Source organism: Silurus aristotelis, assembly GCF_946808225.1.
Source record: "Silurus aristotelis genome assembly, chromosome: 29".
NCBI classification, from domain to species: Eukaryota; Metazoa; Chordata; class Actinopteri; order Siluriformes; family Siluridae; genus Silurus; species Silurus aristotelis.
The window spans coordinates 3,329,335-3,401,423 of record NC_139602.1 but is presented as its reverse complement, the minus strand read 5'-3'; the positions used below and the strand labels follow the sequence as shown (position 1 = coordinate 3,401,423).

The following is a 72,089-nucleotide window of genomic DNA, read 5'->3' as shown; positions in this document are numbered from 1 at the left end:
AAGCAATATTTTGGTTAAACCCCTTGAACAGGAACTAAAAGTGATCATCTTGACCGCTTCGTTTCAAACCATTGTGCAGGTACATTTACAGTACATTACAAGTGCTTTGACAGCACTGTTTTATTTACTCAGACCGAGTTTTCATTTCAGCACGAGGCCACATATGATCCCAAGAACCTCCTTCAAACACATCATACCGTACGATGCCATTTCCACAATCGCAGAAACACATTCTTTCAGTATTCCGGTGGCTTAAAATAACTTTCGTGGCTGTTGTTATGGCCACCAATAATTAAACGGACTTCACAAGTTAAAACTTTCTGTATTTGTGAATAGTTTTCTACTGTAGCAAACATCATTTAAGACATCCTTAACCTGCACCAAACATAGTTTGTCCACTCTATGATATACATATACTGTATATGATGTGATATACAGAGTCAAAAAGATTCAGTTTTCATATTATTATTATTATTTTTATTATTATTATTATTATTGTCTTGATTTCACACTGTCACAGGTGGAAAGAGTAATAAAATATGCTACTCAAGTAAAAACTGTTACCTCAATGAAATTTAACTACGGGTCAAAAAATCTACTAAAAGAAAAAAGTGTGAATTTAAAATTTGTCGGAGAGAATTTTTTTAACAGCAGTGTGTGAGGTGGATTCTAGTGTAGTTAAAAAAAAAAAAAAAAAAAGGAAATAAACCACAAACTAATTGTTAAACTAAAGGAACATGTTTACAAAAGAAAAGAAATACAAACCATGACTCGAGTCGAACGCAATTTTTCTTTGACTCAGTAACGAATATGATTTAAAATGTAGTCGAGTACAATTCTTCAAAGAAAGCACAATTAAGTGAAAGTAAAATTCCACATTTTGAAAACTACTCAAAAAAGTAGAAGTACGCGAAAAAATCGGTTACAATAACACGAGTAAACCCGATCCGTTACTTTTCACCTCTAAACGTTATTCGAGTTACACGATTCGAGTAACCAGATTCGTAACTTTTCACCTCTAAATGTTATTCGAGTTACCCGATTGGAGTAAACGCGGGTTCATTACTTTTCACCTCTAAACGTTATTCGAGTTACCCGATCCGAGTAAACCCGATTCGTTACTTTTCACCTCTAAACGTTATTTAAATTACCCGATTCAAGTACACCCCATCCATTACTTTTCACTTCTAAACGTTATTCGAGTTACCCTATTGGAGTAAACCCAGGTTCATTACTTTTCACTTCTAAACGTTATTCGAGTTACCCGATCCGTTACTTTTCACCTCTAATTGTATTCGAGTTACCCGATTCGAGTAAACCCGATCCGTTACTTTTCACCTCTAAACGTTATTCGAGTTGCCCGATTCGAGTAAACCTGATTCGTTACTTTTCACCTCTAAACGTTATCCGCACAAGTTCATATGGAGCGCCACTTAGAGGAAGCAAATGGTTTCCAATTGAAAGTCAGGATCCATTAAGTTAAAGGGCATCCGAAAGTAGCTGGAAGGTCCGGAAAGCAAAAAGGAGCCAAATCTCCGTCCATACTCCTCCTCCTCCCTCTCTACAGACTTATCACGTTCTTAATTTAATCCAACTCACGGATCAGATTGTTTAAACATTATGGATGGCTTTAACTGCCAGCATCATGGCGATGTAATTACACTAAGGATCTCCTACCATCTTTACAATGTTTATTTCCCCAATGAGAGTTTCATTTGCTCCACATTCTCCTGGTTAGTTAAAATCTTAGCAATAAATTTAATGAAACTCTGATTCCAAGATATTCCATTGCTTTAGATGTTGACTTTTGAACGTATTGAAACGTATCAAACTTTAGAGATGAATGCCATTAGACATCGCTATACAAATGATGATTTCGCCCAAAATCTCAAAACGCCATGTCCCTGCTGAAAGACTTAAAGAAATAAAAAAAAAAGGGTTACATCAATCAATTTGTTTCCATCATTTCAGCCTTCGTACAACATTTTAGCCCCTGGAATGAAGTGCGACAGCGTAGAGAACAAAAGCTGCCACTTCCACTTCATCAACTTTCTGTTTCACTTGATGATGCATATTAGGTAAAGACCTTGCAGAGATATGGATCAATTTGCTTTAGGATTTTACATTGTTAAGTCTCAACTGGGTCGCAAAATAAAGTCAGATTTGAGAGAAATGTGGATATTGAGAAAAATAAAGTCGGAATTTGCGAGAAACAAAGTAGGATTTCATAAAAATAATAGACATAAATTCGAGAAATTAAATCGGAATTAAGAGAAAAAAAAAGTCGGAATTGCGAGAAATAAAGTCAGAATGGTGAGGAAAATAAAGTTGAAATTGAAAAAAATAGTCAGAATTGCGAGAAATTTAATTGTAATTGAGAAATAAAATCGGAATTGTGAGAAATAAAGTCAGAATGGTGAGAAAAATAAAGTTGGAATTGAGAGAAATAAAGTCGGAATTGCGAAAAATAAAGTCAGAATTGTGAGAAATAATGTGGAAATTGAGAGTAATAAAGTCACAATAAGCCGTTTTAAGTTTTTTTTGTTAATGTGGTGGAAACGGGCTTTCATACTTTATCATGCATATTCTCCCATGTAGAGAAACGCAGTATTCTGTTACCACCACCATGCTTCACTTTTTTCACTTGTTTTGTGCAGGTGATGAGTGCTGCCTGGTGTCCTCTAGACATGATGCTTGGATCCAGGGTCAAACAAAGCAATGATAATTTAACAGAAAATAATGCAGAATATAATCCAGGAAATGAAGAAATCTTGCTTCTCTCACTGCTTAAGAATAATTTAGCTTTTTATTTTATTTTTTTTGTTTAATTTATTTAGTCTTACACTGAGAAGTAGCTTTCACCTGTTCACACTGCGATTAGTTCCAGATTTAAAGTGCCGCAATGATGTTTGACCTGCTGCAACCTTCTTCCATCTCCACACAAGATGTCTGGAGCTCCACCAGCATGAACAATGTCTCCTTGCTCACCTCTTTCACCCCTCCCCACTGATGGCTCCATTTAGCCTGGAGAGCAGCTCAGGGCTTTAAGAACGTATTTGAAATTCAGGGATTACGTGTTAAATAATTGAAGAATTGTGGAGGCCACTGAGCTCTTGGGAACCTTCATTGGAGCAGAATCTTTATTTCAACAGAACTGTACCTCGACACTTTAACCTCATGGCTTGGTTTTTGCTGTTCAGCTGCATTTATAGCCTTTAGACCTTTTATAGACAGATGTGTCCTTTACCGAACCATGTCCAGTCTACTGAATTTGCAAAAGCAGAAAAATTTTTTTTTTGGGTGGACACCAATTAAAGTGTAGAAACACCTCAAAGAGGATTTCGAAATGCGATGCACCTGCTTAGCGAAGGCTTGGAGAACTTGTATGTCAAAACGTTTCCTTTGACTGGTCCATAGGATAAATTTGATGGAGTTCTTGAACATGGTCTGTCTTCTTGTCCATTTTTAGTCATCCTATGTACAGAATAATGTAATGACAAATGTCCTAATTATTTGTCCCAAATACTTTTCATTTGTTTGAACTTGTAAACATACCATTCCAAACCAATTAACTTCAATCAACATACATGATGCAAAAAATTAAAACGGAGAAAGAAAATTATTCAATTAAAAAGTCACAAGATTCTTCAATCTACAAGATGATCACAGCTGACTCCCAGGTTTCTGCTGCCAATTTAGTCCATAAAAGCCTATCAGTTCCCAACATGGCCATTAAAAAAAACTCTAGGCTGCTACACAAGTTTCCTTTTTGGGACACCTGACATTTCTAGCTATAGGTGATTCTTCACCAAACTGTTAGCACAAAAGTATAGAACAGGGATTACCAAACTACGGCCCACCCCCACATTTGGAACGACTCTTTAAACAATGCCAGAGAAATATTAAAATTACATATGTTTTACTCATATCATATCTGTATTTAAAAATGAAGGTTGGCTTTCAAACAAAAATCCCTTCGTTATTAATAGAGGCTGATAGTTTTTCCGGCTTTCGGTCCACTGTTATTACAAGAGAGGCCTCTGGAGGCCAATCACTGTTTCTTTTAAAGCGTGAGCATAGATCGCGATATTATATTTATTAATTATATAATAATTTTGTATTAATGAATAAACTCGTATTTCCTTTAGCACATTTTCATGATTCTGTAAATTTTTTATAATATTTGTAATAAACTACAGTACTATTTTACACTATTTTTTTAATTTTTTATCCAGTATCTATTTGAAAAAAAAATGTTTTAATTAATCTTTTTTTTTTTTTTTTATAGCACCTTACTTACGGTATCAGTAAAATCCACTCTTAGTCGACCTTTAGTTATTGACGAAACCGAATTATTTGTAAGATTCTCCCAATAACCAGCTAAGCAAGTGAACGTTTTAATTTCAAGAGCAACGAAGATGACAAAAATTTTATTATGATATACTGTAATAATGCTCTTTTAATAGGCGATATAGCTCTTGAAAAGTAATTTGTCTGTATGGTGCAGAACAAAATAATAAACTAATCTAGAATTTTAGCAGAATAAATACATTTTTAATCATAATAAAATCTCCACAATAATAATTGAAGTCACTCCAGGCCATGCTTAAAAAAAAAATATATATATATTATTATTATTTTTTGGTTACCCCATTGAAGAAAGGAAAAATGAATTGGCATCGGTCTGGGAACTAAGCATAGGTTTTTTGCTGCATCCTATTAAACCTTTAAAAAATCCTCTTTTTAGATTTTACAATTGGAAGCAAGTAGTGTCTAATTATTACCATAAACCTCTTTTAAACCCAAAAGTTTTACATCAGTTCATTTGCTTTGGTTTATGTTTACTCCTGACGCCATGTTTTTACCATCCTAGAAACGTCCTCCATTCTTTTCTGCTTGACTACTACTTGTTTTTTCGGGGACAGAGGGGTTTAAGAAACTCCGCCTCATCAACTTTATATATGGACCTTTTAAATGATCTTGATAACGCCATTTGTTTCCCCCTTCGTTTCCACTCAACGCTAGGTCGTGCCTCGACAATGTAGCAGATCAGGTTAAACCAAAAATGGCTTCCAAAAAAAATATGGGCTTTTTATGACTAATTAATGAATTGTTCATGAATTCATCTCGATATTCATCATGCTTACAAGCATATGGCATTTCGAAGAAGAATGTGTTGGGTCTATAAAAAAATAAAAAAAAGGCAACTAGGGCAATTTCAGTGGCTCTTATATGAATAAAGAAAAAAAAAAGGCTGCAATCAATAAATCTGACCTTTAAGCTAACCTTTAAGCATTCATAACTTTTCATACAAGTCGGCTCTTGGAAAAAAAAAAGGAGTAAAAAAAAAATCCAGACTGCACTTTATAATGATCTCATTTACACTTTCAAAAACCCAACAATGACATACTTTTAACCACGGAAGGAAAAAAAAAAAAGAGAGAGAAGAGAATAAGTCACTGATCAACTCGGTGTCCTGTGACTCTCATCTTAAATCCAACAGCGCTGAGATTTGATGACCCCCAGATGGTGACCTTTAGATTAAGTAGAGATTTGGGAGTCTTTGAGAGAGTAGAATGGCATTAGAGATAAGTGTGAGAGAAAGAAAGAGAAAGAGCTCCATCCCATAGAACCTTCCTGTTTGTCTTTTGGGACACGGCCCAGTTGGCGAGGACGGCCTGTAGCACGTCTCTGATCTTCTGCTTGCTTATTAATCAGGGGTAGAAAAGTGCTCAGAAGTACAGCAGGAGGTGTTTAACCTTCTGGTTTAAGTCGAAGTGACCCATTTGGTGAGAAACCCACTCAAAAAAAAAAAAAAAAAAAAAGATAATTCACTTGTTTAGGCTCTGAAAACAGATTCTGTAAACCTCGAAGCAACAATAGTGCCAGATTTTAGACTTTAGGCAACATCATTGCTTATTAATTAACCAAACATGGCCCAGATATGCATTTCTGATAATTAGAATGTCATTTCAAGATATGAGAAGAAACACTGGAGCTTCTAATACTTTTGCCTCTGATTGGGGTACTGAGGATGGGTGACCCCACCACTGGTTTCTAGTAGTGGATGAAGTACAGAAACCATGTACTGCACTTGAGTTAAAGTAGAGATACACTAGGCATAATATTACTTCAGTAAAATAATAATTCTCTTGAAAGATTTATGATCAAACTCTTGATGTCACCCAAATGAGGATGGGTTCCCCTTTTGAGTCTGGTTCCTCTCAAGGTTTCTTCCTCATAACATCTAAGGGAGTTTTTCCTTGCCACAGTCGCCACGGCTGCTCATCAGGGACAAATTCACACCATTCACCTTAACTGTTGATTTGTGTAAAGCTGCTTTGAGACAATGTCTGTTGTGAAAAGCGCTATACAAATAAACTTGACTTGACTTGACTAGTTAAACTTTCACTTTAGTAAAAGTATCCAGAGTACAGTTTTATTGCCTTGTGCCTCTAATTGGGGTACAGGAGATGACTGGCCCCACGGCCGGTTTTATTGCCTTGTGCCTCTGATCGGGGTACTGGGGATAAGTGGCCCCACGACTGGTTGTATTGCCTTGTGCCTCTGATTGGGGTACTGGGAATGTTTGGCCCCACAACTGGTTTTATTGCCTTGTGCCTCTGATTGGGGTACTGGGGATGAGTGTCCCCAAGACTGGTTTTATTGCCTTGTGCCTCTGATTGGGGTACTGGGAAAGTTTGGCCCCAAGACTGGTTTTATTGCCTTGTGCCTCTGATTGGGGTACTGGGAAAGTTTGGCCCCAAGACTGGTTTTATTGCCTTGTGCCTCTGATTGGGGTACTGGGAAAGTTTGGCCCCACGATTGGTTTTATTGCCTTTTGCCTCTGATTGGGGTACATTGGTGTACTGGGAAAGTTTGGCCCCACAACTGGTTTTATTGCCTTGTGCCTCCAATTGGGGTACTGGGGATGAGTGGCCCCGCGACTGGTTTTATTGCATTGTGCCTCTGACTGGGGTACAGGAGATGAGTCAAGTAAGCTACAACCCAAAGACCTGGGTTACTTCCTATTCTGCGTTCAGAGCTTTTCATCTTAGTTCCATTGTGCTCTGTTAGAACATGTTGCCTCATACAAGTGCATCCCATTTTTTTTTTTCTGGATTAGATGTGGCAGATAAAGCCTCGAAAGTAAGAAGCCTTTTTTTTCCCCCGCCTTGACAGAACAACATTGAAGAAAAAATAATTCACACAGAAAATTACATTCGGATTAAAGCCAGGGAAAAAAATGAAATAATAATGGAGACAGAGTGCTAGGAGGTGCTCATGAATGAGAAGTAAGCGATGAAAAGATCTTAACTTTTTGACGAAAACTGAAAATTGGATAAACAGATTGTCCCCGAGTTACGATGGTTTGACTTAGGATTTTTCGAACGTACGATGACTATATGGATATGACAAATTTGTATGTAATAACATAGCAGCGAATATGCTCCACCCTCCACTTGCGAACTATATGGATATGACAAATTTGTATGTAATAACATAGCAGCGAATATGCTCCACCCTCCACTTGCGACTTTTCACTACAATTCAAATGCAACACACATTTACTAGTGTTGCAGGATATACCGGTACTAGTAAGGTATCGCAATACCCTGGTTTAAAAAAAACTATACTGTTCTTTATTTTATTTAGTACCGGTACTTACTGCTGTAGTTCTAACCCAGCCATTATGGATGCACAAGCCAGTGCACTCTTAGTGCTGGTCCCAAGCCCGGGTAAATAGGGAGGGTTGCGTTAGAAAGGGCATCCAGCGTAAAACGTGCCAAATCAAATATGCGGATCACAAATGAGAATTTCATACGTGATCGATCGAGGCCCAGATTAACAACAACCTCCGCAGGTATCGTTAGCCGACAGGGTACCGGTGGAAATTGGGCTACTGTTGGCCGAAGGAGGAGAAGGAGAGGAGGAAGACGTCTACAGAGACGGCAGGGAGAGGAGCAGTGTAGGAGAGTGGAGGTTCGGGTTGGTACTTTAAATGTTTAAATGGAGTTTTTAACCAGATTATTTAACAGGATTTTGGAAGGTGAGAAAATGCCTGAGGAATGGAGAAGGAGTGTGCTGGTACCGATCTTTAAGCATAAGGGTGATGTGCAGACCTGCAGTAACTACAGGGGAATTAAGTTGATCAGTCACACCATTAAGTTATGCGAAAGAGTAGTGGAAGCCAGGCTGAGAGAAGAGGTGACCATCTGTGAGCAACAGTATGGTTTCATGCCGAGGAAGAGCACCACAGACGCATTATTTGCTTTGAGGATGTTGATGGAGAAGTACAGAGAATGACAGAAGGAGTTGCATTGTATATTTGTGGATTTAGAGAAAGCGTACGACAGAGTGCCAAGAGAGAAGATGTGGTATTGTATGAGGAAGTCAGGTGTGTCAGAGAAGTATGTGAGGGTGGTGCAGGACATGTATGAGGACAGTGTGACGGCAGTGAAGTGTGCAGTAGGAAAGACAGACTGGTTCAGGGTGAAGGTTGGACTGCATCAAGGATCGGCCCTGAGATCTTTCCTGTTTGCAGTGGTAATGGACAGGTTGACGGACGAGGTCAGACAGGAGTCTCCATGGACTATGATGTTTGCAGATGATATTGTGATTTGTGGTGAGAGTAGGGAGCAGGTTAAGAAGAGCCTGGAGAGGTGGAGATATGCACTGGAGAGAAGGGGAATGAAAGTCAGTAGGAGTAAGACAGAGTACATGTGTGTGAATGAGAGGGAGGGGAGTGGAAAGATGCGGTTGCAGGGAAAAGAGGTGGAGAAGGTGGAGGAGCTCAGGTACCTGGGATCAAGAGTGCAAAGTAATGGAGAGTGTGTTAGAGAAGTAAAGAAAAGAATGCAGGCAGGGTGGAGTGGGTGGAGAAGAGTAACAGGAGTGATTTGTGATAGTAGGGTACCTGCAAGAATGAAAGGGAAAGTTTATAGGACTGTGGTGAGACCTGCGATGTTGTATGGATTAGAGACAGTGGCATTGAGTAAAAGACAGGAGGTGGAGCTGGAGGTAGCAGAGCTGAAGATGTTGAGGTTTTGTTGGGAGTAACAAGGATGGACAAGATTAGAAATGAGTTTATTAGAGGGTCAGCGCATGTAGGATGTTTTGGTGACAAGGTGAGGAAGGTGAGATTGAGATGGTTTGGACATGTGCAGAGGAGGGTCATGAATTATATTGGTAGAAGAATGCTGAGGATGGAGCCATTAGGTAGGAGGAAAAGAGAAAGGCCAAGGAGGAGGTTTATGGATGTGGTGAGGAAAGACATGCAGGTAGTTGGTGTGAAAGAGGCAGATGTAGAGGACAGGGTGGTATGGAGACGGATGATCCGCTGTGGCGACCCCTAATGGGAGCAGCTGAAAGAAGAAAAAGACTTACTGCTGTAGTTCCAAGCATCCAACAATAGGGTACAGTGTGTAAGAAAGAGCGCTACTTCTATGGCATGTTGAGTGCTTGCTTATTTATTTATTTATTTATGTATTTTCCCCTCCACTACGGCTATCATGGTGATGAAACCAGAGGCAGGAAACTTTGAAAATAAATAAAAATTTTAATAAACGTTTTATTTACATAGTTTATATACAGAATATGTTTTTAAAGCACTTCATTATGTAAAATAACGCTAGCTTGTCTCAACGTCTACAATGCCTCTCTTAAGAGTAGCCCTCACTTGATGCTTTTTGTTTTACGCACCATTCCGATCACCCCAGCTGATTTCCTGAAAAGTCCACCTGGAGAGCACCAGAGAGAAATTTCCCTTTTCTATGGTAAAGACCCGAAGCTCTTGACCTTCCGGATTGTGTTGCTAGCACTTGATTGGCTGACTGGATAATTGCACGAATGAACAGAGTGGCTGGTGAGTGTATACTCCTCCTGGCACCTAGTGATTAAAACGTAAGAGGCAAATCTGACTAACCGAGCCGTTAATAGAGCAAATCTAAGCTACTTGGACACAAAGGCCCACAATTGGACATCCTTTCAGACAGACAAAGACCATGAAACCAAAAAAAAATAAAAAATCTGTTCAGGCTACTACAGTACATGTCATGCTGCTTTCATCATTCTCACACACACACACACACACACACACACACACACACACACACACACACACACACACACCACTTCGGATTCTGTCTCACATTCTCTTGCAATTTTCTCTCACACACATTCTTCTCTCAGCCTTCACTTTCCGCTCTTTTTTTTTCAATGGATTCCCATCGTTTCCTAAAACGGTCTAATTGACGCATGTAATCCGATCCCAAGTTCTAAAAGCAGCAAACGATAAAAATAAACCCAAAACATAACGATAATTCAAAGTACATTTGAGGACATATTAGATGGTCTCATCCGACTGAGGAACGCACATAATCACGGTTTTATTGTTAATAGACATTCAGTGATTTTTCATTGACGATGAAGGTAAATTTGTTCGCTTGCAGCATTTTGTAATAATTTTTTAATTTTAATTTTATAATAATTTTAATTTTTATAATAAGGTTTAATACTATTTTACATAGAGCGTTATGCATGCTCGATTTTTATCCAGTATCCATTTAAAATAACTATCGGATGAATAATCGGGTATCGGCAAGTATGATCCAACCCAGCTATCCAGTTATTAACCCACTCATTTGTCAGATTCACCCACCAACCATATGCATGCAAGTAAATGTTTTGATTTCAATAGCAAAGAATATAAAAAAAAGCCACGTCAATTTGCAAACAAAGACAAAAATGGACCACCTACCTGACGGTTCCTACCCTCCTCAGTCTGCACAACGATCTGTCCAAGCTTCTAAGACGACTCAAACAGATCCAGCATCCCTCATGCTAGACGTTTCCAATGTACCTTGGGGTGGATTGAACTTCCCCTGGCCGTCACTAGCAAGTCTTCAATAGCACTATAAAAAAAAAAAAAACAACATCTGTATGCCATATGCCAAACACATCTTTACCAAAATCTCGAAGGACTTGTGTGGTGAAGACCACACAAGTCCTTCGTGATAAATATAACCCCACAAACAAAAATAGTACGTACAACCTCTACTGGTAACCCACGGAGATGCCGGCAATGTTCTCTCTGAAGCTGATTGTTTAATTCCACCAAAAGGCAAAAATTGATTTTAAAAATAATTTTAGGATGTTACATTGAACCTGGTGTATACCTGGTGATTTTGGAGCGTGCTGGTGGAGATTTGTGCTCTTTCAGCCGAAAGTCAAATAACGATGAAGGCCTGGGGCGGCCAAGGTTTTGCCTTGAGAGCTTTAAAATGGATTTGGACTGTAGTTATTGTCCAAAGTCTACCACAATGGCTCAGGACCACAGGTTGCATTCAATCACCCATCACTGCTGGATCTGTAATGAATGGACATTCGCCGAGACTGAGAACGAGTTTCCTTTTAGAGTCCGGGTCCTCCCAAGGTTTCTTCCTCGTGCCATTTTTTTTTTTCTCAGTCGCAATAAGATCGCTAGGGACGAATTTACGATTTGAAGGAACAAACTTGCACGTTCTTTTATTACTGCTTTTTCTGTGTAAAGCTGCTTTGAGACAATGGTCATTGTTAAAAGCGCAATACAAATAAAAATGGATTGAACGTTCCAGCATGACTGTGCCCCAGGGCATAAAGCAAGGTCATTGGGAAAGAATAAAAAAAAAAAAAAAAAATCAGATTCAAATTCTATTAGTCACATACACATTCGTACAGAGTGAAATACTTTTTATGACTGTGTTTGTGTTTGAAATAAAATAGAAGGAAATACAAATGAAAAAATAAAAGTATTTAAAAAGTGTAGTATAAAAGATAAATATAGGGATTAAAAAAATATGTACAAAATCAATACAAGAATTAAGACAAAATAGGGGAATAAAATAGATGACAGATTTTTTACATTAGTCCATATAAGTGTGACTGAGGTGCACAAGTCCAGAGTTAAAGTTGTGAAAAAGAAGAAAAGGTAGACAGAGAGAAAGTCCAGGTGCTCGGGGCGTTCCTGGTTTTGGTGTGGAAGAACTTAAAAGAGACTTGACCTCAACCCCATCAAAAACTTTTTGAACTGGTAATGAACTGACACCAAGAATGCAAGTCAGGACATCAGTGCGTGACCTCACAGACGTGGAGTAAAATATTCGATTTGAGTGGCCTACAGAGCTGAGACGTATCATCACCTGACTGGCTGAATGAGCACAAGTCTCCACAAGGAGATCTGGGAACTAAATCTAGAATGGGATGATAAAAAATTTTAATTTCATTCTAATCCCCATTGGTTTAATGGTCATTCATGTATTTCCCAGTGACCTATTGTGTTTATTGTCTTTCGAATAGATTCCCCTCTGCCTGTGCTAGTACTTTCAACTCCGTACCACTAGAGGGCATGCTTTTGAGCAATGCTTCGGTATTTTCGGTCCAACAGCTCGATGAATGGGTCACGCTCGGTCACGGATGCATGATTCTAGGTCCTGTAATAACAACAACAATACCACCACAACGATGGAACTATAATGAATGGACATTCTGTGCCACCCACATAAGAATGGGTTCAGTTTTAAATCTCTGAAGGTTTCATCCTTTAGCTATTTCAAGAAAAAGGTTAAACTTAAAGGCACCAAACCTATACGTTCCAAGTTCAGAACCTCTTTTATACCGTGTAAAGCTGCTGTGTGACAATGCCTGTTGTTCAAAGTGCTCCACAAAGTGCATACTACAAATGATTAGATTTGTTCACGCACCTGGTCAAACGTGCGGAAAGTTCCGGAAAGAAACTCGGAATGTTTCGAGACGAGTTCCGGAACACGCCAACAGGTGGCAGCACGCAGGCTGCACGCGTAGTCGCAGGGATTTGGATTGACTGAACTTGATTTAAAAACCTTTTCGTAAGTATCAAGTTAAGTCGCTTTCGCAGTAGACAGAGAAATGAGACGTTTCTCCAGGACCCTGGTCCAACGTTAAAACGGCAACATCACACTACACAGAGCTGCATAACAGGACACAGAGCAAAGCACTAAAGTAAGTTGTCCAAGACACAAAGTGCTTCGTGTGCAGCCTGGTGAAAACAGAGCAGACGAAAGACAGTGTAGGACAAATGCACAAAACAGCGCCAAGCAGTAAACGTTTTTTTGTGTTAACAGGAGTTTCTCGAAAGGTTTTACGATCCATGAAAATATGCTTTATGGACATTCATGTATAATACTGTGGATCTTTGCTGTAGGTCTCGTTCTAACCTGGTTTGCTCATTCCTCATGGTTCCCGATTTCCATCACAAGGAGCATGTTCCGAGGCGAATCTACTGCAACACCCTCCTGGCAGGTTTTCCCGTGTCCCCTCGGACTGCTGCTAACCGCTTGTGTGCTTCGCTTCTTTAAACACTTTCAGGCCACAACATTGCAGCACGCTCACTGCTCAGGCAAAAACCGGTCCACCGGATGTAGGCAGTGTGGGTACAAGACTCGATTCGACCCTCCATCCATCAAGACGGAAGGAAGACGTGCGTCAGGTTTTCTCCGGCGGTCTGAACCCGCTGAGTCACCGGTCGCCCGTAAATGAAGACTGAAGGCTCACTAAACACTCCAGCAAGCACTAAACCTTCTCCGGAGGCAAAACAAAAGAGCACTTTTGTTTTGAGTAATTCCTCTCTAAGTGGGTTAACAGCATTCAGCTTACAGGCTTCTTTGGTCTTATTTGTGCTGCTGTGGGGATTTTTTTGTATTTATTTGAGACTTCGCTCTCAATAAAGGCATGTGGCAGATGAATGAAAGGTAGACACATTGTTCTGTTCTGTATTGTATGAAACTCCAAAAAAATCACTGATTAAGATTTGCCAATGGGACATTACATGAGAATTCAGGGTTTAAAAAAACCCTGACAATCCAATGTATGGATAACAGTTTTCCAAAGTGATATACCATACGGAGAAAGGTTTGTGGAGAGTTCTTTCTGAACGTTCCATTCCGCGTTTTGTCCCCGTTTTACTGTTGTTCCAGTAGATTTTGGAGTTCATTGAGCCACAATGGCATTAGTAAAGTCAGGTACTGATGAGGGGTCCTGGAGTGCCGTTCCAAATCATCCCAAAGGTCAGAGTTCTATAGCGGGAGATCTTCCACTGTAGATAGTAGATTGCTGAAACTATCGGCAAAAAAATCCATACAGAGTATAGGTCTGCTGTCACTATGAGGGCGGCCTCTAGAGGAGCGACTGCGTGCTGCATGGAAAGCGTTATAGATTTATTTATTGATTTATTTATTTATTCTATAATTACATTTATTGGGCCCTTAACCCTCTATGCTCCGGGGGGCCCTTACGAGGGAAATATCAAGGTCCGTGACGTCGGAGTGTCGTGGGGCCGCCTTCCCGTGGGCTCACAACCTGCAGGAGGGACCGTAAGGGACGGTGCTGTGAGGATTGGGCAGCAGTCGAAGGCAGGGGCCTGCTTAGACTGCTGCCCCCGCGACCCGAATTACGGATAAGCGGGAGAAAAAAAAAATTTATAAATAAAAAAATGAAATGAATTACATTTATTTATACATTTATTCATATTTCATGTACATATACATTTATTTAAGTTTTTCAAGATTATTACTATATTAAATTACATTCAATAATTTTTTTTATTCATCGGGTATTGGCAAGAGTTAGTGGTAACAGTGGGAAAGAAACACATGGCTGAAAAAGTCAGGTGTCCCAATACTTTTGTTCAAATATATATGTATATATACAATTTTGTTTTGTTTTGTTATTAAATTCCTACCTTTTCTTGAGAACAAACAAAACAAAAAAAAACAACGCACCACGGGCTCAGGCTACGATACGAACCTAAAGCCGAACCTTGGAAAGAGGACACTGCTGTACATTCCTGTTTTTTTTCCGTCCACGTGAAAAGCGGCGTCACGTCATCGGAATCTGAAATGACTTTGAACCTACTGAAACCTGCCGAGTCAGAAATCCTTTAAAACCAGAGATTAAACTGCCGATGCGTTTGAGCGGCGCGATTTTTATTTTTTTTGTTTTTTTAAGAATTTACCATCGATAAACAGGGACGCGTTACTGTCTCTCAAAAAAACAAAAACATTTTAAAACAAAGACTATAGATCAAGTGAATCCTTCAAACCGGGTGAGTGTTTGTCAAGGTGAAAGCGGAAAGAGGGGAAGATCAGGTCTTATAAATCATGCGTTCCATTTACATTTTAATCAGTGTTACCGTTTGTCATTAGAACAGAACGTATCAAGGTTGTACTTGATACCTGGTCTGAAAAGCAAAGTAGGATGGACCGCCTGGACGGTCTTCATAACGGCTCTCAGACTGAATAAATATGTGTTTAAATGATAGAGTGGTGCTGTGATGTTCAGGACCCCTGAGCCGGTCCATCCTGGTCATGACCCCTTGCCATTACTTACCATTCTCTCAAAAAAACCCCCACCAAAAAAAAAATAAAAGTTCTGCATCACATCTCGGCTTTACCGCAAGTCCGGTACAGCGATTTGAAGCGTTTAGAGGACACTCGGATGCTGAGCCAGGACTCGTGTGACAGCAGTTTGAAGGATGTTCAGATCGATACGCATTGCGATCTCTTCTTATCCCGATGACGCCTCTCTTCCAAGCTCTTCTCTCAAGGTTCTTTTTCTTCCCATGAGGATTGGAAAAAAAAAAAAAAAAAAAAAAAAAAGAAAAACATGCCTTTTACGTATCCTTGACTTTTCGTTTGTTTGCCCGCCTTCGAACAACCAATAACTTCGGAATGTAATTTTCGGTGACTTCATTACTTGATTGTGGAGGAGGGAAAAAATAGAAAAAATAAAAAAATAAACTAACTCGGGAAAAGAAATAAGACCCCTCTAAAGTGCATATATCTCAGCCGAACAAGTTCGCCTTATTGCAAAGTTTGTCTTTGGGGGGGAAAAAAAAGTATTAAAGTAATAAAATGAAAAACAAAGGAGATATGGATGATACATTGCTAAGTTAAGACTCTTGGAAATGGAAACAGAAAAGCAAAGTCTTCAGGTCAGAGGAACGATTTCGCAGCTTGCTCCATGATACGGCACCCCCTGGAGCACAGTGAGTTAAGGGCGTTGCTCAAGGGCCCAAGAGCGGCAGCTTGGCGATCCTGGGGCTTAAACCCCCCGGATGTCCCATCAGTGTCGTGTTCGTCTCCTAGACGAAGAAAGCGAAATTGTAGAAAGTTCTACAGAAGATCGGGGGGCCTGGATGACGTCGGGTCCCAACTGTCCAACAACTCGAATCCCTTCAAACATGGCAACCACGGATTCCATTCTCATTCACCAAATTTTTAAATGAACTTACCTGACCCCGGTTCAGCAAAAACAGTAAGGAAGTAATTTGTTACTGTACTTAAGTAGCGTTTCTTTTGTGTATCAGTACTTTACTGAAGAATTTCCATTTGGGGGGAATTTTAATTCACTACATTTCAAAGTCAAACATCTTTGTTTTTACTGAACTACACTTGGCCGCCTTTTTCTTCACGGGCGGATAAACGCGTAACTGGTCAACCACGTGACGATCCACCGATCAGGGTGAAGTGTGCGCTCTTGTTTTAATTGCCGCTTGGTGGCATCTGCTTACCACCAACATTTAGAGAGGAATAAACGATGGATGATGGTGTCTGATGATGACGGGGTCATTGTGTGATAATCCAAAGCGGCAGTCGTAAAAAAAAATTTTTTAATACGATGGCGATGACGGAAAGTGGCAGCGATTTTACACAAAAACTTGTTTCCAGGACGGATCAAGTAGCCACAAACCCCCCATCCACCAAGTACTGAAACACCCCCTAATAAGGATGATGTTCGACAGTGTATTTTTGTAACGTAATAAATCTTAGATGCCATTGCAGCCATTATAATAAGAAACGCTACTTGGAAGAACTCCGGAGAGCGCGTCTCGACACGATGAGCGCCTTTTTACGACCATCGTAACGACGCCGAATGCACCGCGAAGTCATGCTCCGTCGGTCCTGTAATTGCCAATTTCGGCTCCTGCCTCTTTCCGGGCCATTTTGCCTTTAGCGAAATGGATTCAGGATAGGTGACTGACCTGTTCCGTCTGTGCGTTCCACTTCTTTTTTTTTTTTTTGCCCTGAACGACTCGGCGTCTCGCGGCTCCAAGCAAAGCGTTGTGCGCTGGGTTATGGTGCATTTAATAAACGTGAAGAGAACGAAATCAGTCCTTTTTTTCTTTACAGGAAGTGACACGAAAACTTGATCCGCCGCTGATCAAATCTTCCTTTGATGCGCGGGCGATTTTAAGAACTAATGAATGCTGCTTTCGTAATGAAGTCTTTTTTTTGCTTCGGGGGATTCCTGATCAAAAACGGCGTTTCGCTTGCGACGGTTTTTCTTTTGAAAGAACAACCCGAGGCCCTTAAGTGAAAGCTCTTCGACGCGGGTCTGTTCGATCAAACAAGCACTGGATGTTCTTTTTGTTAACGCTGGACATTGCTTGCTTTTAATCAAAAGGTCAACAGTGGGTAGAATTGTTCATCTTGGAGTCCTGAATAATTTCAAGGGGCAATACTTTTGCAATATATTTGCTTCGTTACTGAAGGAAGAGTAAAACGTTGAAATTTGTGGGTTGTATGTTTAAGGCTCCATTTGTTAATACGTTCAGGTTCTGGATCAGAGAACAATCTGAAAGCAGGTCTTCCCTGGACCCTGAGAGAAGATGGGACCAGTCGAGCATTGGGACAGTTCTGCTTGTCTGTTTTTGGTTTTGTAGGCGACTTTATAGCCAGTGCAAGCAAGTTGGCATTTCTATCACGATGGATCGTTTAAGTCTCAGAATACGGATTGACATGGCAGAGGTAGAGCTGCGACTTTCCGGGGACAAGAACAGGAAAAGAAGGTCTCATCTGTTTTCTTGACACTGCAAGGAGAAATCGATGTGTGTGTTGGATTAGCAGTGTGAGAATTACAGCCGATTGAGTATCAGAAGTATCGCTAAAGCTGCTGACGAATACAATATGAATAGAATCTACAGAAGTAGTAATATTAATAAGGATCAACAATTAAAAGACGCATGGAAATAATTATCCAACGATGGAGTTGATGCTGAGCGATTTATTAAGAGAAGCTCTTTTTCTTTGTACTCGCGTGATTACTCACATCAGTGCTGCCTGTCTGCGGCGTCGGAATAAATAATGCAGGTTTTTTGACGACCGAATGTAAAACCGTTTTATCATAATGAACCAACAAGCTGGAAAATGACATGCTGTGTTTAAGATTATTATAATTTTTTTATGTTTGAATGATGCGAGTTTCCTCCGTTTTAATCAGTAAATAAATGTAAATAAATGGACGATTTACAGTTATACTCAACCGACAAAAGTTTGTGGACAATTCATTTAGATTTTTTTGTATGTATTCTGCCTCCTAATTCTAGATTTGTTTATTATTTTGTTCATTATATTATTCATTTTGCAAGAGATCTATCGCCTATAAAAGAGCATCGTTTTTTTATTTTCATTGCTATTTAAATCAAACATTTGCTTATGCATATTTGTGCAATAATTAGGTAAACAAATTATGTTGTTAACTAGAGACCGACCGATTTTAACGATAGCGAGGTTGGATTGTACTCACCGATATCCGATTAATCAATCGGATTGGATAAAGAAAACATTATGTATAATAGTGCTGAACTTTATTTAAAAAAAAAAAATAAATAATAATAAAAAAATTAAAAAAATTATATATATATATATATATATATATATATATATATATATATATATATATATATATATATATATATATAGTGCTTTTTAAGCATGTGGTGTCAGTTATTCGCCTCTAGAGGCCGCTCTCGTAATGTCGGGCGACACGAAACCCGGAAAAACTATTGTATGAATTTTTGCTGTTAGCCGAAAGTTCCAGCAATCAACTATCTATGCTTCTATTAATAACTAATTCAAATTTTTGTTTGAAAGCCAATCATCATTATCAAATACAGATATTATATGAGTAAAACTTATACTTAAAATAAAATTTTCGAATTATGTGTCTGTTAGAAAGTCCATAATTATAGAGGTGACCCCTTAACAATAGTCATAGATTCGAGGCTTCGATAGGAGGAGTCTGATTCGACTACCACTCTCTCAGTCGAACCTTTGCAGAAGTGTTATGAAAGGAGGATCGTACCATTTTAATTGGGGGTGCTCGGTGTACGATTTCACATAGAACTACCGGTTTCTTTCCAATAAGTTAATTTACAGCCTATAACGATAATGCTGTAAATACAAGTGCAAAAAAGAAAGAGGCTTTTAATAGAATTAACAAACGATTAATTTTGAGTCTTTAATACGACTCAGAAGAACGAGCCGTCTCAAAGAGCGATTCGGTCGTTTTCTATAAAAGAGCGAAGCAGCACAAAAGCTCTGTAGGATATGTACAGGGAACCGAACCGAATAGCTCGTCTCTCGACTCTTCTGGTCCGAATCGTTCATTCGTTCTTTTATTAAGTGACTCTCATAGTGTCCCATGGCGTCACACGGGAAACAGGACTGAGTGGTTCATCTCAAGTTCTCCGGTCCGAGTCGTTCGTCCTATTGTCACGTGACGCTACAAAGGTGATAAAAAAAAAGGAACGAAAGGAACTAAATGACTCACTTTGATGAACGAGATTCAAACAAACGAGTCTAAAATGAACTGATCAACCTGTTGATAGAATCTTGGTGGCATGGATTTTAAGATATTTAATGTCTGGGAGATTCTGTAAAGGAACATTTCTGCGATTTAGTGGAACATCTTCCCTGAAGGTTATTCTAAAAGGAGATGAAATGTGGAATGGGATGTTCAAAAAATATTATTATTAAAAATGTATCCGTTATTCAATACAATTCGATCCTTTTTTTCCAATATGATATCGCCACCTATTGGAAACACTTTAGGAAATAAGTTACAACTATGACGTACAATGCATTGATGAGATTCCCTCTGATCTGCACTCCGAGGCACTGACAGCCGAGCGTGTTGATATCCGAAGCAGTCCGACACCCGTTCTAAATTTTATTCCCATCCAACAACAAGCAGCCGTTCCATCAGCACTAAATCACGACGTGTGTATCATTACTTCCTATCGGCGCTACTGGAACGAGTCCTGCTCCCGCATCGTAAATAACGTGCATCAGGTTCTCCGTCCTCGGGGGCACCTTCAGGTTGCGCTTGTAATCTCTGACCACCTCAAACGTTGACCAGCACTCTGTTGTCAGGGTCTTTGATGCCACCCTTCTCTTTGGGCTGGAAAGATCTCCTGCTCAACACTATTGAACACCGTTGGAATGAATTGGAACCGCGATTACTGTACCAACACCCGTGTGGCTCAACGAGCTCGAATCTCCTCGCAAATCTAGCAAAAAAACTTCCCAGAAGAATGGAGAAACTCCAAAATGATGTGGATTCGGAAAAGGTTTATTATTCCATAAAAATAAAAGAAATCACTAAATCACCCATTATAAGTTTGAGAAATCGTGCAAAGTTGAATGGTAACGTTGTTATAAAAAAATAAAAAAAATTATGAAGCTTCTATTTTCTATTAATAACGATTTTCGATAAAAATAAAATATATAAAGAACTTAGTGTAGTGTCACTGTGGTTATTTACTTCGTACCGGAAATACGATTTGTTTTGCACTAAAGAATCCGTCTCGCTAGCGTTAGCCGCTAACCAGGGAGTGGATAGCGGCCGACGCTAAGTATTTTTTGCCGTTTTATGTCCAGCTTCAAGAATTTCTATTAAAAAGAGAAAATCCTGACAATTCTACATATCAAGGGAGTGAACGAATAGAGGATGGAAGGAATGAAGACATTTGTTAAAGGAAAAAGTTGAACAGTCAAGTAGATCATATTTTAGAAAATTTTCTATTAAACGTAAAACGCACACGTATTTCCCAAATGGGGTCTAACAAATGAAACCTATTTAAAAAAAAATTCCTTTAAATTACATTTTATTTAATCAATTACATTTTTGCCAATTTAATTGATTATTAAATGTACTCAATATTCTAAAAACATGTATTGCATTCATTTGATTTATTCAATTTTATTTTGATAAAATATTATAAAATAATATTGTATATATATTTTTAAAACCAAGCAGGCATTTAATTAAAAATTGTTTAAAAAAGGTAAACTGTTGTTTACAGATATTAATAACAATAAAGTGTGTTAATAAAAAAGGGGTTTTATGTTTTGCATTTCTTCGTACGTACAAAAAAACGTGAATTTTGTGTGTGAATATGAATGCACGTGGGCTGTGAAAAACGTGTTAAATCGAATTCATTTAAACTGCACTAATTCCATTAAAGCACAATTATTGCAGCATTTCTATTTAACCATTTTTATTACATATATAAATAAATAAATTAAAAAAGAGGCGAAATTACAACCTTCAAACCTTTTTTTTACTCGGATTAAAAATAAATGATAAACTTCACCTAAAAATACATTTTAATCGCTAAACATTTGTTTCAAATGAAGCGCCAAAATCCGCGCACGTCCGGCAATCAAAACCGTCCGTGCGGAAACGTAGCAAAAGTTTTTCTGTGTCCTGATGATTTATGTCGTTTAAACCACCACAATTACTTTAGACCATTTACAATAATATTTTGTCTTCATGCTTCATATTGAGGTTATACTAATAATAAACATCCATTGCCTAAAGCATCAATATTTGTCCGTGCCCATGTTGATTAGAGTATAAAAAATTTGAAAAATATTCATTTAAGGTACGGATACAAAAGTGCGTGATTAAATAGTAATCAATTGACAGCCCTAATATACTGTTACATGGATGTAAATATACATACGCCATAGGTCGCCTGTTGCCGTGGTGCTCGCTAACGTGAACGCGTAAAAAATAAAATAAATAAATAAAATAACAGAGGAAGAAGAGAGAGAAGGCCACGCAGTAATGATGTGTTACAGTGACTTTCAAAGTGAATTATCTCGGGGAACTTGTTTCCATAACGACGAACGTAAGCGGAACGCATTAACAACATCGATGACGAGTAAGTTTGGAAGATGGTCCACTTTTTGGATCTGACTTTTTTCTTTTTTTAACGTGTTCCAAACGTAGCGTGTTTTTTTTTTTTAAACTAATCTCGTGGTTGGGATTTAACCTGCGAACTCAGTGTTCAAGTGCATTGGACTCCTGATTATTGGCGTTCAAAACGCAGCACCACCCAAAGTGCAACTGCTGGGCTCTTGATCAAGGCCCTTGAACTTCAACAGCTCATGAATATAAATAGCTTTCTAGATTTGGTGTCTGCAAACATGCCATAAATAATAATAATAATAATAATTAGGGGGGACAATAGTAAAAGATAAAAAAAGATCAGAGGCTTCGATAGGAGGAGTCTAATTCCACTACCGATCTCACAGTCCAATCTTCGCTGAGGTGCTCGAGGATTGTTCCATTTCGAATATATAGGTGGTGGGGGGAGGTTGGGGGGAATGACAAAGTTGAATCTAATCTAATCATTGCTTTAAAATAAATCTTTTTTAAATTATTACCCACACTGGTCTCTTTATTAGACACACATATGATTTGACTAATTCTGGTTCCTTATACCAGCACCACCGAAACTAATAATAACGCTAATGAATATGTATGGGTATCCGATTCCACTACGCTGTTATCAATTACGCGAGCTACAATCTTAATCATCGACACGCGTATTAACACGCGGAGGTATGAAAACGTGACTAGTCAAAGCGAGCGTGTCGCGGCCGAGCTGCTCCGTGGGGGTTCAGCCTCCTGCAGACACCCTCTCATTTCTGCCATGCGATGATCAACATTCACCTCTGAAGAAAAAAAAAAAGAAAAAAGACAAGAGCAGAAAGAAAGAGCGTTCACGCTGTTGTTGCCCCCCTCCCCTCCCTCCATCCGTCTCCGTCGGACGCCGTGATTTGCCGTCACGCGCCGAAAACGCGCCTCTCGTCTAATTGTAACGAGCCATCGAGTGTAATGAGCTTTTAATGTTTTTGCGCGTGTGCAGAAAAAAGAAATCTCGCGGTAATTAAGGCCGCGGCTCGTCAAGGAGATAAATACGCTTTTGATGTTTGTATGTGTGTGTGTTTGTGGGGGGGGGTATGACGACTATAGGAGGGAATTGTAATTTTATTTATTTATTTTTTTTATTCCAAGGAAAAGAAAAAAAAAAAGCCTTTTTTTTTATTTACTTATTTTACAGAGTCACATTTTTTACCTGTGGTTTTACTCGAAAGGCATTTTGATAGTCTTTTATGGCCTCTTATCGCTTTTAAAGGTTATAACCTTGGGCTGGACGTTACAAGCGCCATAAAAAATCCTTTAACTCAAAATAGGTTTTTTTGATGTTTAGCGCACGAAAGAAAAAAAAAAAAAAAAAAAAAAAAAGACACCAACAGTCTTCCACTTTAAAAAGAAGCTTTAAAAAAAAAAGAAATAAAACACACACTACTTGTGTGCGCCAAGGTCAAACATATAAGAGGGCATCTCTGATGCCAGTCCTAGTGAAGACTAAATGCTCGGTGTAGATCTCGTACGAGAGTTGAATAATATCCATCAAGCAGAAAAAGAACAAGATTTCTTTTCAATTACCTGCCGATACACCATCACCGAGCTTGGAGGTTTCAGTTCCGTCAGGTTTCTGCTCCATAACAGACACTTGTTTTTGATATTCTCTGAGCCGAAGCGATTCTAAAGGAACAAGACTGAACGATGAGTGAGGCTTCAGTAACCGAGATCATAAGTAAGATAGAATTTGGCTTGTAGCCTTGAGCTCATTATAATATCAAAAATAAGAAATCCATTTATTTGATTTTTTTTTTTTTTTTTTTTTTTTTTTAAGAGTTTCGACTATAAATATTGGCAAAAGTCTGATGGTTCGTAAATTTGGATGGGTATATTTTACGATATATATTTTTCGATCTATTTTATATCGATACCGTTATCAATACAAGTTTTTATAGGGGGCGACCGATATGGGTTTTTCTCTGGCTGACTCCGATATTTTTTGGCTGATTTTTGTATTTTTTTCCCACCATCTCAAATCTAACAATAAAATAATACTAAATGTATCGATTTATCGCAGTTCGAATCTTGCCGTGCCATTTAAACGCGAGTTTCTATTTGGTCCCGATTCATCGCGAAAAAGTTTGATGTTGAAATTAGGTCATTTATTAGTACAAATATAAATAAATAAATACAATAAAATACCCCACAGCGAATCGTATGTTTACTCGCATTAAAATGTGCCGATGCTGAAAATCATAAGAAATTAGTAGCATTACAAGAAACCGACAAAAAAAGGGGCGGAGTTGAGACATACGTCACCAGATTTAGCCAATGATGATAAAGAATGGAGTGACGTGTATCTTTACGAATTGACTCAAAATTTAGCTCGCTATATTCTTGCAAATGGTTTCTGTGTGTGTTTAAATAATGTGAGGGGATTATTTATGGCTTAAACAATTTAAAAACAAATTACTTAATAGTAATAATAAATAGTAATGATAAATAAAGAAATGATTGCAATATTAATACGAAAAAAGATCACCTGAAAGCGATTCAGAAAAGAATTACGATTGAAGAGCAGATTTTAAAAACATATATGAGCTTTAGTTTTTCCGGGGCGTTCTGCACTGTTTGTCTACTTGTGTTCATTACAAGGTCCAGCCTCAAGTAGCAGAATTAAATGTTTGTAGTTTCATCTGAAGAGCTGGTCAAAAGTCTGGAAAAGTCTTGTGGTTTGCGAGACATGCATGAAACTAGGTAAAAAGGCTAAAATGCACAGGAATTGGACAGCGACTGACTGGGATAAAAGATGAGGACAGTCCAAATTTGAGATTTCTTCATCTCCAGATAAGAACATACAAAAAAACAAACTGCCTCGACCCCCACAGTCAAACATGGTTTGGAGTTGTTTTGGAGCAGGGAACACTTGAGAACTTCTCCTCATACACTCCCAATGAGCAGTGTAACAAGTGGCGGACCTTGTCAGCAGTAAATCTAAACAAAGAGCGAACTTGAGACGCCTGAGCCTCCGCGGTAATGACGACAGTGGTATTGCTCATGCATCTTTCTGACATATTAAGCACACAAGAGCCACTAGACCGCTACGCACCACCCTCCCCCCTCATCCGGGAGGTTGTTGTTTCCGTGTAGTTCATCCCCAGGATACCAGCAACAGGATATGAGAGATGCAGAGATGGCAGAAGAAGAGGCGGGAGCAGAGACAATACCCAGGAGATGGTTATCGGCAGGCAACATAGAGTGAGCACAGACGGTGTCCAGATCCTCCGGCGGCATAATTCATGATGCCCCTATCAAATGAGTCCGGTGTCAGGGACGTTATTGCCTGCACAAATATTTCAGCGTGTCAGTGAGCCGGCATCGCGGGGGTCACTGATGGAGCTATTTATGAGGGACTTGGGGAGGGGGAGGACGTGAAGAAGGAAAGAGGGATCACGAATGGAAAAGGGATTTGTGAGCGAACGCTGTGACCACCGCGAATGAGAAAACTCCTCGGTCTTGCAAAGGTTGTGAAAGACTTGCGTTTAGGGTAAGGACTGGTGGGAGTTATGTCCAGTCTTGTGGAGTTGGAATGGTAACGGAAAGTCAATCCAGGGGGCAACAGCGTATATGCTTTATGCTTTAAGAAAAACAGATGAGATGGGAGTCTACCTTTTTAAACAGGGAAGGATCACAGTCAGGCTTGAGGGAATTTTTGGGATTAAAGGGGGGATTTATGATGAACCGAACGCTTGCCTAATTACGGCTGGGTGGCAACAGGGGGGCAATTTAAAATCCACTGATTGCCGAGAACTAGGAGGACTAAGCTTTAGCAAAAGTGATGGAACAAATTGATAGCCTTTTTTCTAAAATTGATCCGTTTAAACATGTATCCAAAACGCGGTATTAAATCGATCATTACACTTATTCTCGAACTAAATCTTCAATTTAAACGGCCATCAACGCAGACGTCTGGTGATACCAGCAATTACTGCTCACCAGCCCCAATAACTAATCCCCCCCAAAACTTACCGAAATATTTTTAACATCTGAAATAATGATTACAAAATCTAACTAATGACATGCGTTCAGCACAATCTCAGATGTTTGTCAGAAAAAAAAAACACCTTTTGGCCGCATCGACACGAATATTCGTTTGAAAAACGCATATCTTTCTCTCCGTTTTTTGAGTTTCCGCCCGCACCGAGTCGCGTTCTTGCAAAAACGTGGGTTTTGTAAAAGGAAAAAAAGAACAAAAAAAGCTCTCTAAAGTGGATACATTCGAAAATTTGTGTGCCGCAGTATGGACTGTGTGCGAAAACGTAAACTTTTTATTCGTTGTCGCCATGTATTAGAAGAGCGGGGAAAAAGCAACATAGTAAACGCATGCCGAAAGGTCTTACGTGTTTGGTGGTGGGAAGTACAGGCACGTAAACGTTTTTTGGACGTTTCAGTGTGGATGAGTGACTTTTGGGAAACAAACAGTAATTGATCGAGTTTGTGTGACGACTTTTTATCTTTCGTTGCACGCCGTCATGCTGCGACTGTCATATTTTTATGAAGGATGCGGAAAACTTTCATACACGTCCATGTGCCAGAAAATCCTGGGCCCGATTTGAAAAGACTGAACAAAAACGAAAAACTACGATGAGACTCGGAGTCGTGACGAACTAAGAGACGAACCTAACAACTGGTGTCAGAAGTGGTACACGGATCAGCGAAGACTGTTCTGTCTCTCTTTTGGTTTGTGGTATTGCTCTGTAAACCTCGCGAAGAAAATGAGGTCGTGATCAAGAGAACATGAGGAAGAAAAAAATATGTTGAAATGCGTGGCCTCTTCGGGACTTCCGTATAAAATCGACCTCAAATGTTATACAAATATTGTAATGGGTTACTGATCCAGAGGTTGGGTTTAAGACCAATCACCACCTCCTCCACTGTCGAGCCCTTAAGCAAGGCCCTTAACCCTCTCAGCTGCAGTATCATGACTGACCCTATGATCTGACCGTAATAATAAAAAAAAAAAACTGAAAGGTGCGAAGGAAAGAATTTTCGTGTGTGACAAACAAAGGCTGTTTCTTCAAAAGCTGAAATGACAAAAAAGCACCATTTTCAATTGATTAAAAGCAGGCAGGCAATAAGAACGTTCCTGTGACTTGCCAATCAGAGTTATAAACAGCCGTCCACAATTATTCTCCAAAATCAATGATAAAGACAAAACATTCAGATTCACATATTTTATTGGTCACAGTCTTTGCATTGTCATTGTTTAAGTCCGAGAACCTGACTGCTATCCGACCTTAAAATGTGTTACCGCTTTGTCTAAATCGCACATATTTCGCACAGAACATCAACTTTGAGAGATTCGGGGATTGGGGTGTTAAAAAAAAAAAAAAAAAAAACCCTGTCATGCAGCAGGAACACAAGCTTTGAAGCTCAGGTCTCTCGGGTGCAAGCAGGCTTAAGAAGTCCCTCGATTCTCCACATGTAAAGAGCGAACAGGGGGAACTCATCCGAAAGAGGGAGGACATGTTTTTCCAACTGGGTTTTGGGGTGACTGTTTTGGTGCTGGTGGTGCAGCTCGGTCCCTGCTCTCCCCGACGCGGTTTGAATAAGCTGTTCTAGGGTCCAGAAAAGGTAAAAGGAGTTCTCATACCTGACCCAGTCTACCTGCATTGGCTGCTGTCCCTCTGGCACTTCCTGGAAAACATCCCAGAGGGCAAATGTGATTGGTCGTCATGCTCTGCTACAATACAACTGATAAATGTTAAATTATTCTTTCACAACTAAAGCATCAGGCAGAATTGTAGCGAAGTGTGAAACGGTAGGCAACAGATTCCTTTGTTTAAATGTTTTAAATGATGTAAATCATCAGGACACCAAATGGAACTGATGTTTCCACACGGACAGTTTTAATTGCCGGATTTGCATAATGGTGGATTATTTGAAAAAAAAAAAATTCAAGGGAGTTTTTTTTGGTTGCCCATAAACAAAAATGCATGCAAACTAATACAGATTATTATTTGTTTAATTTGTATAAATTTTAATAAATTACTTATATACAGCATTCCTGAGTTCAGGCAAACTGACTACAAAGACATGGTCCTGCACATCAGACTCTTCATTTATTTTTCCCTTTACTTTTACCACCAAGAGAGAAAAATTACTCTGTGTCATCAGGATTTCAAGAGCGCCTGCTTGCTCAAGGCTCATATTTGGACCACGTCTATTTGTTCCAGCTGTGAAACGGCACATTATTGGGACCTTCCACATTAGGAGGAAGGTATAAAACCAAATTTCGGAAAAATACAGTGGCCCCAAGAAAAAGCCACGCCAGCATGAGAGCACAGGGACAGACTGAATTTTCGTAGTTGAGTTGACAAAGCGGACAAATTTTCCTCCCGTGTGTTTAATTAGGGAAATGGAAAGACGAGGGTCTGAATGGCGCAACGGGGGGCGCTTACACGATATTAGGTCTTTTTGAATGTTATGACTTCATATGAAGGATTCACTTGCATATCAAAGGATGCATGATTGCCAGAAAGTTGCCTTCGGTAGCTGATTTAATTGAGAAAAGTCTTTTATTAAACGCTGTCTAACGGCTCGCGATTCTCGGGTGGTTAAACACGGATCGTTTACGAGCGCATTGAATGAATGCGTTTCGTATTCGAATAATGGCTTTGACCCTCATTTCTTTATTCATTACATGAAAACATTTGATGTGGACGGTCCTCAATTTCGTACCTTAACTTACTCAACTCGCGATATCGGCCGGCGGCGTCCATAGGCACCGATGACGGATATACGGGATTTATGCACGACCCAAATGCCAGTTTAAGGGAATTTAAAACTACAGAGATGCACGAAAAAAAGGAACGTGTAACTTTAATGACTACGGGTGTCAAATGATGGAGGGGAAAAAAAGAGAAGAATACCAACAAGAAAAACTCAGATATTCCAAGGATCTCAGAGATGATAAAGCTGGGAGGAAGAGAAAAAAAAAATGAAGTATTTCCTTTCAGATCTGGACCTCCTGGGACGCAGTGCAATAAGACTGTGCTTCAGGACGACTTATGGTGCGAAACAGGGGGGATAGTAATAAGAAGGAGAAAGAACGAAGGAGAAAGAGAGAGAGGCCAACGAGTACAAACAGCAAATGAGACCGACAGGAGAAAGAGGATGGATAGCTTTCGGTCTCCCCGAAAATGGAAGATGTTAGACGAGCTGGAAAGGATTTGCTGAAGATCTTTGGGGAACAGAAAGCTTTCTTCCTGCACTATATGAAGCTCCAGATCTCATGTATAAACACCACCAGGTTTAGTCCTCAATCATCCTCAAGTGTCCCCAGTTTGGAAATACATGCACATGTCCAATCATCAGCAGCAAAACTTCACGTATATACCGATCAGGAGCTTCAGCTATTGCCCACATCCGACATCGGAATGGTGGAAAAAATGAAATCTCTCAATTTGACCAAGCATGGGGCCAAAAGTAGGCATCCAGGAGAGATAAAAAATTGGCTGTGCTCTCTATGTGGAAAGGAGAACACTGAGACCAATCATGTGCATCTGGGAGCCCGTGTATGGTGGGGAAAAAGAGATCAGATTTTCCTCAGAGGTTTTTTCACCACCATGGGTTGCAGCATTAGCGATGGTTTGGGAAAAAAAGACGATTGTGGCTGGCTTCGCACGGTAGGAGGAGGTAGGAGGGAGCATTACAAAATGCATAACCTATTAAAGCCTTGAGCTTACATGTATAGGCCAAGAACAGAAACGCAGTACGAGGCTGAGGCTACAAGGATGTCTAGAGGCCAAGGTAGTCTTCTGCTTGTGCCTCAAGTTTCAGCAATGTGCTCGGACATGTACTCCAGTAAAAAGCGTTGAGAAGAAAAAATATTCATGTCACCGAACGGATTAAAACTAAAGTAATGAGTCTGGTTTAAACAATTTATGAAGTAGAAAGTACAGATACATGAGTCAAACTCCGCTGTCCATAGTAGTAAAAAGTGCTTTATTTTTCCAGTCTAAACCATGTGACTATTCGTTCAGAGGCTTTGCTCTCTCCTATGGAGACGTGACGAGGCCGAGCGGCACGAGTGTGTCTGCTGCGGAGTCGCCCGATCTCATCCCACCATCTCTGGAGGAGTGAGAGTGATGTGGCGGAGAGCAAACGCAATACAGAAATGCCGCGGCTTATTTCTCCCAAATGAAGAACGAATGTGTGCTTCTTTCGTCTCACCGGAGACAAGAAAAAGAAGGAATAAAAAGCAAAGAAGCGTCAGGAAAAGCGATAAGACCGGACGCTTGCTCGTACAGAACAGAAAGACTGATCTAAATTAAAAAGAGATAGCAAAGAAAGAAAGAAAGAAAGAAAGAAAGAAAGAAAAAGGGGGAGAGGATAGAAGAGAATAGAAGAGAATAGAAGAGAGAAAAGAAAAGAAGACGAGAAGAGAAGAAAAGAAAAAAGTAAAGACAAGAAAAGAAGAGAAGAATAAAATAAAAAATGATAATAAAATAAGAAAAAAGAGGAAAAGAAAACAAAAGAAAAAAGGAAAGAAACAATGAAGAGAAAAGCAGAGAAAATACAAGAGAAGAAAAGAAAAAAGGAGAAGAAAAGAAGAGATGGTATGGTGGAAAGCCCACCTGCAGGTTCACGTGAACCTCTTTTCTTTTTCTCCCTGTGCAGAATTAACACTCATCTAAATGCATAGGATTTATTGTGCCTAGGAGCCGAGTCCCAGCGAGGACCCTGCTTCTGCCGCCCTTAATAGACCAGACACTGAGGAGGAGGAGAAGGAGGAGAAGGAGAGAGAGAAAAGTCCTGAAGAGGCTTCAAACTAGGACAAGTAGTACTCGCTTAATGGTTCTGAGGGAAAAAAAAAGAAAAAGGCGGTTCAAACACGACCATGATCCAAACCCACAGAGGTCCGTCAGTCTCCCGAGTTTCAAAGTCTCCAACAAAGGTTGAGTTTGAATTATTCAACTTCTCCTCAGCTGTGTTTTAAGAGCAACGGGTTCCTCGGCAGGATGAAATGGAATCCCGAATGACTGGCTGGAGAGAAAGGTGGAGGATTGTTCGTTGTATATAATGATCATTATAATTAGATCCACATTGACCAGACATGACAGAACATTCTGAGAACATTCTGAGCGGTGACGTGGAACAACACCGATTATCTCTTCATGGCACCAGTTAGCGATGTGGGATACACATTTAGGCAGCAAGTGCACATTCTGGTCTCGAAGTCACAAACGTGCGAAAGTTTGAAATACGGTATAAAATGGGATAAAATTTGTTGGCATCGTTAAGAAATTTCCGGCACTTTAAACGACACAACAGCTGACGTGATCAATGCGGTATGTGAAGCTTCTTATGTTTGAGCACGTGTGACAAATAGCGTGAAGATATGCTCTGTATCGATCGGAGTGGAAAAAAACCCTCGATGATTTCTCCTGAAGGCTGCTGCTCCGTACGCAAAAAAATATTACATTGAATCCACACCGATGACTCACGCTGTCAAACCCTGTAAACAAGTAAACAGGCAAGACCCAGGTGCCCTTGCACTGTTGGAAAATGAGGCGCGAGAGCGTTCTCCTCTGGTGCCGTGGGCTGAAGATTTACCGCCACAGAGACGACCTTGCTGAAAACTCTTTCGTTTGGTTCTTTGGGCGCCCTTACGATACGTTTGTCCGAGTCCGGGCTTTCGGATCCCTGTAGCTTTTACTCAAGGATGGGAAATAAAAAGCCGTTGTTGTTGGGGAAGGTCAGTGTTTACAGAAGGTTTGCTTTCTTTTTTTCCTCTTCACAGCAATTGGTATCCAATATTCCCACATGCTTGAGAAGGTGCATTTGTTAGAACTGCTATACTTTATGTATTTAGAAAGTGTGGGAATAAACCGGAATACCCACAGCAAGCAAAGATTCGCTTGACCGTTTTTCTGGGTGATTTTCCTATTAATTGTCGGTTATGTGATTGACAGGGGTGGAAAAGGGAGTTGAAGGAATATCCTTCTGAGAGTAGCCATCTGCTCATCTTGATTATAAAAAGTGGGTATTTATGTTGCTCCCTGGTTATTCTCCTTCGACCTCTCATCAGCAAGACTTTTGACTTTCCTGCCATCTGAGAGAAAGTCAAAAGTCTTGCTGATGAGAGGTCGAAGGAGAATCACATAACCGACAATTAATAGGAAAAACCTCTGATCTGGTGCTGGAGTCCATTTATTTATTTTTTTTGCTGATGGGTAGTGTGGGTTTAACAGAACCAATGGGAGGTGGTAGCTCAGTGGTAAAGACATTGGACTTTGGATCGGAAGGTCACAACTTCAAATCCCAGCACCATCATTGTTGGGCCCTTGTATTATGGGGGAAAGGCCTCTGTCTATGACATTAAACAGCTGAACCAGAGGCATGTAACATACAGAAATGATTTGTGAACAAAACATGGCGTTATGCCCAGTTTTATCCTTTTGTAAAATCGTCTCAATCTACAACAACTTCTACAAATTGATTTTTTTTTCTCCCCCCTTTGGCTGAGATGTTTCTAAGGGCATCCCCTTACCCCTCCACCCCTCACAACAGAGAGATTTACAAGACAGCAAATCGATTCGGCTTTCTCCAAGAGTCCATTTGTTGAGCTTTATCTAAGATGATCCCATCTTAAGTGTGTGGGTTTGTACCATTAAAGAAAACATTTCCTTTGTTGCGACGGCACATGATTTTATGGTCGGTGTCCTCAAAAACCACACTCTGCAGAACCGCTCACAATTTTTTTGATTGCAAAAAACTTTTACATTTTTATTTGTATAAAGCGGTAATAAACAATAACTGTGTTTCTCCCAAATGAGTAAAAGGGGAGGAAAAACTCCCCGGGATTGCATTAGGAAGAAACCGTACTCGAGAGGAAACCCGTCCTCATCTGTGTGCCATCGAATGTCCATTTATTTGTCCCTGCTGTAGTCTTTACTATTTGAGGTACCAAATACAACCTGCACACCTTTTGATCCAAGTCGGCGTGGGAGATCATAACAGTACAGAGGTTCGCTCAGATGCCACTGTCGACAACGGGGGTGGCATGTCATATTTTCAAGGACTCTTGCGGTCGCATTATGGACTAACTGAAGCTTATATATACACTTTCTACAACAGCCAGACAGTAAAGCGTTACATTAGTATAATCTAGATGCAACAACGGTAAAAGAAGGCAATCCTGGTAACAGATTTTATAAAAACCAATGTTAGAGGATTGCAAAATCAATGGTGGCGTAGTGGGATGAATCCTGAAAAGAAGACTTTCCAACAACGTGTCCCCAAGTGTTTGATTCCTCCTGGAATATATCGTTTTGCCTACAACAATGTGGTGTTTACATTCTTGATCCAAGACACATGAAGCCACTCAAAAGGAAAAAGCGGAAGTGGTATCAAAACGTTTGCGGTCTAGTTTTGGAACACGCCAACAGATGGCGGCACAAGGCTGCACATACAGTCACAGGGAGCACCGACCTTCAGATGACAGTGCGCCAAAAGACGCTGGTGCTAATCTGATCGGTCACTGAGCTTTCCTCGCATGCGAGTTTCTCGCATGATCTTACTTCCGCACCCACCCTACACTCCGGAATTGGTTCCTGAGGACTTTGCCCTCTTCCCGAAGATGAAGATTTGGCTCAAAATTCGCCGTTTTGACAGGGTTGCGGAGGTCTGGGGCAAATATCAGAAGATGATCGAGACTTCCAGGACGTGTTCCAGCAGTGGCGGGAAAGCAGGGGGCGCTATATTGCTGTGCAAGGGGACGTTTTTTAAGGCGATGGTGTGCAAATCTAGATAAATAAAGTACCAGGAGTATGCCATCCCCTCCAGGCGATGAACACCTCCGACATTATTCCAGATTAGATCCCTGGCGTAGACACTCTTACAGGCATACCCTTTGGGCCACTGAAGCATCCTAGTTTCCTAATTTGTCTATCCAACTTCTTGTAGACCTCGTTAACTGTCCCAAGAAAGAGCCCTTAAACCAACACTCAAACATTAATGATACATTGCCATTTAACTTAAGCCTTCTAGTATTATTCTTCTCTCACACACCCTTTCTGTATTTATTAATTAAATTTTTATCAGAAACAACCAAGAGGTAAGTCCAACTGCCAGAATAGAAAAGAAATTAGTTGAATTGATGTACATAATGATTATCCGATTAACCTTCACTAGAAGGGTGGTGATAAATCTAGAGCTATCGGTGGGTGCAGACGTTCAAAACTGTAGTCCCTGTCAAAGTATATGCATTATGTATGCAAAATAACTGTCAGCTCTCTCTATTGATGAGTATTTTTTCCTAAAAGGTATGTCAATGGAAAGCCTAATATGTTGCCTACTTTTACTGACAGCCTGGCATGCAAATAATGCAATATTTATTTATGTATCATGGAACAGCACCTGCTCGTGTAATTAACGTCTTCAGTATCTTGAAGAAAAAAAAAAAGTCTACAGCAGTAGAAAAGCTACTTAAGAACGTCCACTTACTGTGGTCTGGTGAGTGGTGCCTAATAAACTGCTGAATACAGTTCGTTAGAGGTGTAACGGTACATGTATTCGTACTAACCGTTTCGGTACAGGACATACTGCACACGTAACAGTTAGAATCCAGGTTCCCACACCGGACCGGACGTTTGTTTAGTCTCTGCCTCACAATTTTTAGCGTTTTTTTTTTTTTAATTACATTTTTTATTATTATTATATTTAAACTTGAAAAACAATGGCAGGTGTATTTAGAAAAATATATATAAAATTGTTCTATAAAATTGTACGCATTGGCAACGTTTTTAAGACTTAAGATTTCTCTTGATGGGACAACGCCGCATAATCGAGCAAGTGAATGAATGAATCAATAAAGAAAGGAAAGAACGTATTAATTTATGAATAAATGAATGAATCTTGTGTTTCTTAAATGTGGACATTCGTTAAAGTATAGCGAAATAAGTAGAACAGTTAATTAAAACATATCTTTAGAAAATGTAATATTTAATGAAAAAATTCTAAAAAATAAATAAATAACACACCCAAATACACATCTTTATTACCAAAATGGGGTCTAACAAATGTAAACTATTTAATTGACTTTTTCCATTTATTGAATTGCATTTAATCAAGTTAATTTGTGCCTATTTATTCAATTACTCAATATAATCAATTTGTTTTATTCCATTTTATTTATATATATATATTTTTTTTTATTTAGACCAAACAGGCATTTTATTTCAAATTGTTCCAAAAATCTAATCTGTTTAAAAATATTAAGAACAATAAACAATGTAAAAAAAAAAAATAATAATAATAAAACAAGCAATTTTATGTTTTGCATTTCTTCATTCTAAACGTACTGTAATTAAACCAATTAATCTATTTAATTTGTGGCAATTAAATTTTCAATAAATGAATATAATTCAAGTTTATTGCATTCTGTAGACCTATTTTTCTTTTTTTATAAAATATTTTTTATATGTTGACTTTTTTTATGTCAACTGTTTAAATGTTAACTATAACAAATAATAATCATTATAAAAAATGAAAAAAAGAATTAAATGAATGAATGAATTAAATAATAAAACACCCTTTATATTTGTAGTTTATAAAAAAGGGGGGAGAAAAACAAAAAAGACCATCGGATGAGTTGCAGTTCTAATAGTCTTCTAATAGTCTAAGTGTTTGCAGCTGTAGTGAGCAGAAAACCATCTCAAAACACAATTCATGCCTAATGTCAGTCATGGGGTAAAAACTTCCCACACAGGAAAGTCTTCAGAACAGAAAACTTGGTGGCTTCAGAAAAGTTTCTCCGACAACATGCACCCCTACGTTTAAGTCTTTCCCAACCTCCTAAATGAACTTTTTTTTTACCTCAAGGACCAAGATAATGAGATTAATCTAATGCTTAATGCGTAGGAAGCCGATTCTTCATCTTCATTTGAAAATGGAGTCTTCAAAAATCAACTCGGTCACCTCGCGTTTCAAAATGAGCCGTTCCTCCGCGTTAGGCGTGGGACACGTCATTTATTTATGAGGGGGAAAAGTAATACTTGCACCAAAAAAAAAAAAAAAAAAAAAAGGCAATATTAATGTAGATTGATCTGAAAATAAGGGCTTTTTTTTTTCCTCCTAAGAGAATAAGTGAGCGAGAGCAGAAATCTTGGCTACTCATCTTATTTTTTTCAGCCAAATACATTTGGGACCTTAAATTAAAAAAAAAAACATTGAAAAAAGTGAGAGAAAGCAAACAGAATGACTAATTTAATTTAGCAAATAAGTTGTGGGGCCGCTACACTAATTCGTTCTCTTTCGATATATAAGATCGATTTTCTCATTGCAGAAGTAAAAAAAAAAAGATTATTGGAATTGATTGGTCATTGCCATGTGATGGAGGCGAATAGAAATTGGACATTGTGAGGAATTTAGGGAAAGTCGTTGTACAGTACATGTGGCACTGCTATAATGGAGATTTGTTTTTGTTTGTTGGTTTGTTTGTCAATAGCAAAAAAAAATTCAGTCCTTAGACTTCTCTAGGGTTTTTTCATTCGGGGAAGATGTACCGATCCTGAAATCATGTGACACCTTTGTACACAATAGCTACTCATTCTGTTTACTTTAATTTGTCAATATCGTATCGGGGGTTTATCAGCTGAATAAAAATGTATATTTTATTTCTAATAAAAGGAACGAAACGAACTAAACAACTTGTTCGTTTTGAAGAACGAGATTTAAAGAACCGAGTCGCTAAAATGATCCGATCTTCCCATCACTAATGCGCCTCATACCGTAAGTGGGAGTCATGTGATGGGATAAAAGAGTCGAGAGGTAAATGACTCAGGTCGTTTACTTCTTGGGGAGTCTAGTTGGGACTCAGGCTTGTGTTGGGGAAGCATAACAGCTCCGACCCGGTCAAGGTGGATTATATGCCGTGATCCTGAAGATTGGAGGGAATCCGGGACACGGAGCAGATGCATCTCGAACAACGTGATGATTAAACTTGTAGCGACAAACAGCCGATCACGAGAGTCTGAAGCTCGAAGCCAGAAAAGTGTGCAAGTATGTCATTTATCTTGCACGGGTTCTTTGATTATGCGAGTAATTCGAGGTATAAAAAAAATAAAAAAGGATTGTTACAGTAAAAAGGAGAGCCTCAGGTTAATGAGCCTGTAGCGCTGACAGTGTGACAGCAGAGTAACGTCGAGGACAGTAAAGCCGGTTTGAAACCCGGAGCGATAATTGCGCCGCTCCTTCGCAGTCACTGTGGCGCTCGCGACGCGACCCTATGCTAATCAGTGTTGCTTTTGAAAAGCAGCTGGAAGTAGCGGGAAGGCAATCAAGGGCGCGCGACGGATTTTGGATTTGAGACGCGCACAAAAGACGGCGACGCGAATGCGCGACGTTCCGACTCGTGCGTTGTAGAAAAGCCTGACGCCGCCGCACGATCCCACGCATGATCCCACACATGATCCGGATCGCTTGGAAATATTGGCCGTTATTAACGCACATGCCAATAGTTTACTTATTTGCTCAAATAATTTTTTACAACTGATTCATTTCCTTGTCTACATATTTAACTTATTTAAATCATCTGCCTACTTTTTTTATCCTCGGGGAAACGACGTGGCTGATTTGGCAATTTTTTGCTTTTAGCGTGAATGCGAAAGGCGCGGAGGATATCGCTCAAGAAACCTGCAAACTTTGCACCGCGGTTGTCGGTAAGAGAGTTTTAAATGACAAACCAGTTCGTACACTGGCGTACTCGCCCCCAGCTGATTCTGCTGAACCAGCACCAAACGAAGCTTCGCTCATCGCACTGTCGGGCAAAAATCCAAGTCAGCCGTCCATCATCGAGCACCAAAAAACAAACGAAGTGAAAGTGAAAGGTGGGCCTGGTGCGCGCCAGATGTTTCTAAATGTAATCGCGAACGCGAATTTGCTTTCACAACGTTGGAAGGGAAAGTTTTAGAGAACTTCTTCAGACGCCAAACGGTACGAGGGCACAAGTACATCGCCAAAACTGCTATCCCAGATGTGTACAATAAAAAATTTGAACGTACAGATGTACAGCGCTGACTAAACTGTAGGCTATAGCTGGGCAAATTACTTCTATTTCATATATTACAATTATTATTATACATAAAAATAATAATGGCTTTTTTTTATTTAAGAATGAAATTAAAACAAGTTATACCTTAATGCAAAACGAGGCAAATATCGTCTTGAAATTGCTGTAGGCCTCAGCTTTCTGCGATTCATGATACATGATCACAACCCTAAGCTGGGGGATAGGGGGAAAGGGGGGTAATATTAAAAAACAAACAAAGGCTTAAGGCTGTGTGATGTTCCCGGGAGTTTTTCGACTGAGTTGTAGTGTGAAGAAGACGGAAGGCTTTGCTGCAGCTCTCTGAGGCTTTTTCAACAGCTGTTAACAAGAAAATGCCAGACCTGCCCGTGGTGCATGCATTCGTATGAGGTTTTTACATCCAGCTGTTTTTATATGCCACATGAAAGACAGCATAAACGAAAACAGTTTGGATATCGAAGAGTTTTTTTTTTATGTTTGCCTGCTAAGAAAACTTCACATGCGCCACAGCGGATCATCCGCCCCCCCCCGTCCTTTACATCTGCCTCTTTCACCCCAACTACCTGCATGTCTTCCTTCACCACATCCATAAACCTCCTCCTTGGTCTTCCTCTTTTCCTCCTTCCTGGTGGCTCCATCCTCAGCATTCTCCTACTGATATACCCCATGTCCCTCCTCTGCACATGTCCAAACCATTTCAATCTCACCTCCATCACCTTGTCTCCAAAACGTCCTACATGCGCTGTCCAGTGCTGATTGATATACCCACAGGCTATACTCAGCCTGAGCAATTAAAATATTTCTAATATTTCTTATTTAAATATATAAGTTTATTTCTATACCGGAATGCGTTTCAAAATCGCGTTATCCTTTTCACCTACGCTAAATTACGTCATAAAAAAATACAAAATTCCAAGATCCCATGTTTTTTCCGAAGCAAGGAGCGATTATCGGAGAATTATCTTCGGCCGCTGATTTCAGTTATGCTTTGTATCACTCTTTCTGAACAGCATGAAATGCGAGTGATAAGACATCTGGGAAATTTTTTAAGCCGTACAAAACGCTTGCGTCTTTAATTATTCTTTTATATACCCCAATCAAGTTCTGCATAGAAATTCATTAAAACAATTCTAATCGAATGAACCAGTTCACCATTAAATTACTGCAGAATATTTCGTGATTAAACAAGACTTGCCAGTCAGATGGCTACACGGAGGTGGTTCGCGGCTTTGTTAATTGACAGAATGGAGCAGAATCTCGAGTGTTGTATCCGGAACACTAATCTCTGTGACCTTTAATAGATTCCATCCTCGGAAGGAAAAAAAAATGCAAATGGATTCACACCGTGTACCTGCATGCCATTCACATGTCCAGCAAAGCCTACATTTGTGCAGCATTCTCTCTTTTTTTTTTTCTCCAATCGGAACGATGCTCGGCTTGTCGGCTTGCTTGGCTCGTCGTTGAAAGTTCTCTCGGTGCCGCTGCCCTTTAATGACGTCCTCGAATCGAATTTTCTGCTTCATCCTTACTGCGTGGTGACCCTCATAAGACTAAGGGAGTTGAGGAAAAGATGCAGAACTCCGGCTGGGTATGAACTGTATCGCTGTAAGTGATCGGAGAGCGAGTCATGGGACAGGATCTTTATCAGGGGCCAACATGAAGGGTGGGGAGGGACGCCGACCTGAGCCTGGTTTAGAGAACATGCCATTAAGAGAAGAGGCTGAATGGAAGCCATTGCAGGACTGTTGGGGAGTGTTTACACAACCTGTCTAACACGGGTCTCTCCATATACCGAAATAATATTTTTATATATATATAAATACAAAAAAGATTGTAAAAGTTGCTAGAAGTTTTCCGTTTGAATCCCAAATCATCGGAATAATAATTGAATGTTAAAAGCTATTGGTATTTAATTTAGGTTACTGATGAAAGCTAACGGTTGGTTATACGAGCTGTTGCCGTTCTGACACGCTACAATACTGGGGCAGTGGATTATTTAAAATTATTACGGTTTTTTTTTTTTTTTTTTTTTACCGTGTCAGCAAATGACCTTGTAGTTCCCCTCCAGGATTTCTTTTTTGCAGCTTTAACGACTGGCCTGCATCACCTGTACCATTCGTTTCTGCATCATGTTGAACATTCTCATGTCTCAATGTCGGTTGCTATGCGACTACATACTGACATCATTATCGTGTGACATCTTGGAATGTTTGTTAAAGTCTCGGGTTCAATAAACGTCGGTGTCGCCTCGAACGCGGCTATTCGTGATTCTACGTTTCGAAGATAGGAGGTATCTGCATGAAGGAATAGCTATACACAACCCGTTGCCCTTTTTTCCAACTTCGGTATCTCCTGAGCGACGAGCTCGGCATGCGTGATCAGCCTCGCGAAGAGCCGCAGTGCTGAAACGCATTCAAGCTCGCTCATCCTTGACAGTCCTATCGGTTGCACTTTCCTCCTATTAAAAAATAAGAATGGAGGAAGTGTGTAATAGTTTACCAGCCATTAGTCAAGATGAAAAAAAAAGGAAGAGAGAGAGAGAGAGAGATTGGAGCACAATAAGGGGGAGCCGGAGATGAAGGGAGGAAGGGAGGGAGGGATTGGGCTTCGACTAGACTCCGGCGGCTGCTGAAGGAAGAGCCAGCGCTGTTTGTGATGATGACTTCATTAATCCGTGGAGTTGGATAAATGTGTTCGCTGGCTGGGTTGTGAGCCGAGCAGAATCAAGCAACATGTTACGTTGTTCTCGCAAATCTGTGGATGACCATCATAGCGAAAAGCTGCCGACCACCGACCAGCCCTGAAGTTATAGCCACCGCCTGGTGAGGTGTACAGCACTTATGATCTTGTTGCAATGACACTTGTCGAGGAGTGGGATATATTCGTGACCAGTCAGTTCTTATAGGGCAGGTGTAAAGATGTGAGGGATTCGGACAAGGGACAGATCGTGGGACGATCATTGATGCACGTAGGAATCGAGGTTCAACCTATTGTGAAGGGCTCTAGAACACACAAGTCAGCATGGCACTGTGTAGCTGCTGAATTCCCATAACGAGCGCATCAGAAGTTGACCATTAAGCAGTGAAGGAAGGTGTATCATGCTCACTTTAACATTAGAAACGGCCCCAGGATACACCACGTGAAGAAGGCAAACTGGTGTGCGATCCTCAGGCCAGTGTTTTGCTGAGAAACCTTGAGTGTGGATGTTTCTTTTACACGTACCACCAACCAATGGTGCGACATTTCATGCTAACGATATACTGCTTTTTCAGCAGGATGCGCATCACCGTAACCGAGGCTGAAAAACCCCCGAAATAAAACCTGATGTTCTTTTCCTGTTCGGTCTCCAGGAAGAAGCCGCTCTACCCCTGCCATGTAAATCTCTATTCTACTCTCAGGACACGCCTCGGTCTCCGTAGCGTTGGTGATGCGTCGTATCGTAGCGGCGGTGCTGAGAGAAAGCGGCCGCGAAACGAGGAGAAACCGATCGACGTAAAAATATTGGTAACCGTTTACTAGCGTTAGCTTTAGCATTAGGGAGGTGGTAGCTCAGTGGTTAAGGCATTCAACTCAGAAGGTCAGGATTTGAAATCCCAGCACCACCAAATCAATACTGCTGGGACCATGAGAAAGACCATGTGACCAGCGCATGTAGCAAACGCGTCCAAGTAATGCTTTTCGTTCAAGAAGCTTTTTATCAAGTAAATATCCGCCCATATGACCTACTTCATCATAAGCCACTTCCTCTCCGCACCCAAATCATGGGAAATTTGCACTTAAGCCACAAGCTCTCTGATGGTGTTATAATGCATTACGAAGCAGATGCAGATAAAAGTATAAATCGAGTGATAAACTGTCTGATATCCAGTTAGAACTTGAAGGCTTTAAAGCCTAACTGGGCTTCAAGCTGTCATGGCTGATCAGTAACTCCTTCGATCACATCAGGTACAAGAGCAGCTAGCAGACATTCAGAGCTGTGATTCTAGCTCATGTGTCGAAAAGAGTTGCGCTTTGACGAGCTCTTGTGTCAGACTCGCCAAAGCTCCGAGTCGAGGCGGTTACATTATTTACGCCGTTATTTGATGTAAATGCAATTAATCCGAACGGATGTTTGAAGCATTTAAATGCCTCCTAGAGCCGGCTCTACTGTCACTGTGCACTGTATATATCTTGCTTCAGAGATCCAGAAAGGGTCCAGGTTTAGAAAGTCAGATGAATATATACGGGTGTGAAAACTTGTATAATGCTGTGTTACGTCCTAAGTAATAATCCTTTGAAATAATGGCTAATCGGGGGAAAAAAGGCTTCAATTTGCTAGGGAGCATAAAGATTGGATTCTGGAGCAACGGGAGAAGGTCATGTGGCCTGATGAGTCCAGATTTTCCCTGTTCTAGAGTGATGGGAGCATCAGGGTAAGAAGAGAGGCAGATGAACTGATGCACCCATCATGACTAGTGCCTACTGTACAAGCCTGTGGGGGCAGTGCTGTGATCTGGGGTCGCTGCAGTTAGTCAGGTCTCGGTTCGGAACATTATGTGCCCTAAAAATGAGGTCAGCTGAACACCTGAATATACTGAATGAACAGAATAAAATGGATTTATTCTTCCCTGATTGCACGGGCAGATTCTAAGATAACGTCAGGATTCATCTGGCTCAAATTGTGAAAGCATGAGACGTTATTGGCCGCCACGAGTCTTTAACCCCATGAGGGGCTTCGGGATGTGCCGGAGAAGATTTTGCGCATATGAATGTAACGTAGGATTAAAAAAAATTCTTAATAAAAATGAATTCTTTTATCTCTAAAAAAAATGTTTCGATAAGGCTCCAATTTGCACCTTTGAAAAAAACAAACACACACATTTAATGGTCAACACTGGTCTCTGTATACAAATCATTACTGAGAATTAAAGCACATGCTGTCCAACCTCTTACTTTATCTCCGAACGTCATTACCCTCCGTTCATCAACGTCTCCTCGTTAAATTGTTCGTCGCTGAGGCGGTTCGCGTGTTTTTATTTCTCGTGCGTTTCATCGTGTGCGACAGGGTGTCTGGGGGGGGGGGGGGAGGGGGGGGGGAGGAGGCGGTCCGATCCGACAGGTAGAAAAACCCGGCGTTGAATCGGATACGTTGACTTAATGAGCACGGATATCTTTTCTCTCAATAAAAAAAATTCATAAATAACGATCGTCAGCCGACATTTACGGTAGTACCGTAGATCAGTTGCAACACAACGATGATGTATTGAATTATAAAATATTTGGATTGATATAATAATTATTATAGTGATAGAAAATCAATGTAATGCCGGTACGATAAATTATAATTACGAGTGGTCTGATTAACAGATGGCCAATCAGAGTACAGGTTTGTATCAGGTTGTGTCCAAGTGGATGTATAGATTTTTGTATATTAAAAAATAAAAAATAAAATTAAAATGAAAAACTCTACCGAGTCTCTTCGAGCAAAAATTAACATAAGATCTTCTATATCATATATAATCTTCTATATTTCTAACACAAATGCAGCAGTTTCTCTTAAGGCTCCATTTTGCAAATCTAAAAAGACCCATAACCCATTCTCCAAGTTTGTCTTCGAATGGTTCCATATGGAGACGTTCATGTGAGCTTGTGTCCATCTTGGGTTGAGAAGTTTTCTGCGTGTTTGGATTATGAGAATCGATTTGTTTTTTGCGCTCTGTAGCTTCGCAATTATTCGGAGTAAAGTCTTGATAGAAAACCGAAAAACCCCCCGGAAGGAGAACGAAGCCCCGTTTGCTCCGCACATCCTCTGTTTATAAACGACAGAAGCTACTGTGCTCTTGTGAACCTTCAAAAAAAAGCTTCAGAAACCCTCCTGTCTTTGCGCTTTTCACACGTTTCTTTCGACTTGGATTTTGCTCTGATGGATGGACGGGTGTCCTGCTTCTCAAATCAAGTCCAAACTGCCCGAATATGCCACAGGGGGTCTCCAATCAACACCAGGGAAACATCTTGAATATGATTTGGAGAAATGGGACGTGGCGGCATTTCGCGTGTCGATGCTTATGTGGAGTTTTATCTTTCTTTTTATAGATTTATGAAGAAATTAGGGATGCGAATGCATAATGCATAAAGATTTTAATTTATTAATATATTCCTACACGTCATACGACCGACCGAAAGCTCCAGAAAGCTCTAAAACTGGCATCAGATTCATCAGTCGCCAAAATATCAAAGTATGAAAGATCTAAATCTGATAGTTTTGGGATCAGTTTTTAGTAAACGAGTAATAAATGAATTCATTAATTTAAAAAAAGTGTATTCCTATTCGTTTATCCTCGACCAGGCGGACTTTGATGGTTCTGAGTGGACCGTGCATGTGACCCTCAGAGATGTCATGTTTATGTGGAGCCAAATAATCCAGAAGTTGGGCATCAGGGTGGATCAGGCAAGCAGAACTTTCTCCTTTCTTCCATCATGGTTCCAGTGAAGGTTCTGTACAATGTGGATCAACAGACGTTGGTCATGTCCACGCTAAAACGTTTTGAGTTTAAAAACACTTCACGCGGGGACGACGTTTTCGTTCAAACGTGGCGTTTTGGGGAAAAGCGGATGCTTTCGGGAAAACGTTGGGTTTTAGTCGTTTGCCGCGGAAGTTTTGGGCAGAAAGTGAATAAACGTGCTGACGGAAACGACTCTGGTTCAAAGCGTGTTACAGGGACGTGAGCGGTACAGGGACGTGAGCGGTACAGGGACGTGAGCGGTACAGGGACGTGAGCGTTTTGGGTAAAAAGGAAAGTTCATTCTTGTTTTTTTTTTTTCTTTTAATTTTTTCTTTTAAAAACCCTTTTGAACACAAAAAGAGAAATGACATCCGGGAACACCTGTAGTCAGTTTGAAATCGCACAAATCGCACAAAGGAGGTAGAAAAAAACCCTGAGCCGTCTGGTTTGCCGCGCGTCTGGATTCCGAAGGACGATGAAGCTTCGGAACGTGATTACGCAACATCTTGCCTTCACTGGTGTACTGAATGAGCTTGTGTGCCAAAACTCAGCTCTTTAAACTCGTGCTACTCCAAATGTTTGCTTCCTGGGCGGGAACCCAAGCAAACATCAGCCCTGTAGGGTTGTCCTGAGGTATAACATTACCTCCTCTCGACATGCCCTGAAGCTTAAATCTTCACAGCCTCGTCAAGTAGCAAACATTAGCTCACACTTGGCTCGTCCTGAAGCACAGCTCAGGGATCAGAGATAGGACAGTGAATGAAAGACGGGACGCCTGGGATGAAGTTGTCCAGGTGTCATTGATTCCTGTCCTGGAAGGCTAGAATGAGGTCGTTTCCTGACTCGGAGAAAAGTCACCAGTGACTTGGTGTGTTAATAAGAGGAAAAAAAAAAAAACAGCTAAATCGCCAGTCTCATGCACTTCAGGATACGAAACCGGATAAGCACAAGAAGCCTGATTTGATCTGTAACGAAGACAGATGGCGAAAAGTCAGCCTCTGATATAGAGAGAGAGAGAGAGAGAGAATAGCGGAGAGGCCGTACCCCAGTGGACGTGATTCCAGATTTGTTTCTGGGGGAGAAAAAAACATCACAAATCATTTTTAATAAAAAGTTCAAACTGTGGTCAAGGACTCCTCCAGGAACATGATGGAAAACAGATAAACGTGGTGGTTTACTATATTTGGCGTGATATAAAATGATTGGGGCTGCTGGGAGGAAAAAAAAAGTCGAAAGCATTCAAACATTTGACACGAGGACGAACATTTTGGACTAATCAACTTACAAGGGACCTCCTTTCGATCGCGGTTTTCAAATTGTTCCGAAGGGGACGCCAATCAGGACTTACTGCACGAGGCCTTTTCGGAATGAAATTTGGAGATTATTGAAATGTTCATCACTACAAATGTTCTTTTTGTTTTTTTAAGCGGAGAGATTAGATTTCCCTTCTGCTACTGTACGTCTTGGTATCTTCATTTAATGCCTCTGTGCCTTTTTTAAAGACGCATTCCCAATCCATGATGCTCCTTGTACATTTAATGGTGTTCCTGGGAGTATCAGTGTTCCTGAAAGTAAGAGAGTAATGGTGTTCCTAAAAAAGTAATGGAGTGTGATGTTTTTTCTGGAAAGAACAGTATTTCTGAAGTTAAAGTAGAGTCATTTCTGAAAGTAATGGAGCGTAATGGGGTTCCTGAATGTAATGGAGCGTAACGGTGTTCCTGAAAAGAACAGTGTTGCTGAATGTAATGGAGCGTAACGGTGTTCCTGGAAAGAACAGTGTTCCTGAATGTAATAGAGCGTAACGGTGTTCCTGGAAAGAACAGTGTTGCTGAATGTAATAGAGCGTAACGGTGTTCCTGGAAAGAACAGTGTTGCTGAATGTAATAGAGCGTAACGGTGTTCCTGAAAAGAACAGTGTTCCTGAATGTAATAGAGCGTAACGGTGTTCCTGGAAAGAACAGTGTTCCTGAATGTAATAGAGCGTAACGGTGTTCCTGGAAAGAACAGTGTTCCTGAACGTAATAGAGCGTAACGGTGTTCCTGAAAAGAACAGTGTTCCTGAATATAATAGAGCGTAACGGTGTTCCTGGAAAGAACAGTGTTCCTGAATGTAATAGAGCGTAACGGTGTTCCTGGAAAGAACAGTGTTCCTGAATGTAATAGAGCGTAACGGTGTTCCTGAAAAGAACAGTGTTCCTGAATGTAATAGAGCGTAACGGTGTTACTGGAAAGAACAGTGTTGCTGAATGTAATGAAGAGTAATGGTGTTCCTGAAAAGAACAGTGTTCCTGAATGTAATAGAGCGTAACGGTGTTCCTGGAAAGAACAGTGTTCCTGAATGTAATAGAGCGTAACGGTGTTCCTGAAAAGAACAGTGTTCCTGAATGTAATAGAGCGTAACGGTGTTACTGGAAAGAACAGTGTTGCTGAATGTAATGAAGAGTAATGGTGTTCCTGAAAAGAACAGTGTTCCTGAAAGTAATAGAGAGTAATGGTGTTACTGACAGTAAGTGAAAGCAACAGTGTTCCTGACAGTAATGGAAAATAACAGTGTTTCTGACTAAAGGTGAGAGTAACAGTGTTCCTGAAATTAATGGAGAGTAGTGGTGTTCCTGGAAAGAACAGTGTTCCTGAAAGTAAGCATGAGTAACATTGTTCCTGACAGTAATGGAGAGTAACGGTGTTCCTGACAGTAATGGAGAGTAACGGTGTTCCTGGAAAGAACAGTGTTCCTGAAATTAATGGAGAGTAATGGTGCTCCTGGAAAGAACAGTGTTCCTGAAAGTAATGGAGAGTAACGGTGTTCCTGGAAAGAACAGTGTTCCTGAAATTAATGGAGAGTAATGGTGCTCCTGGAAAGAACAGTGTTCCTGAAAGTAATGGAGAGTAATGGTGTTCCTGGGAACAACAGTGTACCTCTAATTAATAGACAGAAAATCCTATTTCCTTGCGTTTTCACTTCTTTCCCTGCTTCTGTTTGGCCACGACTTCGGATATAAAAGCGCACGTCAGACTGGATGGACTTTAAGGGCGGAGCTAAAAATTTTGATTCCATTTTCAATCGTGAGACAAATTTTCAAACGAACTCAACTTCCTTTTATACATCGACATCAACTCTGATTTTCTAATCTAAAGGCAGAACTCTAAAGTGGTCTTACCTGACAGCCAGTCCAAAGGTGCTCAGCTAAGCGGACGATGCGGGTCAGGACGAGGTTGACTAGCGCAGCTCTGAGCGCGGTGGCGCCCCCTAGACAGATCAGGCACTCAGTCAGGTTGTCCTGCACTGCAACCTGCAGGGGGACGAAAAGAAATAAATAGAAAACAGATGAGACCTTAAAATTTTGCATACTGGACCCATAACAATAAATATCAATCGATTACGTCGGATTATTGCGCTATACAACCGGGTGCGTAAATATAGGCGCCCTGGCTGAATCGTTTCTGCCCGATGCATCACGTCGGTGATGAATGCCCGAGCGAAAGGGGCTACATTAGATTTTTTCCATGCATTTTAAAACAGGCGGCGGTCTCTCAGAGCTATAAGTTGCCTACGGCTCCATTCAGACGCGAGCTACGGGAGAGAACGGGCGAGGTTCTGCATTTAAAAAAAAAGAAACCCTCCAAAAGCTTTTTTGCGACCTGTAAATGCAGCGCGGTGCACCTGAGAGGCGATAAGACGACGTTCGGTTTCCTATTGAGCAACAGGGACACATGATGACTGAGGAGGAGAGGAGCAGAAAAATTCATAAAGATTCATATCATAAAATTCAGAAAGAAAGAAAGAAAGAAAGAAAGAAAGAAAGAAAGAAGTGCATTAAACTGAAAAGAAAAAAAGAAAGAAAGAAAAAAAGAAAGAAAGAAAAAAAAGAAAGAAGTGCATTAAACTTAAAAGAAAGAAAGAAAGAAAGAAAAAAAGAAAGTGCATCAACACTGAAAAGAAAGAAAGAAAGAAAAAAAGAAAGAAAGAAAGAAAGAAAGTAAGAAAGAGCATTAAAAAAAGAAAGAAAGTAAAAAAAATAATAATAATTAAAGAAAGGAAAGAAAGAAAGTGCATCAACACACTGAAAAGAAGAAGAAAAGAAAGAAAGAGTATGCTAACTCGTTTGAGTTGTAGTAAACACTCTTGTCCACTCGAGTTCACAGTAATGTGGAAATGAGTGGCGGTAAAGAAGGAGAAATGGATGGTGGGAGGTGGAGGAAGGAATCTGCTCTGTGCTTGTACCGGAAATCCTGCTACACCTATGCTCCTGTTTCAAAAGGAAGCACGTGAGGAATAAACAAATATAAATGGAAATGAGTATAAACGCAACTTTAACCTGAACATGCGCATCCTCATACATATGTGAGCGACAGAAGTGACCTTGTCACTCGAACACCAGCCTCGGCTCCCGGCACAGGAAGCAGCTACGGGCCGAGAATAAACAGCAGATTAACGGCGAGCGGCGTCGTACAGGAAAAAGCGTTTCCGCAACGAATTGGAAATCGTTTTTCAAAAATATGTAATTAAAAGCCGGGCAGATCAGCGAGGCAGCCAGCCGCAGCGCTCGGGGGAAAAAAGCGCAGTCTCGCGGATTACGACCAGATGAAACGAAACGAGAGAGAGAAAAGATAATTTTATTACACCTTTCCAATCCTTCGCTCGTCGTCAGAGAACGGTGATGACGGTGAATTCTGATGGAAATGGAATTGACTCGCTATGAGATGGAGGAGAAAAAAGGTTTCAGCAGCCTTTATTTCATCTGCCTGCTGTCGTTTCTGCTCGGCCGTGTGGTAAATGTACGCAAGAATTTTGAAAAAATGAATAAAAAATCAATAATAAAAAAAAAAAAAACAAACAAACAAAAAAAAAAAACACTGTAGCATGTAAAAATGCTCACGTCTCCACTGTACACGCTTAAAAACGTACGCCACTAATCTTTAACGCCGCTTCTCAAGTGGATCACATGATCACCATCTTTGAAGCTGAACGAGTCACATGAGTTAGAATAACTTCATTCTAACAGCACTCTAACTCAACTCACTATTCTAACTCTAATGTACTCTACTCACTCAACTCTACTCACTCTACTCTCACTCTCCGCTCACTTTCACTCTCACTCTACTAAACCCGCATTTCCATTCAGATTAAGCTTTTAAAAAATAAAGAAATAAAAAGAAGAAGACCTCATTCACTGCTCGGAGCTCGATTGAATCGCACCTCATTAACACTTCAAATTTCATCCAGCACACATCCAAAACCCAGAGACAAACTTGTTCCTGCTGAATGAGTAAAAATTCCGTATTGTGTATGTTCATCGCGCCTGCAGTGGCGTTTCTAATAGAAACCAGCAAGACTCATCTCAGAGCTCTTGATGAACACAAAGACATGCAGATCGGAGACTCTGGGAAATGACGCACTGTCTTTTTTTTTTTTTTTTTTTACGTGACTACTGGAAGCGTGAAGCGATCCAGTCAGCTCTCGGGGAGCGCGCTTTATTAAGCGCATTATTCGCTGCTCAGTTCGCTTCCCCGTGAGCATTCAGCCTCCACCTGAGCCAGCTCGGCATGCGGGGCTTCCAGGGTGCTTAGTTTTTTCCTGCTAAATCTCAGTGTAATTTTTCACACGTGAATAAATCCATGACTGGCAGTTATTATGGGAGCGCTCCGATACACGCCGTGTGCCAATAAATCACAAATGTACACTGGATTTCAGGAAGCTGTTGAGGTAAATGTGTCCTCAGGTCGATCTGATACTCTGTAAATGTAACGTCTGAATGGTGGTGATAACTGGGGAAGACATTTTATTCGTGTGCGATCGAATGGTTCATAAATTTATTCAGACAAGTGAAGGCCACGGTGTGCTGAACAACCACGTGACAAGAGTAGACAATGTGCTTTTTTACATTTAATCCTCATCTGCTGTTATATAATAATATTCCAGTCTCAGAAAGAAAGAAAGAAAGAAAGAAAGACAAAATTGTGCATTAATAAACCGGAAAGAAAGAAAAAAGTGCATTAAACTGAAAAGAAAGAAAGAAAGAAAGAAAGAAAGAAAGAAAGAAGTGCATTAAACTGAAAAGAAAGAAAGAAAAAAGTGCATTAAACTGAAAAGAAAGAAAGAAAAAAGTGCATTAAACTGAAAAGAAAGAAAGAAAGAAAGAAAGAAAGAAAGAAAGAAAGAAAGAAAGAAAGAAAGAAAGAAAGAAAGAAAGAAAGAAAGAAAGAAAGAAAGAAAAAGAAAAAAAGGAAAGAAAAAGTGCATCAACACACTGAAAAGAAAGAAAGAAAAAAGTGCATTAAACTGAAAAGAAAGAGAAAGAAAGAAAGAAAGAAAGAAAGAAAGAAAGAAAGAAAGAAAGAAAGAAAGAAAGAAAGAAAGAAAGAAAGATGCATTAAATTGAAAAGAAAGAAAAACAAAATCGTGCATTAATAAACTGAAAAGAAAGAAAGAAAGAAAGAAAGAAAGAAAGAAAGAAAGAAAGAAAGAAAGAAAGAAAGAAAGAAAGAAGCATTAAATTGAAAAGAAAGAAAAACAAAATCGTGCATTAATAAACTGAAAAGAAAGAAAGAAAGAAAGAAAGAAAGAAAGAAAGAAAGAAAGAAAGAAAGAAAGAAAGAAAGAAAGAAAGAAAGAAGTGCAATAAACTGAAAAGAAAGAAAAAAAGTAAAGAAAGAAAAAGGAGAAAGAAAAAAAGGAAAGAAAGAAAGTACATCAACACACTGAAAAGAAAGCAAGAAAGCAAAAAGTGCATTAAATTGAAAAGAAAATAAACAAAATTGTGCATTAATAAACTGGAAAGAAAGAAAGAAGTGCAATAAACTGGAAAGAGAAAAAAAAGAGAAATAGGAAAAATAAATTATTAAAGAAAGGAAAGAAAGAAAGTGCATCAACACACTGAAAAGAAAAAGAAAAGAAAGAAAGAGTATGCTAACTCGTTTGAGTTGTAGTAAACACTCTTGTCCACTCGAGTTCACAGTAATGTGGAAATGAGTGGCGGTAAAGAAGGAGAAATGGATGGTGGGAGGTGGAGGAAGGAATCTGCTCTGTGCTTGTACCGGAAATCCTGCTACACCTATGCTCCTGTTTCAGACAAGTGAAGGCCACAGTGTGCTGAACAACCACGTGACATGAGTAGACAATGTGCTTTTTTACATTTAGTCCTCATCTGCTGTTATATAATAATATTCCAGTCTTCTTCTGAGAAGATGTCCCACTAGATCTTGTGGAGATTTGTGCTCATTCAGCCACAAGGATGTTAGTAAAGTCAGGTACTGATGTGGGTGAGGAACTCACCTGAAGTGCCGTTCCAATTCATCCCAAAAGGTGTTCGATGGATTTGAAGTCAGAGCTTTATAGCTGGAGATCTTCCAACTCCAACCCATGTAAACCATATTTATGTCATATGATTGAAAAGTCAGGTGTCCCAATACCTTTGTCCATATGCATCCTTGGCCTAATGTCAGGCTTATGATCATTCACAAGTCCATATGATCAAATAAAAAGACTTTCACTCCTGTAGAAACAACAGTATCACATGACGTCCTGTATAATGATGCTTCTAGCTAGAAATCAGTCCCGTGGTTTTCCTCCTGCCGTATAAAACGCTTAGGCACGGCGCCGGAGTGTTTCTGCGTCAGCTCTTAAACCGAATGCATGTGGAGAAAGGGTTTCAAGCGAGAGAGCTCTCAATGCGAAGTAAAAACATATACAAACCCAGGATCAGTAATCTGTCAAGAGAAGTGACCTGTCCATCAACAACGTGTGTTTGGACAATTGTGATTTGTGAAGGACAGATTTTTGTCTCCATGCTAATCAGAGTTGACTGGATTTTCCTCTGCCCTGTCAACACGAGACAACCATCAACAAACAAGCTGCAGAAGCTCATTTAGGTGCAGAGTTACTCTGCTGCACGTTCCTGATTTTACTTCAGCGTAGTCTCCGGTTCATCCTGTGCACTGGCTCATTTATCAACATCACACGATTTACCAAAGACGTTATTTATTGTATTAAAACGAAACAGCCATTTGGGTTTTATATATATATATATATATATATAATAAAAATAATAATAATAAAAAAAATATATATATAATTTTTTTTATTTATTTATTATTATTTTTATTAATATATATATATATAAAATGTTATTTATTTATTATTATTTTTATTTTATATTATATATATATATATATATATATATATATATATATATATATATATAATAAAAATAATAATAAAAAAATAAAATATATATATATATATATATATATATATATAATAAAAATAATAATAATAAAAAAATTATATATAATTTTTTTATTTATTTATTATTATTTTTATTAATATATATATATATTCTTTTATTTTTTTATTATTATTTTTATTAATATATATATATATATTTTTATTATTATTATTATTATTTATATATATATATATATATATATATATATATATATATATATATATATATATATATATATATATATATATAATTTATTTTATTAAAATCAAACAGCCATTTGGGTTTTATATATATATATATATATATATAATAAAAATAATAATAATAAAAAAAATATATATATATATATATATAAATTTTTTTATTTATTTATTATTATTTTTATTAATATATATATATATATATAAAATGTTATTTATTTATTATTATTTTTATTTTATATATATATATATATATATATATATATATATATATATATATATATATATATATATATATAATAAAAATAATAATAATAAAAAAATTATATATAATTTTTTTTATTTATTTATTATTATTTTTATTAATATATATATATATATATATATATATATATATATATATATATATATATATATATATATATTCTTTTATTTTTTTATTATTATTTTTATTAATATATATATTTTTTTTTATTATTATTATTATTTATATATATATATATATATATATATATATATATATATTATTTATTTTATTAAAATCAAACAGCCATTTGATTAAAATGTATATAATAAAAATGCTAATGCTAGTATTTATAAAAAATTAAACAATAAATCTAATTAATGCAATACAATTTTAATATATTGATTAAATTGAGTAATTGGTTGAATAGGCACAAATGCAATTGATTTGCATGAAATAAAAGAAAAAGAAAAATTAAATAGTCGAACACAACGAATCGTTTAATACGAGAGATTTATTTCTTCCTATCATTTATTCATTCGCTCCCTCGAATATGCAGAATCTTTTGGGAATTTCTCCTATTATAACAAGCTGTACGCAAAAAAGGCAAAAGAACTCGTATCGCTAGAGGGTCGTGAAAATGTTACGGATTTGTTTTGTAGGGAAAACGAGGATTGCGTCTGAAAGTTCCCCATTATAAGTTGGATATATCTTCGGGGGTTTTTTTGCAGGAAACTGCAGCGCTATGAGCAGCTTGACCTTATTTGGATGTCCCTGGGGTGCTAAAGAAAGAGCAATACAACATCTGAGTCTTCCGCAAACTACACGAAATGAGTCCACATGCGGTGCTACCTGGATAACGTGGAACGAAGAGCCTTCAAAAGTGAACTGTGTATTGTGCGGTGTATTGCTAAAAGGATCTTTTATATAGAAGAATTGTTGATGTTTCAAAACGTGTATACTGAGGAGGACACACACGCTTGGACAGGAATATGATTTCCTGTGATGTACTGCAAAGGTCAACATGCTCTCAGGTCAGAGGAATCATTAGAGCCATCAAAACCAGACAGAGATGAAGACAAAGCTACTTTATGTCTACTGGAGGTGAAGCCATGATTATCTCCATCATAAAAAAATAAAGAGGAGGGTGTGAAAGAGAGATGTACTGAGCAGAAGCAGAAGCAGAAGCAATCTATCCACCTTCTGGACAATCAAATCATTTATCCTGATCTTTTATAATGAAAAAAAAACATGATCAGGAGAAAACCGATATGCCACAAGTGTAAATTGTAGCATATGATACAGAATGAGAGAGAGAACAGTATTTATGCTTCCAGCAAGAAACAACAGTAACAGACTTTTTCCAACCGTGTGGTTCTTCTCCAAACTGGTACCACATGATCATACACACATTTGTATAGGATTGCTTCATGAAGATATGTTTTACATGGGTTGGAGTGGAAGATCTCCGACTCAAGCTAGCAGCATCCCAAAATACAAACGTGTGTGCATGACGAGCTGAAGAACCTCCAAGGAACATATCTCCAGGGATAAGAGGCAGCCATCCTGCTCCATCCTGCTTCTTCCAAATAATTTAAATAATGTCCTGCAACATTAACTTATTCCAGAGTCGAACATTTGCCCACTTGTTCTCATGCCAGAGATATCAACGATTCAGATGTGAAAAGTCTGAATCACTGAAGACCATGAGTCAGATCTCATAGATCAGATGCTCTCAGACCTGTAAGTCATCACCACATGGTGTCTGTTGCACATAATTACCCCAGATTTTAGACCTGAACAAGTCATATAATCATATGAAGTGTCTTCTCAGCGCGTCACACATCCAATACACTACCAAAAGTATGCGGACACCTGGTCATCAGCACGGCATGTGCTTTTTGAGCATCACATTCCACGTTCAGTCCCAATTTGCCCAGTTTTGAACTTCTGTCCATTATTGGTGTGTTGAAACGCTTGAACTCGCCAGCCAATCAGAATCGAGTATTTAGTCCAAAAATTGGCTTACCTTATTAAGCTGACTATTGTTCAGCAGAATCTCGAGCAGCTCGTCTAAAAACTCTTCTGCTTTCTCCAAAGCTTCCTGCTTGCCGAATCCCCTCTCCAGAGCCAGCGCCACTAAACGTGAAGCCTGGACTAAAGGGCTCAGCTGAGAAACGTCTCCTTCTCCACCGGCTCGGTGGGCCTCCACGATGGACTCGATCATGTTTACAGCCGTGTCCTCGATCACCGCATCCCCTCTGTCCATGTGCATGCTCCTCCCCGTGCTGCGTAACGCGCACAGGTTCTGCAGAAACCGCATGTGTTTGGCGAGCACGTGCCCGCGGGGGTCTCTGTCGAAGGACAAGTTGAAACTAATGGAACGTGGAGCGGCAGGGTCGGGAGTTAGGGAAAGGGTCTGGGTGTCACAGCCCGAGTCGTTTTCAGAATGCTGGGCCTCTATAAGATCCTGGGACAAGAGCTTGAATACGTCATCACCTGGAAAAACAACACGGTGATTGTTGTACTGTGCACCATCGAAGCAGGAAGACTTGTTCATTAGAACATGCAAAAATTTACTTTCCGTTACCACTTCTGTTACAGAAGCTATAAAAATTAGGTGATGTTAAAAACGTTCAGTTAGTGGTGCTAATGGGGAGATATATATATATATATATATATATGTGTGTGAGTTATTTGTGTTAAAGGAGGATTTTTTTAAATTGTAAATCAAGTTCTAGACGAGTGTATATTTGTTTTGGTGAAAGTAAATCTTTATACTTTTAAATGAGCTCCATGGACATATTGAGTTTGCTGAAGGTGGATTTTTGCTTTATATGGGATGTGAACAGGTTGTGGACAGGGAGTGAACAAGAAGTGTGCAAGAAGTGAACAGGGAGTGTAGAGGAAGTGTACAGGGAGTAATCAGTAGGTGTACAGGGAGTGAACAGAGTGGGAACAGGGAGTGAACAGGAAGTGAACAGGGAGTGTACAGTAGGTGTACAGGATGTGTACAGGGAGTGTACAGGGAGTGTGCAAGAGGTAAAGAGGGAGTGTACTGGTAATGAAGAGGTGTACAGGGAGTGTACAAAAAGTGTACAGAAAGTGTACAGGTAGTGAACAGTAAGTGTGCAAGAAGTGAACAGGGAGTGTACAGGGAGTGAACAGGGAGTGAACAGAGAGTGTACAGGAAGTGTACAGGGAGTGAACAGTAGGTGTACAGGGAGTGTACAGGAAGTGTGCAAGAGGTAAAGAGGGAGTGTACTGGTAATGAAGAGGTGTACAGGGAGTGTACAAAAAGTGTACAGAAAGTGTACAGGTAGTGAACAGTAAGTGTGCAAGAAGTGTACAGGGAGTGTACAGGAAGTGAACAGGGAGTGAACAGTAGGTGTACAGGGAGTGAACAGTAGGTGTACAGGGAGTGTACAAAGTGTGTACAGGGAGTGTACAGTGAGTGTACAGAAAGTGTACAGGTAGTGAACAGTAAGTGTGCAAGAAGTGAACAGAAAGTGTAGAGGAAGTGTACAGGAAGTGTACAGGGAGTGAACAGAGTGGGAACAGGGAGTGAACAGAGTGGGAACAGGGAGTGAACAGTAGGTGTACAGAGAGTGAACAGTAGGTGTACAGGGAGTGTACAGTAGGTGTACAGGAAGTGTACAGGGAGTGTGCAAGAGGTAAAGAGGGAGTGTACTGGTAATGAAGAGGTGTACAGGGAGTGTACAAAAAGTGAGCAAGAAGTGAACATGGAGTGTACAGGGAGTGTACAGAAAGTGTACAGGTAGTGAAAAGTAAGTGTGCAAGAAGTGTACAGGGAGTGAACAGTAGGTGTACAGGGAGTGAACAGTAGGTGTACAGGGAGTGAACAGTAGGTGTACAGGGAGTGAACAGAGTGGGAACAGGGAGTGAACAGAGTGGGAACAGGGAGTGAACAGTAGGTGTACAGGGAGTGAACAGTAGGTGTACAGGGAGTGAACAGGAAGTAAACAGGGAGTGTACAGTAGGTGTACAGGAAGTGTACAGGGAATGAACAGGGAGTGTGCAAGAGGTAAAGAGGGAGTGTACTGTTAATGAAGAGGTGTACAAGGAGTGTACAAAAAGTGTACAGGTAATGAACAGTAAGTGTGCAAGAAGTGTACAGGGGGTGTACAGGGAGTTTACAGGGAGTTTACAGGAAGTGAACAGGGAGTGAACAGTAGGTGTACAGGGAGTGTACAGAGTGTGTACAGGGAGTGTACAGGGAGTGTACAGGGAGTGAACAGAGTGTGTACAGGGAGTGTACAAAGTGTGTACAGGGAGTGAACAGAGTGTGTACATGGAGTGTACAAAGTGTGTACAGGGAGTGAACAGAGTGTGTACATGGAGTGAACATCACTCACCCTGAAAGCTCTCGGCGCCCTTCCTCTGCTTACTCAGCAGTTTAACGAGAAGCAGCTCCTGTCTGAGACTCAACACTTGATCTTGAAGTTCTTCTGCTTTTCTTTTCCAGGTTTCCTCCTGCTGTTTGAGTTTGGAGACCAGCTTTTCCGCATGTTCCCGGCCGCTCTGCCCCGCAGGTTTGCTCTTTATCACGGCGAGCGCCACGCCGAGCTTAGCTCTTCTGATGCTCCATGCTGTAATACACGAATAAAAACATTTCTCCTCTTAATAACAGTCACTGTGTACTTTATAAGCTGTTTATAAAACTAAATCTGAATAAAACGTTTGTTTGTGTGTTTGTTTCATGGGGCTGAATTCCTGTCAGGGTCGCGAGCACGCGCGTTGTCTTGAAACACCCGGATGCAATTTTGGGACTTTTAACCGAATAATCAGCCTGACACACGTTTCTGTTACACAAAATAACTAGAAATAAACGAGTAGAAAAACGTGTAAATAAATCTTACCCTCATGCCGTGTGGAGTTCATGTTAATACTTTTTGATTGACGCGTCTTGAAACCAACGCGGCTGCGCGTGTGAGCGCGCCGTCACGTGAACGCGCATTGAGTTGATTGCGCGCGCCCAATTCAGACCCCGTACACTTGTTTTTCAATTTGATGTTGCAGCATGATACTACAATAATTATAAAATTATTATTATTTATTAATTTACACTCAAAATCCCATAACGACAGAGTGGAAACTTCTAGAAATTTGATTTGAAGACCCAGACCATATAATCAGTACTTAGTTTTTGCACTTTTGGTAACCATTACAGCCTCAAAGTCTTTTTGGGTTTGGGATTTAAAGATTTTCTGTCCTCCTTCTTTGCAAATCCTCTCAAGCTTCGATGGACTTTCAGATTTCTCCAGAGATGTTTAATAGGGTTCTCTGGCTGAGCCACTCTAGGACACACAGAATCATCCTTTACTCACTCTGTGTTTAGTGTTGTTTTTTCCCAAAAATGGCCAAAGTACACACATCCTTCACTCAAGTAGAAGTACAGATACTCACGTTTCAAAAGTTGAAGTACTGACTACACTTTCTAACTCACGTTTAAGTGAAGAAGTTTGGGCTCTGACGTGTGCTTAAGTAAAAACTCGTCAATATTACAACCTGTTTTAGTGTCACACTGGTAAATGGACCACATCATATCAACATATTGATAGAAAATAATTAACATTTTGTTATCTAATGAATGTATCCAGGCTGAACATTCACTATATAGAACACAAGCAGAGACTCCCTCTGTCTCATCCAGACTTCTTGGTTCCTTCTGCGTTCCTTGTTGTTCACTTCGTAAACTAGCCTACGTCTGTGGTGTTTGAGAGCCAGGAAACGATACACCAGCGGTCGAAAAAGCCGCGCAATGACAAGTTGGTTGATGGGCTGAAAACTGAGCAATGAAAAGAAGAAATATTGATGATGTCACTAAGATTAAAACTAAAGTAACGAGCCGGTTTTGAAAATATGTTAGAAGTAAAGAGTAGATTTTTGTGTTAAAATGTAATGAGTGAAAGTAAAACGTTGTCCAAAGAAAATAAATAGTGAAGTAAAGTGTTAAAACCAGAATAATCTACTTAAGTACAGTACCAAACTATTTGTACTTCATCACTTCCCATTTCTGCTGTATGCTTAGCTTCATTGCCATGTAGGAATTTGAACCCCTTTATTGAGGAAATCTCTGTACTTTGCTTCATTCAGCTTTCCCTCAACCCTGGTAGTGTAATCCCAACCATCATTCACTTTTGGGATAGTTTTGGGCAGGTGATAAGTGATGCATGATTTTAGACACCACATTGACTATTGAGGCCAAAAAGTTCATTCTTGGTTTCATCTGACCAGAGAATCTTACACAGTCCGTGAGTTTAATAGCTTCCATGAGTTTTGCATTAGATGAGCTTCTGTCTAGCCGCTTTACAATAAACCCCAGATCAGTGGAGAGCTACAGTCTTTCTGGAAATTTGTCCCATCTCCCAACAGGATCTCTGTAAGTGATCATCAGGTTCTAAGGACCAGTGAGGCCTTCTATAGAGAGAGGTGTGTACTTTTCCGAATCACGTTTCAATCAATAAACCTTTCCACAGGTGTACTCCAATCAAACTTCTCCATACTGACCAATCTGAATGAAACATTTTTCCACTAATCCTGGTTTGTTCTTGGTTCTTGGTTGTGAAGAGTTTTTCTTTAAATAACCATGATGGGATTTGGCTTACAGTTTCTGCTCAAGTGGTTTAACCAAAATATTGCATTACAGAATTACAGTCATTTTTTCAGGTTTTAAATGAATGAGGATGATTTGATTGCAAGTGTTGAATTTGCATTCGGGAGCAATTCCTGAGAATTCTGGATTGATCATAGAGAAATTCCCTCCACAACATCTACCCAGATCAAAGACACTCTGCAGGTGTATCATTGGCAATGAAAGTTTGTTAATTCATCATCAGGAACCACTTCATCCTGGAGAATGATGCAGCAGGAATGCATCATAGAACCATTTAGACCAAAGGTGTAGTTTACTATAACATATTCACCTGCATGTATTTGATGAAACCAGAGAATCATGAAAGAAAACCCTGAAGAATACTATGAGAATAGACAGAACTCCACAGAGACAATAATTCGAGCTCAGGATCAAAAACCTTTTTACAAACTACAACTAATCAAACCTTTTTCAATGAATAAATAGCACAAAACCAACGGCTCACCCGAAGCTCTTAATGACCAGTGGGAGATAAATGTTTACTGAAGAAAGGAAATGAAGTGAACCGGTGATCGCTGAAGTAACAAAAGCAGGATGTAATCAAAAAGTTTTAATGCTCCATGCAAATGATATAAAAAAATATATCAAAATGCTCGTCGCAGTCTGCCCCATTGCTTTATGGTAAATGAGACTGATAATAGCCTGCTGCGGTTGGTCCAATTAAAGTTACAAAGATCAAGTATTGCAGCTAAGCGGAACGTAATTGGATCATTAATCTACCTAGATTAGTCCGCAGTGTGTTTTACTTATTTGCCTCCTGTTACTTTAAGAGGATCCAAAAAAGCATGATGTCATACATGATGGGAGCAGAACTTTTTCAAAGGGCATTTTGATCTACAGCAGTGTCTTTCTCGTGAGCCGGAAAGGCATAACTTTTTCCTGTTAACGGTTTTCAAGCGATGCATATACAAGCTACCTTGTGTACTTTATATACTTTCCCTTTTAAGTCTGGTTCCTCTCAAGGTTTCCTTCTTATGATGTTTTAGGGAGTTGTAACTTTTCACTGTAATAGCATTATGATCACCTGCATAATTGTGTTGGTCCCCCTTTTGCTGCTAAAACAGTCTTGATCTCTCGAGCATTAACAGCATTAACTTCTCCAGAAATGTGAGCTACAGGAGCTCGTCTGTTGGATCGGACCACACGGACCAGCTTTCGCTCCACACGTGCATCAATGACCCTCAGGACCGGTTCACCACTGTTTGTTCCTTGGAGCGCTTTTGATAGATTCTGACCACTGCAGACTGAGAACATTCCACAAGATCTGCAGTTTTGGAGATGCTTCAACCCAGTCGTCTAGACATCACAATTTGGCTCTCAAATCCTTACGCTCGCCCATTTTTCCTGCTTCTAACACGTCAGCTTTGAGCACCGAATGTCCGCTTGCTGTCTGATGTATCCCACCCACTAACAGCTGCCATGATGAAGAGAATATATAATGATAGTTGGTAGATATTATATATAATGATAGATATTATAATGGTATAATTCCATACTTTATGCTTTAGATTAGATTTGACCAATTGAACACCAAATCTGATAACATATGATGATGATATAAATATGTATTATTTTATAGGTACATTAATGGCATTTGGCAGATGATTGACCTACATTCATCTTAAGAAATTTCCCCACTGTGGAACGAATAAAGGTATATCTTATCTTATTCATACTACTAATCAGCGATGGTGTTAAGGGCCTTGCTCAGGGGCCCATGAGTGGTAACTTCTTGTGGCTGGGATTTAAAATTGTTTTAAAGTCCAATGCCTTAACCACTAAGCTACCACCTCCCCCGATATATGATTGACTTCCTACAGAATCTAGATCTTTAAATTCGCTATAAATAAAGGTGTAGATAATGATTTTTCCAGTACCAGAGTTATTAAGAGCGATTGTACTATCGATGCTTGATTACATCCATGATTCATGTAAATCGCAGTCCTTCACATTGACGCATCGATCCAAATCGGCGGATTGTTCAACTCCTGTTAGGTAAATTTCAGGAAAATTGCTTTAACCGTATTATTCTTGCTGCTGTCAGACGTATTAGGATTGAAGGTGCAGTTTGTGGATGGTCCTATGAGAAATACACGAGGGGAGGGGGGGTCTGAGAGGAAGTTAATGAAGATGAATTTAAAATAAAATACCACCTGTGTCTCTCAGTATGATCAGGGAATATGTGGCCGATCATTGCGACGATTAGATAGATCAGGAATGAACTTGGAATACGTCTAGAAAAATTTTCAAATTTGAGAATAAATCAAGCGCCTTCAATCGTTGAATGCTACAGTTATAGCAGGACAGATAACTATGAAAATGTGAATAACAGTATGCAGTTTTGCAAGTTGAAGAAGGGATAACTTGCAGTAATTAAAGGATAAATTTAATCTAACTGGGTCACTGATGCACCAAATTTTAACATTCAGCATATCAATAGACGCCCCATAATTGAATACACAATAATGGAAGATCTGGCGTCTGGTTTGGTTCAACTACCAAATTAGACATCAAGAGAATAACAGCAGACAGTCAGGACTGCTAAGAGGACTATTTGTACCCCCCATGCCCACCCTCCATGATCTTCTAGAGTGAGGCAAAGGGCTAAGAAGATCACTTAGGACCCTGCACAATCAGCCTACACTCACTCTTGTAAATAAATTATCTGTCCATTGATTTAAACAATATTTCTATTTCCGTATCTAGTGCATTGAATAATTGTGTGTTTTTCTTATATTGTGTTATACACAATTGTATGTCCTATGTGTGTGTGACTCCTGTCACCAAGTCAAGGTCCTCAGTTGCACGAGGAGAATTTAATCTACATATTAAATACTGGTCCCAGATTATTCACTTTTTAAATGAGAAATAAATCAAATCAAATAAAAATAATTATAAATAAATGAGAAATAAATCGTTTTTAACAGATGGAGATATGCCGAAAAAAGAGAAAAAAAAGGGTGCATCTCGATACAAATGGCAACTTGTGTTTGTCCAATCCACACTTTTTTAAATTGATGCATGGCATAAAAACATAAATTCTAAACCCTAATAATAAAAATACCCGAGGTTTTTAAGTTTATCAGGTGCTTTCAGTCACAGAAATCCATGATGAGACGTCTGACAAGTGAAACAAAACTCCTTAAGAACATTATTAAGAAACTTTAAAAGCTAACGAGACTCAAGGAGAGAAAACCCTTTTTGTTTCTACACCGGGCTGGACAGTGGAAGTCAGGCGGTGTAGGAACATGATATGAAATGAACGTTTGAATCTATCACTCTTCAAAGGAGAATCAACGAGAACATGAGAACGACCCAGGGATGGATGGAGAAACCGATTTTTCACAGCGAGTACGGGAAGTGAGATCAGGCTATTCCTCCCGAAAGTGTTGCAGGTTGCTTCGTTTTTTGATGAGATTTTGAAACGATTCACTTAGTTGTAAATTTATTCATATGGTAATGTTGAAGCATCTGCTCGATGAAAGGCGTTCGAATGACAATTAAATTCATATTCACAAACATCAGATGGCATCTGGGGCAAATTCATTTTTGTTTCTTGATACGTATCACCACATATTTGTGGATTTGTGTACGAAATACTCAACCCAAACATATAATATTATATACAATATATGGAGAAAAGTATGTGGACACCTGATTCCTATGTGCTTTTTAAACATCCTGTTTGAATGACCTCCACTCTTCTGGGAAGATGTTCCACTAGATTTTGGAGCCACAAGAGCATTAATAAAGTCAAGTAATATGGTATTATATACACTATACTCTATAAACGAAGGTTTGTGGACACCTGACCATCATATTCATTTATCTAATTCCACATTTAGTCCCCAATCGCTGTTATAATAACTCTTCTGGGACGATGTTCCACTAAAATTTGGAGAATGGTGATCATTCAGCCACAAGGGTGTTAGTAAAGTGATGTGAGTGAGGTGAGGAGAACCTGGGGGTGCCGTTCTAAAACATCTCAAAGCTGTGAAACAGGGTTGAGGTTGGAGCTCTACAGCATTTGATCTTCCACACACTTTCAACCCATGTAAAGCGAATCTTTATAGGGCTCATATTGTGCGCTTAGGGCTTGTTAGTTATAACGGAAATTGGAATAGAATAGAATAGAATAGAATAGAATAGAATAGAATAGAATAGAATAGAATAGAATAGAATAAAATGGAATAGAATAGAATGAAATGGAATAGAATAGAATGAAATGGAATAGAATAGAATAGAATAGAATAGAATAGAATAGAATAGAATAGAATAGAATAGAATAAAATGGAATAGAATGAAATGGAATAGAATAAATTAAAATAGAATAGAATAGAATAGAATGGAATGGAATAGAATGAAATGGAACAGAATAGAATAGAATGGAATAGAATAGAATAGAATAGAATAGAATAGAATAGAATAGAATAGAATAAATTAAAATAGAATGAAATAGAATTGAATGGAATGGAATGGAATGGAATTGAATAGAATAGAAAAGAATAGAATATTAATTTGGGTTGTCTTGATATTGACTTGAACGTAGAAAGCACTTCTGTATCTCATTCTCCCTCCCTCCCTCCATTCCTCCCTCTCTTTCTTTCTTTCTTTCTTTCTTTCTTTCTTTCTTTCTTTCTTTCTTTCTTTCTTTCTTTCTTTCTTTCTTTCTTTCTTTCTTTCTTTCTTTCTTTCTTTCTTTCTCTTTATCTGTTTTTTTTTTTTCTTCCTTTACACCATAAATGTTCTCAGCATCCTACACACGTGCATCGGATAATTCCTGGATGATCTGAGCCGGAGATAAAGGAGATGAATGACAGATTGAGAGGTAAAGTCAGTGAGCGCCCTCCTCCTCCTCATTCTTTCCCCCACGCGTGCACGCGCGTGGCCAGAGTGAGAGAGAGAGAGAGAGAGAGAGAGAGTGTGTGTGTGTGTGTGTGTGTGTGTGTGTGTGTGTGTGTGTGTGTGTGTGTGTGTGTGTGTGTGTGTGTGCGCGCACGGCGAACGCATAAAGCGAAGCGCACGGCTCCGGGAGCTTCATTACTCCTTGCGAAGTGGACCCAGGACGCAGGATGGAGGACGCGGTGCTCTGCGGCGCGGGCGGCACACGCGCGGCGGCTCTTTTACGCACGCAGCGTGGACAGCGTGGACAGCCGAGCGGCACGCACACGCGCGTTTCCACGTTGCGGCTCGAACGAAATATATAACGCAGGGAAGAAAGTCCTGGAAGTTTCCACGATACTTTCTTTTTTTCTCTCTTTCTTTCTTTTTATCTTTTTTTTTAATGCCATGCACCCGGGTGGGGATTACTCAAAAAATGACACGCAAAAAACGCAGAGGATGAGAAGATAAGAGGACGCACTTGTTAAAAAGGTTGTTCCAAAAGCAAGAAAAATTAGAAAATTAAACCACAACAGCAACAAAGATGGAGCGCTCGGGTGCGTTTAAACCCAGCCCCGTGCCGTATGGAGAGCTTCTGAACCTATCGTCCAACTCCACGGACTCGAATTACACGGACGAGCCCCGGAGCGTTTTGGCGCAGGCGAGCGCGGCCGTGTTCTTGTCTCTCCTGACGTGCGCGACGGCGCTTTCCAACGCGTTCGTCATCGCCACCATCTACCAATCCCAAAAGCTGCACACTCCAGCCAACCTATTGATCGGCTCTTTGGCTGTCACCGACCTCCTCGTGTCGGTGCTGGTGATGCCCGTGAGCGCTGCGTATACCATCAGCCAAACGTGGACGCTGGGCCAGGTGGCGTGTGACCTCTGGCTGTCGTCGGACATCACGTGCTGCACGGCGTCCATCCTTCACCTCTGCGTCATCGCGCTGGACCGCTACTGGGCGATCACGGACGCAGTGGGGTACTCGGCAAAGCGTACGCGAGGACGCGCGGCCGCCATGATCGCCGGCGCCTGGGTCATCGCCATATCCATCTCGGTGCCACCCTTTTTCTGGCGCCAGGTCAAGGCGGACGAAGAGGTCACCAGCTGCTACGTCAACCAGGACCACGTCTTCTACACCATCTACTCCACTTTTGGCGCCTTCTACATCCCCACACTGCTCCTGGTAGCCCTCTACGGCAGGATTTACGTCGAGGCCCGGAAACGAATATTAAAACAGTCCCCCCATAAACCGGGTAAACGACTAACATCCGCTCATTTGATCACAGACTCTCCCGGGTCCGTGGCCTCCACCACGTCGCTCACGTACGGCACAGGGGAATCGACGTCGTATGACGGTACAGCCTCGGCTTCGGTGAACAGTCAGGTGAAAGTCACGATGTCCGATGCGCTTCTGGAAAAGAAGCGAATCTCGGCGGCACGGGAAAGGAAGGCCACCAAAACTTTAGGGATTATACTCGGGGCGTACATCGTGTGCTGGTTGCCGTTCTTCATGTATACGCTTCTCGTGCCTATCTGCACCATGTGCACGTTTTACCCTGAGCTGTTCAACCTGTTCACGTGGCTCGGCTACCTGAACTCGCTCATCAACCCCATTATTTACACCATGTCCAACGAGGACTTCAAACAGGCGTTCCATAAACTCATGCGTTTCAACTGTTGTCGATCTTGAGTACTTTTTTTGCGACGAGAAGAACGGCCGGCGAGGAACGCTACGAGAACTGCCGTGTAACGACAGTCGCCATTTATCTCCATATCACTGCCTACGTGTTACAGATGTGGGGGATGGGGGGGGTATCATATATCTACCTAGGGTGCAAGCAAATCTTTAAACGCAGCCATCGGATAGGTAAACACCACCGCCGTGAATGTGAAAGTGTCTCTGTAGCTTTATTCGTGACACCCATCTGAGAAAAGTGTACTATTCATGATCTCCTGGGCATTTGACATTTTTTTTTTTCGTGTAAACAAAACCTTAACCTGGAGTGTTTTCTTTTTCAGCAGGTATACAGTGGTGTGAAAAAATACCGGGATGAATAAATCTAACACTGTGCTGTATAGTAACTGGTTTTGAGTTCCTTGAAACCCCTTAAACAACTCAAAATATTATTCGTCTGCTCAAATATGTTGAGTTCGCCGCTGTTGAATGCTCAATTCTGATTGGTCAGAAGGTTTTGACTATTGTTCTAGACAGGCTTCTAGTAAATAGCGTATATAACATATAGAAAAAAAGCTTTATTGAGATTTATTAGAGTCTTCAGTAGTGTCAGAACCTTGTAATAGGATCTAACTTACCTATTGTTGGTTCCTAATGACCAATGAGGTGATAAGTATGAGGGGATCTCATCATAGAGAGATTCTAATTCTCCGAATTCCAGAAATTGTTCGTAACGCTCGACGTAATTTTCTTCTAGAACGTTTTAAAAACACACAAAAGTGTAACCAGGAAAAAAAATCAGTGGTTAAGATATTGGACTTCTCAGGTTGTGAGTTTTAAATTGCAGCACCTCTCAGCTACTGGTCCCTTGAGCAAAGCCCTGAACCCTCAACTGCTCATTTGTGTAAATTGTGTAGATTGTTGCTCTGGATAAAGGCGTCTGCCAAATACCTTTCGATGTGAATGTGACGTTGAACTGGTCACTAATTGAGGTTTCACTCCATTGATGGCTTCAAAAACCATTATTCAGTTTACTTTCAACATTGGATATTGTCTCAAAGAAGCTTTACTGCCATAAATAGATTACAAATATACATTTTATATTTAAATTAATTTGTATAAATGTATACCCAATAACGAGGTCCCCTGGTGGTCTAGTGGTTAAGATGCAGCGCTCCCACCGCTGCGACCCGGGTTCGATTCCCGGTCAGGGAACCATCCCCAGCCACTTTTAGTGCCGGTCCCAAGCCCGGATAAATTGGGGAGGGTTGCGTTAGGAAGGGCATCCAGCGTAAAACATGTGCCAAATCAAACGTGCGGAGGATCCGCTGTGGCGACCCCTAACGGGAGAAGCCGAAAAGAAAGTAAAGTATACCCAATAACCAAACCAGTGGAGGGGAGTGGTAGCTTAGTAATTAAGGCTCTGGGTTACTAATCGGAAGGTCGGTGGTTCAAGCCCCGGTTTAGCCAAGCTGCCACTCATGGGCTCTTAAGCAAGGCCCTTAACTCTCTGTGCTCCAGGGACCCTGCATCATATCATGGCTGACCCTGCTCTCTGACCCCAGCTTCTGAGCAAGCAGGGATATGCAAAGAACACATTTCACTGTGCTGTAATGTTTATGTGACAAATATATTCTATTCTATTATGGTGTGGAAAACCGCATGATGAAACCTTGAGAGAAACCAGACTCAAAAGGGAACCTGTGCTCATCTGGGTGACACTCGAATGTCCATTCATTATACTGTTGAGGCTCACCAATGGACACTTTTGTGAAGATCTGTTCGTGGTGATTGTATTCCTAAGCCATAATAGTAAACTAATGTATCTTTACATTGTCATCGTTACGGCATATCAGCTAATCAGCTATGGGGTTAAGGGACTTGCTCAGGGGCCAAGAAGTGGCAGTTTGTGACAGTCCAAATAAATTCTTGAGTTTAACCCTCCGCAGCAACTTCATGGATCGTTGGACTGTTCATGTGCTCAGCTGAACTCCATCCATAAGTAGGGTGTCAGGATGAACCCATCAGGATCATCACCACTGAGGTGTAATTGTATCAGTGTGCAACACATGAAACCTAGTGGTGCTTGTTCTTCTTGACATAAACGCTTCATAAACAGTATCTTACATTAGCATGCCGTTTGAAAAGGAACGATTTTAGCTAGCTTGCAGAATGTCGATTGTCAGTGATACAAATCTGTGTGATATTCATTGCTGGATTTATACTTTGGATCCTATTTATCATCATTTATGCATTACTACATTTATCATCATTCTGCTTTTTGAGCTGAGGGGGAAAGAAAATCCCAATATTTCTCACACCACTGTAAAGGAATCAAAGATTATCGGATGACATGGAAAGTCCACCGCAAATAAAACGGTCGTGAAAAAGGTCAAAACGCCATTATGATGCAATATAAATGAATCGAGGTATTAATTTAAAAAAATGTTTATTATTTATTTGTATTTTTTTTTTTATTTAAAACTTTTCATTGATATGAATGAATCAATGCATTGAGGAATTATTTTACTTTTTTTTTTATTATTTTTTTTATTTTTTTATTTTTTTTCAAAACTTCATCTGTGAAGTTTTAAAAATAAAAATAAACAAATAAATACAAATAAATAAATAAAATTTTTTAATTAATACCTGGATTTATTTATATTGCATCATAATGCAATATAAATTAATTGAGGTAATTTTTTTATTTATTTATTTATTTATTTATTTATTTATTTATTTAAAACTTCATTTCTATGAAATGAATGGAGGTATTGATTTTTATTTTTTTTATTATTTATTATTCATTTTTTCTATTTTGAACTAAATTTCTATGAAGTTATAAATAAAAAAAAAAAGATAAATACAAAGTTTTTTTATTAATATGTCGATTCATTTATATTGCATCATGCAATATAAATGAATCGAGGTATTAATTACATTTTTTTATTATTTATTTGTATTTTTTTTATTTTTTTATTTAAAACCTTATTTCTATGATCTATTTATCACCCTCATTTTCATCGCATTGTGGGTAGCTCCTGGTTTTGACAACTGGTCTGACGAATCAGCACGCCTATTGCTGAAAATGGAAACATCATTTCCCCCCCCCTCCCCCCTCCTTTTCCACCGCAAAGGACGCCAGCGTGTATTGTTTATGTCGCAACAATTCTCGTTCTCCGGATGACGTCTGCAGCCGCGAAGGCAAACGCGTCAAAATGAGCACAAACCACACAAATAAATGCAAATAAACCGCTTTCACCGTGAAGCACAAAAATCGAACCGGACGGCTTTATACTGCTAAATTGTACAGTTTTTCCCGCACAATCCGGTTTTTCGAGCATACGATGTGCATCGGTTGACAAATCTGCTGCTGTACTATAAGCTTGAGCAATGTTCTGTAACTGCCTTTTGTTGCAAATGTTGCAGGATTTGCAGGACAATGGAGCTGCTCTTATGAAAGAAAAAAAAACTAATAAAACAAAAAGGAAAAATGATGATCGAAGGTCATACTATTTTTCTTAGAAATAGAGATCTACGCTATACTAAGTATTCAAGATGAAGCGATACAGACAGCCTTTTTTTCTACCTCATCTTCATCTTCGGTTTCACATCAGCAGCGTTTGCGTGAGCTGTGGAAATAAATCCCATTAAACAAACCGTGAGTTTATTCACTGCTTGTTTGTGTAATGGACTGAACATTACTATATGTAAAAAAGTGTATATAATTTGGGGGTCCAAAACGTCTGATATACGACTTTCGCATCTATTTTGCATACTTTGAAATGCAATCTTAATGATTTTACTGAAATCAATTATATACTGAGAACATTTTGTGTAAATAAGTCGGAATGGATTGTAGAGCTTAAACCTGATGATCCATTTCAGATCGAATAACGTAAAAAAAATTGGACGTGAGGAAAAAACGGATCTTTTGTACAGAACGGTTCTCACAACATGGTCTATACCACACTTACACACCCGACCATGAGATTTCTTTGTGGTTTTTAAACGTCCCACTCCACAATCAATCCTCATTTGCTTTTATGATAACCTCCACTCTTCTGGAAAGGCGTTCCACCAAATTTTGTGGATATTTGTGCTTTATTCCACCTTGTGAGTGTTAATAAAGTCGGGTACTGATGTAGGTGAGGTGAGGAGGCCTGGAGTGCCGTTCCAATCATCCCAAAGATGTTAAATAAGGTTCAAAGCTCTATAGCAGGCCGCCCAAGATTTTCCAACCCATGTAAAGTATATCTTCATGGAGCTGGCTTTGTGCACAGGTGCATTGTCATGCTGGAACAGGTGGGGTCTCCTAGTTCAAGTGAAGGGAAAATGTAATTCTATATATACAATTGTGGGCCTCCATTTTTGTGGTAATATTCTAGTAAAAAAAAAAAAAAAACATGTATGACTGGAAAAGTCAGGAGTCCTGAGTCCTGATATATTCCTGATGGTCCCAATTTCAGCTGTTTCTACTGCAGGTATCAGACTTTACTTATCCTGTCTCATTTCACAACCAGCCATTACTGAAATACCCTATGTTTCTGAGCACTTGGGATTTAAGATTTACACTTATTTTTTATTTATCCATGTTGGTAGAATCTATTTTCAGACTTCAGTATTTAATTATTTGGAGTCATTTAGATGGTGGGGGTGGGATTAAACAGTCAAAGGTAATTGACAGACCCCAGGTAAACACTATCACGAGCCAAGGGTGATGCCAAGTACTTTTAAAACCAGTATCGATAATATCAATAACAATAATAATATTTCAGAGGTTGTACTGTAGCTTAGTGCCTAAAGCATTGGAGTTTGGATCCTGAAGGTTATAAAATTAACCCTTGAGCCTGTTTTTTCTTTAATATGTATAAAAAAAAAACACGCAGAAAACGAATCCAAAATTTACAACAATTAGGACATTTTTGTAGCAAATACATGTTGCTTAGGTGTGTGTATTTTATAGCTGATGCATCTCCTAGTGTTATTTTTCTGCTGATTGAAATATTTCCATTTGGATATTTAGGTTCTTTGCAACACCTTCTTGCTTCTGAAAAAGAAAAAAAAAATTCCATATGTGTTTTTTTCCCAAGCTACAAAGTTGGAGGCACACAATTGGGGCTGTAGAGTATGTAATTGGAAACAGGCGCGACTGATCAGTATGATTGTGAATATGCGAGTGCATGCTGGGAGTTCAGCATGCTCCTGAGCAATCATGGCTGTGGTGTTTGATGGGAAATAAAGATCTCACAAACATGAGAAAAGATGACCTTGAAAGACAAACTTAAGACAGATGTGAGTCTTAAATCCAGTTAAATAATGTTCTAATCAACCAAGAAGGTGATACAGGTGCAATCATGTGACATAAAAAAATAGTGGGGCAGTGGCTGATTGGCTATGGCCATAATCCTGAGAGTTTGAGAATTTTTTTTACATATTTAAACAAGCTTTTTTTTGCCCAATGTTGTTATATTTGATCAACATCGTTTCTAGACATAGTTGGAGGAGGGGGGCGCAAGTGAGTTTTTCTTGCGAAGCTTAATATACAGTGTATGTTTACATACTTGAATTCAGGCAATTTAGCAATGATAATTAA

The 72,089-nt window shown here is 39.6% G+C and overlaps 2 protein-coding genes across 2 annotated transcripts; one reads left to right on the top strand and one right to left on the bottom strand.

Moving 5' to 3' along the window:
• Window positions 1-27,233: 27,233 nt before the first annotated feature.
• mei4 (meiosis-specific, MEI4 homolog) lies at window positions 27,234-58,269 on the bottom strand. Its single transcript, XM_083535148.1, has 5 exons — window positions 58,139-58,269; window positions 57,635-57,868; window positions 55,288-55,757; window positions 47,748-47,879; window positions 27,234-27,711 (listed from the first exon to the last, which is right to left on the bottom strand). Exons 1-5 carry the CDS (start codon window positions 58,158-58,160, stop codon window positions 27,448-27,450), a joined length of 1,122 nt encoding a protein of 373 aa, XP_083391274.1. The 5' UTR covers window positions 58,161-58,269; the 3' UTR covers window positions 27,234-27,447.
• Window positions 58,270-64,996: 6,727 nt separating this feature from the next.
• Window positions 64,997-66,900, top strand: LOC310722570 (5-hydroxytryptamine receptor 1B-like). The gene has a single exon (XM_083535146.1). The coding sequence runs from the start codon at window positions 65,360-65,362 to the stop codon at window positions 66,506-66,508; it is 1,149 nt and encodes a 382-aa protein (XP_083391272.1). The 5' UTR covers window positions 64,997-65,359; the 3' UTR covers window positions 66,509-66,900.
• The last annotated feature ends 5,189 nt before the right edge of the window (window positions 66,901-72,089 follow it).

Coding starts and splice junctions, on each gene's coding strand:
- mei4 (XM_083535148.1), bottom strand. CDS start 58,160: ATGAACTCCACACGGCATGAGG. Junction 55,758..57,634: donor GGGCGCCGAGAGCTTTCAGG/GTGAGTGATGTT, acceptor TTGTTTTTCCAG/GTGATGACGTATTCAAGCTC. Junction 47,880..55,287: donor ACAATAGTCAGCTTAATAAG/GTAAGCCAATTT, acceptor GTCCCCCTGCAG/GTTGCAGTGCAGGACAACCT.
- LOC310722570 (XM_083535146.1), top strand. CDS start 65,360: ATGGAGCGCTCGGGTGCGTTTAAACCCAGCCCCGTGCCGTATGGAGAG.